The sequence below is a fragment of the Netta rufina genome (genome assembly GCF_964035555.1).
Source record: "Netta rufina genome assembly, chromosome: 5".
NCBI lineage: Eukaryota > Metazoa > Chordata > Aves > Anseriformes > Anatidae > Netta > Netta rufina.
In genome coordinates, this window is record NC_140128.1 from 46269617 (window position 1) to 46330508 (window position 60892).

Sequence of the window (60892 nt, forward strand, 5' to 3'; positions counted from 1 at the left end):
TTACACAGCCCTTCTGTAAGCGCTTTAATGAATCTGACTCTTCGGGTACCTGGGACAAGCAGGGATCACAGCCCGAGCCTTCCCCCCCAGGTCACCTTCCACCCCAGGTCACCTCCTTACTGGAGGCAGAATATAATCAATTTTCTTTAAAAAAAGGAAAAAAAAAAAAAAGGATTTTTTGTTTGTTTTTTGGTTTTAGTGCCAGAACTGTATTAAGGGCACGCAGGCAGCCCCAGCTGCAGTTATAACCACCCAGTGCGATGATCGCAAGGCAGAATTCTCCTTCAGGCTGCTGTTCTGCCTCCTGCCCCCTGCCCCCCCCCCCTCCGCGGCGCCATGTCGTGACTGTCGCGACACGGCCTGGGGCTAGGAGAGCCCTCCCTTCGCCAGGCCCCAACTCCCCGCGGCCTTAACAACGCCGGGAGGAGTAGGAAAGGCACCGGGCACTGCCCCCGTGTGGAAAGGGGCCGGGGGCCGGCCCCAAGCGGCGGAGGCCCCGCTCCGCTCACCTCGCCTGGCCGCCGCCATGTCGGCCGCCCGCCCCCGGCGGTCCTCCAGCGTCCCGGCAACCCCCGCGCCGCGCGGCCCCGCCCCGCCCCTCGCTCTTCGGCTGCGATCGGAGCGTTCGGCCCGGTTCGGTCGCTTTCGGGCGGCTTCGGGCAGTGCCCGTTCGGGCGCCGCCGTTCGGGCCGGCGAAGGCGTTCGGAGGAGCGTTCGGAAGAGCTCGGCTTTCCTCGCCACCGCCTCCAGCCGCCTTCGGGCGAGATCGGAAAAGACTCGAGCGGGTTCGGGATTCTTCGACCCCGCGGGCCGGACCGCTCGGGGACTCGGCCCTGTTCGGGCGCGCTCGGGCGGGGAGGCCCGAGCTGTCAGGTATCGCTTCGGGCCGCGGCCTCGGCCGCGTCCCGCGCTGGGATTGGCCAGCCGGCAGGCAGCGCGGGCCCCGCGCCTCGGCAGCCATCGGACGAGGCCCGGCAACGCTCGGCACGCTTCGGGCCCCCTCGGAAGCGCTCGGCCCTCCCGGGGAGGGGCGCGTTCGGCTCCGCTCGGCTTCTCTCGGCTCCGCTCGGCCGCCGAGCGCCCGAGCGGCCTCGGGGGGACCCCCCCACCGCCCCGGGGCCCCCTCGGCGGGGGTCGGGGCCGCTCGGGCGGGCTGGGTCCCGCTCCCCCCCCGTCCCCTAAACCCCTCCCGGGCCACCCCGCATGGAGGACGCCGACTCGGCGGCCAAGCAGCTGGGCTTAGCGGAGGCGGCGGCAGCGGCGGCCGCAGTGGCGGCGGCGGCTGGGGAAGGAGCCGAACAGCAACATCAACAACAACAACAACAGCGGGGGCCGCCACAGCAGCAGCAGCAGCCGCAGCCCGCGGCCTCGGAGGCGAAGGCGGAGCGGCGGCAGGAAGAGGCGGCGCGGGTGACGGCCGTGACGGTGATGGCGGCGGACGCCCAGCACCTCGAGATGGCGGCCGGGGCCCTGCCCAGCGCCGACGAGGCCGCCGCCTTCGCAGGTCAGGGCGGGCGGCAGCGCGCATGCGCAGCTCCCCTCACTCGCCCCCCTCCCACACGCACACCGCCGGCGGCGCCTCAGTGAGGGGCGGGCGGGCGGCTGAGGCGGTGGGGCGAGCTGCTGGCCCGTCCCGCTGTGGTGTCCGCAGTTGTGTTGCTGGGGAGAGTCGATTACATTTATTGCCCCCAGTAACACGGTGAACACGTCCCAGGTTCACGCTAAAGCTGTGCTGACTCCCAGACTTGTAGAAAGTAGCACCGACTTCACACTACATGCTGTTTTCATCCCACAAAGCGAAGGGAGCGGGAGCCTCCCGTTGGTGTCTAAAATTATTTTGGCCCTGTGTGCAAATCTCCCCCTAAAAAGTGTCCTGAAATATGCTCAATTTTGGAAGCATGCTCTGGTAATACAGGTAGTATCAGATCCCACAGTGCTGCATCGTTACCTTGTACATGTGAGCTTCAGCGTTGTTGGTTTTTCACTTTTACCCTGTGCAAGGTGTGGAAGAATCCCTGGTTTTAGCTAGGCAGTCAAATGTAGTATATATCGTATATATCATACCCAAGTTACAGCCTAACATTTAACTGTTTTTGACTGGATAAGGTATACAGGTAACAAGCAGAAGCCTAAAAATTAACATGTCAGAGGCACGGTCAGTTCTTATTTTGATGCTTGCCAGTCACCTCTTTTAATAAAAAAACATCACTTGTTTTTTAGTAAAGAGGGAATATTCTTTTTCAACTTAGTACATCACAAGCTGATGGTACTGTTATGTTCTCAAGGAGGTTAAAGCATGCCGGTGTTGTAGCAGTTGTCTGGAGGTGTTCAAGGCCAGGCTGGATGGGGCTGTGAGCAACCTGGTCTGGTGGGAGGTGTTGGAACCAGATGGTCCTTATGGTTCCCTTCCAACCCAAACCATTCTATGTTCAACCCGAAGCTTAATAAAAATCAGAGTGATTGGATTTATAATGACTTAAAGTTGTCATGAAAAATTAAACAGATGCTCAATATGAAAGAAGAAGGAAATGCAGTTATATCTTTTGATGTTTAACTGTTAATCGGGCTTCCGGGACACAGCAGAATTCATTTCTGATTTATGTTTCAGAAGTCACCACAGTAACAGTAGCCAACGTTGGTGCCTCCGCAGACAATGTTTTCACCACATCTGTGGCAAATGCAGCTTCAATTTCAGGACATGTGCTGGTGAGTCTGACCTTTCATTTGAGGGCCTTAGCAAAGTCCCACATGCTTTCTTAGTGTAAATGGAGAGCTCAGTTTGTGTACAAGATCAAAAATGTGTTTTCATTGCTGCATACAGACATTAAGGCTCAAAACCATCCACTTGTGCACATACAGGTTTTTCCTTATCACTTGGAGAATTTTTCTTTACCTTTCCACCCACGTATATTCATTCTGTAATAGAACAACCTGGAACATGTAAGCTTTGAATCTGCTTGGCCTAAAGCTCAAAAACTAACCTAGTTATTGCCATATTGTTAGTGTCTTAGGGTAACTTTGAGAAGATTTGTGGGAATACTAAAATACATTGGTATTTTAACTCTATGATTTAAAACTCTTTTATTTCCTCCATAGTCTGGGAGAACAGCCCTCCAAATTGGGGACAGCTTGAATACTGAAAAAGCCACTCTCATAGTCGTTCACACAGACGGCAGCATTGTGGAAACCACGGGGCTGAAGGGACCATCAGCACCTCTCACACCAGGTATAAGGCAATCTGTTTTTGAAGTGTCATTCTTCCAGAGGGGTTGCATTTTAATTGTGTTGCTGAAAAAAAAAAACAACCATCATGTGTATAATGAAGGGGACCATTGATCCTCTCTTAACATAACGTTTCTTGTGTTTCTTGGGAGTAGAAGAAGATTATTTACTCTTTGGTTTTGGTCTCATAAATGTATTTCATTTTCTTATACATTGCCCTAATGTTTGCAAGTAAGCTTCTGGAAAGAGCTCACCCTGCTGCTGGGTTATTGCATCCATCCCACCCCCAAATTCAGATCGATCATTCTGATATTGATAATAAAAATATGAATGTCCTAGTTCTGCACGTGGGTTCTTTTTAAAGGGTTCTTGCACATAGTTTTGTGTCCATTCAGGACTTTTGCTGATATTGAATTGTAATATAAATGGTGTCTTCATGGTTAAGGTTTTTGTTCACAGCTGCCTTGTCAGTTTCCTTTCTGCCCACAAGATGGCATGGCAAACCTTTGGCAGGCAGTCACATTTTGCAGTCTTGCCCTTTGGGAACTGTAAGATCCAGACAGCTGCAGGTTACGAGCCGAGCATTTAACACACCGTTAAGAGCTTGTTTCCTAACAAGCAGTTTGCTTTATTTTCTGCCATTTTCAGAATGTTACCTTCTGTGAGGAATTCTTGAGCTTGGCAGGGCAGACTCACTGCTCTAGCTTACATCGGGCATCTGTTCCAACCTGAATTTTTCGTTGTACACTGTGTAACTTGCAGTGGTTTGGAAAGGTGTCATCTGCTTGAACTGACCAAATGACACTGTTGGCCTCGCCAAATTCAGTGTGAAGGTATAGTCACTGTGCCTTTTGGTTGCTGTCACCTTTCTCTTCTTTTTTTCAAAGGACCGCAATCTCCTCCTACCCCTTTAACATCTGTCCAAGAGAAAACTGGAACCAAGTATAACTGGGACCCATCTGTGTATGACAACGAGCTCCCCGTGAGGTGCCGGAATATCAGTGGGATTCTGTATAAAAACAGACTTGGCTCAGGTAAAAATGACCTTCTTGTGTGACGAAGTATGTCACGATGGCTCCTTCTTCACTTCATGCACTTTTCTTTTAATCAGATTACCTTGAAGGACCAGTCATGAAGAAAATAAGGACATTTTCATAGCCAGCCTAGTCCCATGAGTATTCTCCCGTGTTTTGCCCTTTTGTTTCCTTGCTCTTTCTTCAGAGGCTTTTTAACTTTTTTCTTCAATCCATGAAGATACAGCCTGCTGTGCAGTGAGTCTTCCTGATAGTCGCCTGACTCTTCTAATGTTCTTTTTGAGGACCTCTCAGAAGTAAAACCGTGTCTCTACAAAGCTCTGCAGAATCCCTGCTGCATTGGAAAGCAGAGAGCTTGTCTCCTAATAAGACTCCTAAGTTGTCTTAGCCCCTTCTCTTTTCTTTTATCTCTGTGGGAAAGCTGAAGAAGCGATGGCAGAAATTGCCACAAGCCTGACTGCACTGCACAGCATTTGCTTCATGGAAAGACAGTTTTCATCATGACCAAAAGGATTACAAATTTAACTGAAAATTAAGGATGGGCTTATATTCATGGTAGTTATCCAAGAAGGACTTATCCTTCTTGTGGATGAGTAGGTTTTTTCTAGCCTGTTTCAATATTGGTGAAGCACAAAGTTGGAACTCACTGAACATGTGCGATCACTGTCACAGCCAGCATATTAAATGGGCACGGTTAACCTAGAGTGATGAGAAACAGCAGATGGGCATAGTTGGTAGTTACTGTAGATTAGCTGCTGTTTTGTCCAGCAATTTTGGTATTTGCTTCTTTAGGAAAAGAGCAGAGTAATCCTTGACCTTTACTAACAATTTTCTTCTAATTTAATTCAGGAGGCCGAGGCAGGTGCATTAAGCAAGGGGACAACTGGTACAGCCCCACCGAATTTGAAGCTATGGCAGGACGAGCCAGCAGCAAAGACTGGAAGAGGAGCATCCGCTATGCTGGGAGACCATTGCAGTGCCTTATTCACGTAAGGTTAAATTTCTTTCCTCCTTTCTGCTGGAAGGGGCAGGGAGATTCGGGACAGAGTCTGCCAGGCACCGCAGTCCAAGCTCTGCATGGTGCCTCTGCAGAGTTGTGTGCGATGGTGTTGTGGGGTGAGTCAGAAGCAACGTGTTGATTTGGTTGAGGGGAGACAGTTTTTTTTACTGTTTAGGGCACGTAGGGGGGAATGGTTACGTCTCTCTGGGAGCTGCCTGGCTCTTCAAGCAAAGTACAGTCATGCTCTCATTGGTTTTGGTGACTGATGCTGAATTTGTAATCTTCCAATTTCAGGATGGGATTTTAAATCCTCACGCTGCCTCTTGTACTTGTGCTGCCTGCTGTGATGACATGACTCTGGTGAGTTGTAGGTTTTATATCCATTAGTTTAAAACCAATTCATCAATCAAGCTGCCACAGCCATCTGTGAGCAGGTCGTGAGTGGCCTAGAAACATTCACAAGTGCTGTGGTTGCAGCAAGCTTTGTCCATGCTTCATACAGAAACAAGACAGGGAACTGCTTGTGCTGCTGCATTGCAGCTTCTGATGTTTATATCTGCCCCTCACTTTAACCGGGTGATAGTTGTTGCTGGTTTTCTCTCTTTTTTTCATTTTTGTTTCCTAAATAATATATTTATGTAAAATGCCTTTGGGGGGATGTCAATGCTATTAGTGTTTTCTGGCTTAAATTCCACAATTATTTGAGCTGGAAGAAATGTTTTTATGAGGAAGTAGTGTAAGATCCGTATTTTTATATATATCCGTATATTTTTATATATCCGTATATTTATATATATATTATATATATTTATATATATTATTTTACTCATATCTATTTTAATATATCAATTATTTATATTTTATTTATATATTTTATTTATTTTATTTATATATTTATATATTATTATTTATTATTTTATTTTATTTTAATTTTTTATCCATATCCTGTTAGATCCATATTTTCCTATTAAATTGCTTTCTTTTTTAAAAAAACATATGCTAAAGTCATGAAAGCAGAATCATTTAGCTTCACCTGAAGTACTGCTTTTTACTTTTCTGGTGTGAATTGAATCATATGCTCGTTATCTAGACCTGCTTCGTGTCTTCCCCTCACTCTTGTTCCCTTTCCTTCCACCACTGTGGATAGTTGTCAGTTGTTTGCCCAGTTTTGCTCCTTATGTAATGGTGGGAAGAGGCTGAATCTGTGCCTCTTCAGCTGCGTGGAGCTGAATGCAACTTTTTTATTCACAGAGTTTTTTGCTTTTTTTTTTTACTTTGGAGCTACTGCCATAGAAGTTTTTTGGTCATTTGTTGCAAACCACGTATCTTCTTCCATGGGAACATGTACTGCATGATCTTTGCTGCATTTGGAGAGATTGGAGTAAACCTGTAGTCCCCAAAGAGATGCCTTAGCTAATGTCTTTTCCTCTTTTTTTTTTTTTCTTTTTTTCTCCTAGAGTGGCCCTGTACGACTATTTGTACCATACAAACGGCGAAAAAAAGATAGTGAAATGTCTGCAAATACTGTGAAGAAGGAATCCTCCAAAAATATCACTCTGCTTCCTGCCACAGCTGCTACTACATGTAGGTTTTTTCTCGTGGTAAAAATTGCTTTCCTTCTTTGAAGAATTGACAGACTAGATATTTGATGTCTTATCAGTAGCCCCATGAAATTATCCAGCTGAGAAAAATCATCTTATTGGCATTACTTCCTTATCATTGGGTAGTTTTATTGGCTCTTTCTCTTTAGCCAGTATCCTTTCATATTTTCTAGAAATTAAAGCAGTGTCTGAGTTTTAAGCATGTTAATATCCTTTTCCAGTGAGCTGTAGGTTTCATATTTTGTTCTGAGAGAGGCCTGGATGATGTTTTCCCCCCTCTACCTGCTCTCGCCCTGGCAGTGCTGGGGTAGTTGTGGAGTCCTGGACTTGATCCACAGTGGGCTTTAGGTAGGCTTTTCACAAATGACATATGAGAAATTTCCTGATGTTGAGGTCAGGTTGAAGGGAAGGCTGCCTCTTTTCTGCTCTGCAAGAAATCCCCATTTTGTATCCTGAGCTTGGGTTTTGTCCTTTAGTAGCCGGTGAGGGCTATGTAATAAAATTTGTGCTACTTCTTGAAATGCAGAGAAAAGTAGGCTCTAAGCAACTGTAATGAAATCCACAGCCTGAAAGTCGCTAATGAAAGCGGCAGAAGGTGACACTTTCATCTGCAAATTCCTCTCAAACAATCAGGACACGCTTTGTTACTTAATGTTTTTGGTTGTCAAATCATCTGTATGAGAACAGAAATTAATTTGCAAGCTAGTCCAGCTCACACGTTCCCTGTCACATTCATGTGTCCTCCTGCTCTCATCACACTAGCATCATCTGGACGGTAACATTACAAAGTGAATTGAGGAGGAAGCTACAGAAATATTAAAAAGAACTGAGCGGGCCAAAAGCAAGATTAGATTACTGGCAACAGCAGGAAGAGAAATACATAAAGGTTCTGTAGAGCTTTTTTTTTTAATTCCCCAAAACAGCTTTAATCTATATTGGTTCATTAATGTCAGCTGCTGGGAGGTTGCATGTTTGCTCGTGCTAGTGCTGGGAGAGAGCAGGACGGCTTATTTTGGTAGCAGCCACATAGCCACATCTTTCACCAGGAATGAAACTGTAGCCTCAATGTCTTATAACTGAATTGTTTGTAAAAAGATCCTTCAGACTGAGCAGTGTTTCACAGAATCAGGCCATTACCAATTAGTGTTGCTGGATTAATCCTGTTTAAAAAGGGTTTTAAACATTTTAGAGCTGCACTGGTATGTTCGTCTGAATGTATTTTGTGACATGTTCCTTGCATTGGCCAAGCTCGTTGTATCACTCCATGCAGAAAGACAATTAAACTTGTTCAACAAACTGTCACAGAATTAGTTGTAATCCACAATTGCTGTTATAAAACTATTTTTAAGTAGTAAGAACCATGCTGGCTGAAGTTCTGTGATAAATTAGGACCAGCCAGAAACTAATGAGTTTTGTGGCACTACCGGATTTTTTAAGTAGTTGTCAAGTTATTATTCATGCAATAATTGTAAAGGTGATGATTTGGGAGGAATTACTTTGTAAGTGCACATTCTGCCCTCATACACCCAGAGAATAAGCAGAGGCTTGCAGGAGGCCAACAATACCTTCGCAAGTTGAGCAGGGCTTTTCTTCCCATTTCTAGTTTTAACGGTTATAGGTGTGATCCAAACTCAGCTATCACAGGCTGTTGACTGGTCTGTGAGTTCTGTGACTTTGGATGATTCAGAACAGGGATCTCAACAGCTAGACAACCAAGGCTTGAGCACTGATTGTTAATTATGAAAGTACTTCTACCATTTCCAGTCACCGTGACTCCTTCTGGACAGATCACTACCTCCGGTGCTCTGACCTTTGACCGCACATCAACAGTGGAAGCCACAGCAATTATCTCAGAAAGTCCATCCCAGGGTGATGTTTTCACAGGAGCCACTGGTAAGGGTTCAGGTGTATGTCTGCTTGCTATCCATAAGAAGCAGGAAAAAAGGGTTTGGACATCCCATTCCTATAGCAAGAAGCATTTTGTATGCTTCTTGCATACAAATGCATGAAGGATTTATTTTTTAAGAACATACACAGAGGCTATACATGGCCTTCTGTTCTTTCTTTGAAACGATTTTAACCGCTTGGAATCTTTGATCAGTTTCACAAAAGATATTTAAATGTTTTGTCCAGATGCTGCAGCTGCTAGTGTACACCTCTGCTGGTTTCTTTTGTTTAATGGACATCTCATTTTTTCCTGCTCCTTGTTCATCCTAAAATACTGCCAAAACTAGCCGAGCATTTAAACTAAGTGAAAAGTGCTGAATAAATGCTGAAAAATGCCAGAATAAAACCAAGAAAATATAAACGTGTAACATAAATTTCAGTTCTTTCAGTTTAATTCCTACATGGGGTTGTGAGAATTGCTGGTGCTGCCAAGGGAACTAACCTCCACTGAGAACAATAGTTTGGAGTCCTTTGGTCAATGCAAATATTGAGGTGTATGTGAAGGAAACTGGCAGTAATTTTTACAGAAGCCTTTAAAAGTGAGCACAGAGAGAGATGAAATCAGTACAAGGCTGCCCTGCGTGGTAGCTACGTAACATCGCTCTGTTGTTACTCGTTTGAAACCCTTACAATTATCATAGAGCAGAGGAATTTTTTTAAAAAAATAGAGGTAAAAGAGGCACAAGAAATGTGTGAAAGCTCTGTTATACAATGATTTATGATGATGTTGTTCTTCTGCAGTTCAAGATACCAATGTTCAACAGCCTTGCCGGGTCAATCACCCAGAACCTCACTATCCAAGTTACCAGGACAACTGTCAGATTTCACCTTTCCCTGAAGCTGCACTCCCAACATCTCATCCCAAAATTGGTATGTTTTACATCTGTAAGACACAGTTAACAGTGCTTGAATTTATGTTGTGATCTTCTTTCCCACCAGAGGTAAAGGTTGAAGCAGAAAAATAGTGCTTTTTTTTTTCTTTTTTTTTTTTCTTAGGATTTTTGCAGTTATTAAAGTTTGGATAAACAGATTTTTTTTCCATACTTCAGGAAAGTTTTTCACACTGGTATTGAGAACTTTGATTTGTTGGTTTTTAACGGAGTGGTTTCCTGTGATCTTGCTTCCAAAATCCTCTTTGCAGCCCCCTGCCTTTCATAAGGCTTTTGCTTCAAAGCTTTTGTCACCACTTGGGTGCTGTAGATAGATATTTATTTATTTAATCTTTGATGCAAGGAAACCATCTCTCCTTGCTGAGATTTAAAATTATATCGTAGAAGCTTTTCTAAAAATTGTGACACCTCTTTATGAATCCACAAATGCTTAGATGCAGTTTTGAGCAGGTTTGCTGTGCTGCTCTCACATCCCAGGTCAGTTTCTCCTTCTCTAATTTCTTTGGTTCTGTAAAGTTACTTTGCTACTTGCTCACTGATATCACTGATGTGAGGGAACTGCAAGTCAGGCAGGTTTGGATTCCCACTGAAGTTGTCAAGTAGCAAAAAGATGTCACATAAATGTAGCATTCATTTGTGCATTCAATTGTGAAGTCTTTCTCTTTTAAAGCACATGTTCTCCTTTCAAGTTGACCTTTTATTTACTTATTCAGAGCAGCACAGTGCATTCCTGCTCTGTCCAGAATGAAATATTGTTGGTTTTGAGTCTGAGTCAGATCTTGATGTAATTAATTAAACATTGATTTTCTTTGCACCAGTGAAGCAAAGATCATCACTATTTCTTGGCAGATAACTATTCTAAAATGAAGAATCGGAAGTAATTCCTGTTAGATAAGTTATCAAATGCCATGCTGTGATAAATATTGTTCTGCAAACAGTTGCTGATAAAAGACTGATTTATCTTTTACTCATACCCGAGTGCAAATAGTTCTATACCAGTCATGCGTGAATGGAGTAAAATTGCTATTTTAATTAAGGGCTGTTGCGTGTAAAACATCAGTTTATCTGTATGATAAACTTGCAATGATGTCCAAAAAGGTTGTACATCTAACACAGTGACTTGCAGTACGATGGTTTTGGAGACTTGTTCTCTCTCTCTCCATATCCATGCTGGATTCTTTCACCTTTTGCTGCTTGTGTGAAAAACTGCTAGGTATGACTTGAAAAGGATTAAAGTATTAGTATACTGAAATTAGTCGCTCTCCTGGAACATATTCCTTGTTCATTCAGCCTTGCAAGAAGTCTTGTGTGTCTGCTTACTAAGCAGAGGTTCACTGTGAGTGGAATTGCAGCCCGGTTGCCCCGTTGCTGTTCAGGACAATACTTACACTGATTTTTTTTCAGGACAGTATTCACATTTGAATTTTAAGTATTGTTTTAAGTGCAGTCACAAAAATTTTTTTCTTGAATGGGGGCTCTGTTGTTCTGAGGTTTTAAATTGGTTGTGCAGCCTGCTGTTCTGTGTCCCTATCCCTCAGCGAGAGAGGTTTGAGGCTTGTTTCTGCCTTTGTTTTTTGAGCTGCCTTAGACACACTGGCCTGACTGGAAAGCCATTTTTGTGACCATCTGTAATGACATCCAAAGTGGACTGTGATAATAGATTGATGATAAAGTAGATGAGAAAAAATTGCCTTTCAGTTGCTTCAGCCTCTACACTTGTTCAAGAGCTTCCTGCTTACTAAATTTCTCAAGTCTGGTTTCAAGGGAGAGAACCAGGCTCCAATAATTTTCCATTTTAATGCAACCAATTGTCAGCACCTATCAGTGGCAGCTCTCCTGCCTGCAGCTGTCTCCAGGGCACTGCTTAGCAGACGCTTACAGATACGGCACCAAGGACGCTGTCAGTGCATCCTTTATCTTTGGTAGCATCAGCAGTGCAGGAGCCTGGAGAGGGTCTGCCGGGCAGAGGCGCTAGAGGTGTAAGAGTAACGCTTCCGAAGGAAGGCAGACGCTTGAAGGATGTGAACGTGAAATGTTAAATACTCACTGCTTCTGGTATTACGTTCCCTGCTGTGTTCAACATTTCCCTGAGGGCTATGCCATCCATCGGCTGAACGGCCCAGCATTTATCACACGAATGTGTCACTCTTTATTTAAAAATCAAGGAAGCTAATTGACTTTTGGTGTCTGGAATACTAAAAGCTCTTCCCTTGCTAAAGCGGAACTATCCAGGAAGGTATGTGGTTTCTCAGACTTTCTACGTACTGGTTTTTGTGTGTGCTGGATCATTCTGCAGTTCCTACCTAAATGTATCAAGAAAATTCCTGAAATAGACAAGCAGTAGATTTGTGGTTAATAAGAATGACCAGCCCCAGTTAGCGGTGCCTCTCTTTTTTCTACTAAACCATTTAGTGAGGAATCTGCAGGCTGGCTGTTGGTAGATGTGAATGTCTTAGACTTAATTTTGTGGCAGATTTGTGAGTGTTTAGAGTTCAGTTTTGAAAAAGTAAGGCCAGTAAATCCAGATAACATTTTTTCCTGGAAAGCGAGCTTACGCTGTGTGTTGTTGGGTTCCTAGATCTAAATTTAATTTCCTCGCCCTGTGGCCTCCCAATGTATGTGCAAACATAGTGTGAAAAATAAATGTTTTTGGGTTGCAGTAACTGCAGATTTTTTTAAAAAACATTTGCAAACGTAAGGCAAAGGCAGATGTTGGTTTTCTAGGACTTTTAATTTTCTCACCTTTGGCATTTGGCAACAAGAGGTTTGGGAGCTGCAGTGAGCGTTGCTATTTGGAAGATAGGATATTTGAAGCCAATATAGGTGGCTGTGAATATCCTTTGTTAAAATTCTAGGTGTTTCAGTGTGATATGATTAATTTTAGGCCAATAGTTTGTTTCATGGGTAAGAGCCATGACGAAGGGGTCCAAAGACATTGAAATGGCTGAGGGTATTTTAAAGGGCTTCCTAAATGGTGGTTTTAGAAAGTGCATGTTTATGTCATACACATAATTTTGAAGTGATGGTAACTGTCTGGTAACCGTTTTTATTGCAGTCTTGAGACAGGTTTATGTTAAGATCTGAGTTCAGGAGGCGTTAGGGGACTGTGGTGTGGGTCGGTGCCTGGTTTTTGTCACTTTGCAACCTGAGGACTGACATCTGTACAGCGACATAAGAATATTTCAGAAAAGTCTTCTGGAGCCTTGTTGTTTTGGGTCACTTAACTATTAATTCTAACCTTATGTAGTGATGGTTAAGGGCAACATAGTGGAACATGGTGGTGATAGTGACAGAGGAGTCCCTGGGAACGCTGCTTTCACTGCTTAATTGGTCTTCTCTGCAGCAGTGCTAGAAGGTGTTAATTCATAGTCAGAGTACCTGCTCTTCTGTACTCTGGGTTTGATACTGCCCAAGGGCTAACTCTGCACAGCTCTGATTCTGTGCGGTTCGAGTCACAAAAGTTACCTGTAAGTCTGTTTAGCTGAAACTAAGTTGGATTGGAAATGTTGGTAGACCCTGTTAACAATTCAAAAAAAAAAAAAAAAGAAAACTTCATGGTAATGCAGTGCCCTAATTCTCTCAATTTTATTTTTCTTTCTTTATGTTCAGTGTTGACCCCAATCCCTGCTCTCTCGGTGCCCCCCTCAACCCCTACCAAAGCCATCTCGCCATCAGTGGTGAATGGGCTGGAAGTGACCGAGCAACGAAGCTGGCTGTACTTGGAGGAGATGGTCAACTCCCTGCTCAACACCGCCCAGCAGCTGAAGTCTCTCATCGAACAGGCCAAGCAGGCCAGCTCCTCCTTCCGCGAGGCTGCTGTCACGCAAGCGAAAATCCAAGCTGATGTGGAGAGGAAAGAGGTAATTATGCCAGGGGAGGTGAGATGACTCAGCCAAGGGCATCTTTTTGGCTGAGCGGTGAACAGAGCAGTACCCCGCTGTTGTCACTGGCTATAACTGTGGCAGCCCTTAGAAAATGTTTCTAAATGTCTTGAGAGCAGTAGATAAAACTAAGTTATTTATATGATGGAGAAAGGAATAGAGTGCTTTGGGATTCCAACAGCTCTGGGTAGCGGTAATATAAAGTGTTTTTTGTTACAAGTCCTGAGCTCTCCCATCAGGCTTCCATAAATTTACGAGGCACTGATACTGAATTACCATGAGACCTGATATCGGGAAGATCATGAGCGTTCAGCCGTGCGGTGACTGCTTTCCTTCTGTCAAGTGAGCGAGGTTATCAAAGGGGCTTTTGATGGCCTGAAGAGACAGAGAGATAATAAAAACAGCAAGCTGTGGAGTTTATGGGGAAGATAACCAGCAAAATTTAGAGGTGTCTTGCTGAGCACTGTTCAAGCAAAGCTGAACTCTGTTGTGTCCTGTGATAAGACCACAAGGCCAGCTGGCATTACAAGAGTATTGGCTTATACCCAGTGGTCCCTTTCTCCTCTGTAGGGGATTATCTACAAGGACTGCCCTGTTTTCCCTGCTTTTCTTCTCTTTAATTAATGCATGGTAGGGACCCTGGATTCTTCTGAATGCCAGCACATGCATGCACCCTGAATCCGGCTCCATGCGCTGCTGAATGCATTCCCCTTCTCCCACGGATCCACAGCTGCTGGCGTGGACTTGAGGGAGAGAGGTGGGGGGCAATGTACCGTGAAACTCGTGTCGTTGTCGGTGTCTGAACCGGTAGCACCACGCTGTTTGCTCTTGCTATCGGCGTTATTGCTAACGTCAGCTTTCCACTGAATTCATAGGCATGAGTGTGCAGCAAGAGGCCTTGAAGAAATGTGTGTGGGAAGATTTTGCTGAGAACCCCTATGACAGTCCTTGCAGCATCTTTGATGTTCTTTGCCACGTTGTCTCTGCTAAACTCCTCTGTACGCTGCATCCTTGATGTGCAGGTGTGTGATACGTTGAGAGTCTAATTCTCCCCTGCCTTCTGCCTTGGCAGAATGGGTATTCATGCTGCTGTCCAGTTTGGGGCTTTCTGCTGCTAAAAACTGTGTAGAGCATGGGATAGCAAAAAATTGGAAGCTTTGACAGTTTACAGATGAACATCTTACTTTGTTTAACTCCTCCCCTGCTCTTTTTCCAGTTTACATTCTGTCTTCCCTTCTGTTTATCCTTACAGTGGTTTCTGGAACCACTGTTTCAGAGTCCATTCCTCCCACCCACTGATCCAAATCCAGCTCACTTTAGTGTAGACCTAGTTTCTTCTTGCCCCAGGAATGGGAGTTAAATTCATTCCTGTCTATTGATCTCCAAGTGCTGACTTTACAAGGCAAGGATGATGATGTGTTTGTTTCCAGAGGAATTTCTTTTCCCCATAATTACTGAATCCCTCGTTATTCAATTTGTGAGTCTTTGAGTCTTTTCATTCTTGTTTTGTAAGGGGTTCCCCAAGAGTTTTGTATTTTGATAGAAACACTTGGTCATGGTGGTATGTTTTTAAATAGATAATAATTCTCAGGCTTGCTGCTGTGTTCCAGCACCTGGAACAATCTGGACAATATTCTGAGCTCCTTCTAGTGAATTCCACTTTTGGAAAAAATCTGATTCTGGGTACAGGGCTGGCATCAGAAGTAGTTACAGTAAATACTAAATAACAAGCTGTCTGCTTTTGTGTTGGTCAGAGGTGTTTCTCCAATTTCCTGAATATTTCCCTGATTGTAACACAAGTCTCTTTCCCTTTTTGTCTCTGGTCAGACTGTTTCTTTTGGCAGTTAAGATATACCAGAGGGGGAAAGAGGTGTCATCCTCCTTTGTGTGTTGCTGATTTTTTCTGGACCAAAAGAGAGAGGAACTCTATCAGTATTTTGTGCTCGTTATGCTGACATAACTTCCAAGGGCTAAGAGACAGGAAGCCTTCTTGCTACATCCTCCATTTGCATCAGCAGAGGCAGCGAATGCAGTGGTGTGGCTCGTTCCCTGCCGGAGTGTTGCCAGTGTGCAGAGTTTCTGTGTGGCAGTCTGTTCCTGCGTATTTAGAAATGAAAGACTCTGATTATATCAGACCTGCAGAGCAAAGGCAGTACAACAGATTAAATTATAATAAAGCTATAGACTTAGCTCTTCCTGGAAAAGTGACTGAATACGTAGCAGGATTAAAGAAATCTGTTAGCAGGAGCAGGCTCCTTCCCAGCTGGCTGCGCAAGCTTCAATGCCCTGCCTGTAAATAACAACATGTCTTGAGTTTTCACAGCAGAGCAGAGCCTTCAGCCTCCTGGCTCTTCCAAAAGTTGAGATCAAGCACTTTCAATCTTGTAGCTGTCCACACCCCTGACCGTATCCTCCTGTCATCCCTGCTAAAGAAGGAGATAGCCTCTGCCTTCTTGCAGAAGAGCAAGACAGGGAGCTTGGGACAGCACTGTCTTTACTGCCCTTCAGAGAAAGTCTGAAGCAGCCCGCTGTTTAAGCAGAGTAGAGAAGTAGTGAGGACAGCAAACATATCTGAAAGCTAGCTTGTGTGCCAGTTTCTCTCCCTAGAGAACAATAAGAAGCACTGAAAGTTTTAATCACTTATAATATACTTTGTTGTATATTGCATATCAGTTACTCAATTGTATTTACTTATTATGCTTACTATTTAATGGCCTTTGGAGTTCATTAAATACCAGAAACAAGCCAGTCTGCTCCTGTACAGCAGCAGTTTGGTTGACTTGGCTTTAAATATCAGAAGCTGTACTCTCTAATGACCAGTGCTCAGTGCTTGTGCAATTTGTACAGCTCTGACATGTGAAAGGTAGGCTTTTTCTGCAAGTTTTCGTGGAGCAGGGGAGACATTTGTGCTGCCTTTACACTTGCATTGTCATCTGTGAAGTCAAAGAGCAGACATCACTGTATCATTCTGGTTGCACTTGCTAACTGTATGATCCAGGGCTGCTCAGTGGAGTCTTAGGAACACATTATTCCCCTTGTCCATATCATTTTGAGGGTGGAAATGCTAACATCAGAGAGGAATTGTGGCAGGAAGCAGATTTGCTAAAAGTAGCAAATAAAAAGCATTAAAATGATAAGCGCGGCATAAATTAGAAGCATCTCCACTCACGTTTCTTTCTTAAGATGGCATGTCTAATCCGAATTTTGTGGAAGGACTGGATCCTTAATTGCATTTCCAAATGGTGATACCCATGTACAGAATCCTCAGAAGCAACAGGGGGGCTGGACTGGGAAGTGCTGAGTCAGGCTGTACAGCAGTAGAATAGAAATGTCTGTCTCTACATATGATTAGAAGTATTTAAAAAAAAAAAAAAAAAAAAAAAAAAAAAACAAGACTTGCCTTCCATTCTTCTCTTATATCTGACATGAGATTTTTCACTTTGGCTCTCTACTAGAACAATTTCACTTTTTATTTTTATTTATTTTTTTTTGTGTGCCAGGGTCTTGTGATGTCCTTAGCTGTTCTGAGGGAATTGTAGGTCACAAATCCCAAGTGCTGGAGCTAGAGGCTTCGCCAGCATAGTTTTGCTTGCACAAAATTTGGAACTTGGAAGTCCTCACATGCACTCTGTTGCTATCTTTGTCCTTTTTAGTTTCTGTACGTTTATTTAAGTCTTGTTTTGCTGCACAAATTACAAGACTGAAGATCGCTTCCAAATTTTGTTTCCAGATTTGCCACAAGTTATTTAGATGCTCTTGGGCAGGTCTTTGGGCTCTCTGGGCCTTAGAGCCTTCTCTTTTAAACAAGGATAACACTTGTTCTACAGAGGGCTTGCACACCAGTTTGCAAAGGCTCTCTGGATAAAAGGCCTTGTAAAAATGTGCCAACCATTCAAGTCCTTGAAATAACGAGAATTTGTAAGCCCAAAATCTACAGCTCCAGTGTTTGTGAGAATATTTCTTTTGCTATAATTACTTTTAAAACAGAATTGTTCCTGGAGTCTAAAGAATAGGCTGAAAACCTTTTGTCTTGTATATGCAGTCTGTGACTCTTGATGATGAGAACTCCTTAATTAATAAGCAGAGCCCTCACAGGGTTACTCCCAGACACAAAGCTGACTCTGTTTAAAAAATTTGGATGGCCATAAGCTTGTGCTTTCTATCTGTAAACAATATGTGCATATGCAGCTGGTGCTCAGCCTGTGTGTGGCCTTGTGTTGGCAGAGACACCAAATACAACTTGCATTTATGTTACCTAGGAGTCTTAGGGAATGGTGTTCTGAAAAGAAAGCAAGCCACAAACCATATTAACTTACAAAACGTGTCATGCTTATTACAAAAAAATGAGTATCCATATACTTGTAAGCTATTTTGAATTGCAACATTTTGCATGGGATTCATTAAATAAAACTGCTCTGTCAGAACTTCGCACAGCTGTTCAGAGACAATTCTCCACTATTGTAATTAAATAGCTTGTGGATAAATATATCAGATCTTTTAGTTTCTGTTGGAATTTTGGCTTTACTGCAACAAGGGCGCTGTATCTCTTGCAAAAGATATTTGACCACTTGCAGGATTGGCCCAAAAGGAATGGATTAAAGACTACTTTACACAAAGGTCTGTGTGCTTTGGAAATGTAATTTTTTTGAGTGTGCATTAAGCCATCATTTATATCAGATAAACATTAAAAGGGGGAGAATACGCCAAATTCTGTACCGTAAGACACGTTGGAAGGTAAAGATATTTAGGAAATGTGTTAAGCCGTTTTTCTGTAAAAAGTTGAAAAAATCAGTGCTGAAATCTGACAAGTGTTTTAATTGAAATAGGCCTTTTACTGCAACGCAGTGATGCTTGCAGAACCCTGTTCATTTGAAAACAAGGTGGAAGATTAAATCTGTTAACAGCTGGAGCATCTGAATTCATTTTTAGAAAGATTAAAACAATTCAGAGCTAGAGAGTATGAAATTAACCTAAAAAGGGTTGGGCATTTAAGAAAAGTAGTTCTAGTGAGCAAGTAATGGCTTATGTCCTCCAAAGCAGCAGTGGAAATGTTTGGGAGTTGGAGCTTATCAGTTTCCTGGAGACAATTTTGTGAGAGGTCCGGATGTGTCTGGCTTGATCTCTCTCTTACTGCACCTTTTCCTTCTCTGCAGCTTCTGAATGATGTGACTTCTTCATACCATAGCTGGGCAGAACCAGAGGGCTCGCTACGGGGTTAGATAAGAAGGAGGCAGAAGGGGGTTAAATGTGTGGTTTCCATCAGCAGGTTTTGGGGACTGAGAGCAGAGCTGAAGGAGCTACCATGGGTTTGATAAGGACAGCGGAGCACTGGACTTCCTCTTGATGTCTTTCTCCTTGGCAGTCTCACTGGAAAACAGAATTGGCCACATTTGTAGAGGATGTAGTGGACTCTGATAGCAGAAAGGGTTTTAAATCAACTCCAGAGCTGTGGCACATTCTCAGAACTGGAATTCAGCATCTTCAGCCCAAGCGCTGTCTCTGTGCAGGCTGTTGCAGAGGGAGCTGTAGTAACAGGGTTTATTTGTGCAGAGATTGTCAAGCTGCACTGAAATGCTACCTCACTGCATGCTTCGGCATCAGTATTTCCATTCTCCTCACTAAAAAGAAGTTTGAAAACATGGTGCAGTTTTCCTAGGCCAGTATGCTCAACGTGGGTCATTCGTCTTTCACTTCATAATAGAAAACACATTTTATCCTCTCCTGAAGAACCTGCAGTTTCCTGCCAGCCCAGTTCTCTGCCAGGTCTCTGTGTGCAGGGAACTGGGTGGCAGAGAGCAGAAGCTGCAGCACAAAGCATTCAGTCCCAACTTCTCCACAGCTGGTGCTCACTGACATTGATGATTCTCTCAAGAATTTATGTCATTTTCTTCCTGAGACATGCTAGGGTTGATTCTTACACCAGGAGCCACATCTCAAGCTTGCTGGGGTGTTTCCTGTCTTCAGGAGAATGTTTTTGACTTGGACACAATTTTGGTTTTCAAATAGTAGTGCCAAAATAGCAATTTTAAAATCTCCATACATGTGATATACATTTCATCCATGCAGTACATGAAGTTCTAGGGATGCTATGCACGTGTACTGTCTTGCTCATTACCTTAAGCTTGCCTGTTTGTCTCTCAACTGCAGAACGAAATCATACCTCCGCAGTAAACAGCAAGAGGTTTCCCTGCTTCCTCCATCTCCCTAAAGAGTTTTTTTAATTTGAACTTGTGTCATGCTAACACAAAGATTTGAAGGTTGTGATTTCACAGGAGAATAAATACTGAGATGTCAGGTCATAGAGACACTCTTAAATTAAGCCTTTAATCTCCTTACATGTTGGGTCATACTCAGTCCTGGATAAACCTGCTTTGCTGGGAGGTAGGGGCTTGGGTTTTTCTTTTTAACTGTACCCAATGAAGTTGAAATCAGGGTTAGCAGGTAATCAAATCAAAGCCAGTTTTGAATTCCTTTGTTTGAGTACTCTTGTCTCTGAGCAGCACTGGCTGTTGAGATGGCAAGACACTGTGGGGGGAGCAGGTGCTTGTTGGACTCTAACTGTTTTGATGTAAATCTGCAACACATCTGAAGTATGCTTTAAAATTCACCTTCAGAGGACCGCTTAATTGAAAAACTGTCTGAAAGCCCTTTTATCCTTTCATTAAAAGGAAAACAAATGGTTATGGCTGATGCTGTTTCTAATGTCTTGTGTGTATTAATTTCATCTGATTTTTTTTTCCTAATCCAATCCCATGTCTGTTGGGCTCTTCCATTTCTTAAGACTCTCCCTTGCCTGTTAGTGGATTAGGATCAATAGACTTGAAGCAAAATTTTGCCCAAGAAGATGGCACTTGGCCCTACTACCTTGGGATTTTCTTTTTCCTTTGCTAACTTCTCAGTGTCTTATGTAGGATGCAGTTCCTACTTGGACACAGTTAAGCCACATTTTTTAAGCACAAGCGCTTGACTGGATGGAATACAGTTTGAATAAATGCTGTGCTTCTCTGGGTTTGTCATCTGACTCCACATAATGGGATAGTGGCCCTCTCTTTTATGGTGGAGTGAGGTTCCCCTTGATCCTCATGGAACTGCAGTTTTGGGCTTGATGGAAACGAGCTCAGTGGCAGGATCCTCTATACAGCCCACCCATTTTGACCTTTCATATCATACTCTGGCTGTGAAATAACAAGCGTGATGTTTTTTTCCTTGCAGCAATATCAGAACCAGTTATTTCAGCAAACAGAAGATGTGGACGGGAAAACAGAAATCATCATCAAGGTAAGCTCTTCGTATTTTATGAAGAGTCCTTTGTTCTTTGTTGTGTTGCATGTAAAGATCCAGAGGTGTGTTGTGTTTGTTTTTTTTCTTACTGCTGTGGAAATCATGTATTCTGTGGCTGGCCTGGTCTTCTGGCAGAGATCTGAGCTTTCTCTAGTGGGACTGATGCTCTGTTCTAGTAAAGTGAAGCCTTTTGAAGCAAAGTGAACCATTTCCCAAGCCTTCCATGTTGTCACAATCCTTTCATGATCATCCGACTAACCTAGTCAATCTGAGTCACCTCTAAGTAATGACAGTGCAGCTCCAACTGATGGCTACCACACAGGTGTGATAGGAAACTTTTTTTTCCTTTTTGTCCTGGTTATTAAAGCTGCATGGTCCCCTCCGGCTGTTGGAATGGAAATCTGAGCCATGGTACTTCAGAACCCGTGATTTAAGGCCTCATAGCTTTGTGTGTCATTCTAGTCTTTTCTGAGATCTGCAGGTACAAGTACACGCTGCGTATTTTCAGCTTTTCCCAGTACTGCATGAGTTATGAGCAGCTTTGATCAAGTATCCCGTTGGGACGTATTTCACAAGCTGGAGCAGCAATAAGCCTCTTTTTGGTAGCCTGACTTTATGGCTGTATCTCAGGAATACAAATATAGTTCAGTCAAACCAACTACTAATTGTAGGTACCTTGATAAGGTGTGAGCCAGAGATGTGTTGAACTTGGTGTTAATCAGGGCGTTGATTGTTAGATTGCTTCTGCTCAAGAGAAAAAAGGAGTCGGTGGAACTAAATTCTGCCTGTGTTAAGCACCATGCTGATGATACTTTCACAGCCAAGAAATGCTTCCTCTCATGGCCTCGCACTGCCACTCTGATGTGTTAATGATTTGTCAGTAATTTAATGAGTTGGAAACTTGAATGCTCTGTGAAGTGCTTATTTTTGTTATAATTCAGTGATATTTCCACCTAAATATACAGGTTATGTTAATTGATGTCACTGATATAAGATTAAAGTGGTAGAAACAAAAAACAGCCTTTAAAAAAACAGGTGTGATTTTTCATCCATGTATCCTGCCTCATCTTCTGGGTTTAAGTCCCGTGCTCCTGTTACAGCCTTTTTAAGTTTACTCCTCTGTCTCCTATTTAGCTGTTAAGACACTACTCATGTAGCCATACTGCTGACTGACAAAGGAAGCAAGCTTCTCGGGCCCACAAAAGCAGATCCCTTTTCCCTTTCAAAAACAGGCACAGATGAAACGAAAGGGTCCCAACCTCATCCCTACTCTTGTTGTCCTTCCTCAGACCCTGTCCTCAGAAATACGTGGGGCTGTAAAGCTAACACCAGACAGGTCTGCCTTTAAAACTTCAAATCTGAGATAAACTTAGAGCTCAGGTATTGATGGCCTCTGTGAAGCCTGTACGCTGCTGTGTGGAGTACGCCTGCTGTTGGTGAGGCTGGCTGAAGCCTGTAGTGACTTGGCAGCGGCCAGTGGATAAACTGTCCCCGTGGAGGGAGGCACCCCCGTTTGTTGTGGGCAGATTTCCATAATGACTCAGTATCTCACCCAGGGTTTTGAAGGGCTTCTTACCCTCCAGAAAGGAAAACAAAAGGTACACGTCATAAAATGGCGAGGAGAGTGGGTCTCTGAAAGCGTGTCCAGAGGCCACCGTGCCTGTTTGTGTTTGCGTGTCGAGGATACATCGGCAGACAGGGGCTAAGGGGGCCGTAACGCCTGCCCCGTGTCTCCACACCAGTGCCAGGTACGTTCCCAGTTACACGCTGCAGGAGCACTGGGAGCAGCTCAACCCCTCGGTAGCGGTCCTGCATTATGTCGTGTTACAGCACCTGTATTTCACTTCAGTGACCTCCCTGTTGTTGTTCTCTCTGACGTGGTCACTTTGCTGTTCATTTTCACAGCAGTCCTGTGTCAACTGTGGTCGTGAGGCAATGAACGAGTGCACAGGATGCCATAAAGTCAACTACTGCTCCACTTTCTGTCAGCGGAAGGTATAAGATTGTTTGTGAGTTGCAGACTGAGTTGTGCAGAGGGGGCCATGGTGACCCTGGGGAAAGCCAGACTGAGCTGCCTGCTGGCACAGAAAGAGGAGCAGGCAGCAGAAGGGATCGTGTCGTGCCGGCAGCCAGCCCACAAGCCTTGCACAGGTCAGCAGCCTGGGTTTCACTCAGCAGCCCCAAACACACCGTGCCAGCTGGATCTCTGGCAGTACTGTAGCGCTGGGGCAGGTCTGCGGGTCATGGAGCAGACAGGTAGGGAATGGCCCCAAGATTTGCACACACCTTCCTAAAGGGGATCCAGAAATCTGTGTAAAACCAGAAGTGAGGGTGTGGACGCCTCCCTGTGTGAACTATGGGGGTGAGTTAGTTGGGAGCACCCGTACAGCCCTTCCCTGCTGCTTCCTGGCAAGCTGTGTTCTCAGTACCTACAGTCCTGCTGTGCCACTGGGGACAGTTCTTATTTTTTACATCGCTTGTGAAGCTACAAATGAAAAAAAAAATGAATTGAGCACACTGAGACAAACTGTAAGATTTTAACATGGAAGGTAGAAACAGATATGAAGTACAGTAGAGGAAGCTGCTGTGCTTTGTGTTTCCCATCAGTTTCTCACAAAGACCCCCGGCACTTCTTGCTTTAAAGGAAGGGATACTTTTAGTTCAGCCAAGGTTGTGGCTCTGAATTCTGTCCAAGTTCACTCTTCATCAACTGAATTGAGCAGATGAAGAATTTTGACTGTTTCCTTTGGCCTGTAACAAAGTATAATGATGGTCAAGTTCTCTGCCTGCATAGTGGAAAGGCTAAAATTTCCAAAGAATGAACAAATGCTTCTTACAGATAAATGACAAAGTCTGCCTGCTGTCTCCTCAGGTGTCTCAAGGACAGCAATTCCACCCTATGGTTCTGTCAGTACAAGATGTCCCTGGAAGTGTCACAGAGTAGTCATGTTTTGGTCCCCTTCTTAGGCAGCCTGTTGCTTCTGTGTGCCCATGCTGGTGGCCAGCGTTCTGCACTGGAATAGGGTGGGCTGGTTTGAGGCTTTTGTCAGTAACTGAATCCTTGAAATTCCCCCTGTACTTATGATCTATGATGTGCAGCCTCTGAGTGGAACAAGTTAAATGAGTATTTTGGTTATTTCAGACTACAGTTAAAGAAAGAAATATTGAGAGGTAGTAGGGGAGTTACCAGGAATTCTTTTCCTCTCTTACCTTTACTGAACCAAGACCCCTTGTGTGGTGCTGCCTTTCAGGAGGGCTATCTTGTATCGAGCCATCTTTCAGGAGAGTGTTTAAATCAGGGTTCTGACTCTGTTTAAGTAAAATTTCCACAACCTAAAGGACATTGATGTCCTGAGTTGGTCTTTGGATTGAGAAACCAGCATTCTGCTTAGTTTGTTTCCCCCTCCAGTTTTGACCCAGCATGTGGTTCCTTTCCTGCCTCTGGTTAGTCTTGTGTGGCTGAGCACTAGAGACCTGCTGCGTCCCATCTGCATGGGAGAAAGCGCCTCTCAAACAAATACAGCTTCTCTTGGGGTCCAGTGTGCTTTGGCAGGCTGCACGGTTTCCCTGGGCCATTTCTCTTCATGGCCTTTCCGTCTGCTCTTCCCTCGCAGGACTGGAAGGAGCACCAGCACATCTGCGGTGAGTCAACCACGGTGACGGTGCAAGCTGACGAGGTGCATGTCACAGACAACGTAATAGAGAAAGTCTCCGTCTGAACAAACCTACCTCATTAACCTTCCATGAATAATGTGGTGCAGCCGGCTGGATCGGCAACCTGATGTGAATTGTCTGGCCTTTACAAACAAACTCATTTTTGAAAGACTTTTTAATACTGTGATAGCATTTGCCGGCTCCCGATCCTATTCCAAAACTTTGAGTGATGCGGGAACTAAGAAAACCTGACCTGGAAAAAGCAAACTGCAGCCTGCCAGCTGGGAGCCACCTTCAGCTTGAGGAAGCTTTGACTTTGCCAGACTGAAACCTCCACTGTGTGGATTACAACAATCTCTTCATCTCTCTTGAGATGGATTTAAAACAATTGCTGCAATGAGATTTGCCAGTATTTTGTTTCCCCTGTGCCTCCCTACCTCTTGTTTGAAAAAAAAGGAATGATCCTTCATTTGGTTTATTTAATTGCCTTGAAAAAGTACAAACTCTTAATTTGCCTTTGGAAGGACATTTTTTTTTCCCCTGTGTTCCCTCTGTGCTGGGCAAATTTGGAACACATTGGAGCTTCTGCACTTGAATACGAGTGAAAAATAACATGTTGTTAAATAAAATGCAATGAAAGCATGAGTGTGCCCGGTGGTACTGTTTAATTCCCATGGCAGCACTTCAGTGTGCTAGTAAATGCAGTGTGAGCAGGTGTGGCTGTCAGGAGTCGGTGCAGTTACACACACACGTGTTCACTCTTTGTCTCTGCAGGATGATGGTGTGGAAGTGGTTTGGTCAGCAGGGGAAGAGCAGTTTCATCGTGTTGGCGTGCCTTGTCTGGAGCTTGCAGAGGCTGGCTGGCCAAAATCAGATCTGATCAGACCCAAAGTAAGAGTAGATAAAGAGAGAGAGCGCTGGCCTCTCATTGCTGTTTAGCAGCTTCTAATGAAAGAAGTGGCGAGCATTAAGAAATTAATGGCTTCAATCACTACAACAACATTCTTTAATCACTAACGTACTACTTTAATAATTTAGGCTAATAAGGCACCTTCATTCCTGATTGAAGATTAATGTACCAGACAGGAGGAAGCCCAGTAAACACACAAACGTCTACTTAGGTTCTTTTTTTTAGCCTCAGGCATGACAGCTGTGAGGGGCTACATGTCCCGTGTGGTTATTCACTGCAAATTAGTATTGTTGGGGAAGGAAGATTTATACTAAGAGGGGTTACCAAAGTAGTAATAGAGAAAAATGCAATAGAAAAATGTTTTATACTGGCGGTTTCTAACAAGTCCATTGCTTCCACAGTTAATCTTAAAGGTCTCGACACATTATACGCCATGTGTTACAAGGAGATGCAGTGGTGGATCAGCTCATACAGCAGTTTGCTGTGCTGTCAAGGCTTCTCTTTGGAAACACCTGTTGGCAGGGTTTTGCTTGCAGCACCAGCTGCTGAGAAGCAGCCGATGAGACCTGTCCGCAGAGGGAGGATGGCAGATCTCCAGCACAGGTTGGTGACACTCGATTAATGTTGCTTTCTGGCTGTATCCTGGCAAGGTTTTTCCTTGTAATGCAGAGCTTAATGGGCAAGGGAGGCAGTGAAAGCAGGGCCCACAACCCAGTGAGGGTAAGGAACTGGCATTAGCTGAAGGAAGTTAGCAGCATGCCTGCCTCCTCTGAAGGAAATCATTCTCTAGTGGAAAGCCATGCACAAACTGAAGCAGGCTGAGAACAGACATGTGAAACTCTAGGGAAGGAAAGAATAGGCAATTCTTCAGAATCCCATAGCAAGCAACATATTTCTGCTTCCCCAAAGTAATACTTCAGTATTTATAGTTTCTTCTCACAGTTACATGATGATTGCTTGTTTTCTAAATCTTGAAGAGATTTAGTTAATGGAAAAGAGAGTCTTAATTGAACCCACAGCAATACAACTAATTTACAGCGTTTCTTGCCTCTATCTATTGCCCATTAAGGTTCTGACTAAATCAAACCGTGCAGTATGTTGAACACCTCACGCTGCTGTGCGGATAAAGTGCCAGTTTGTTTTCAGCAACCTGCCTCAGCAGCATCTTTGGGTACATGCAAAGCTCTCAGCATAGAGGTGCGTCAGTGAGGGTCTGTGTGCTCACCCCATCCGTGAGCCAGTCGCTGAGCTGGCCAGCACCGAGAAGGGAGGATTGCCAGCAGTGGGCTCTTTCCTTCAGTCTGAACTCCCCTCCACACTGGCATCTTTGAGCAGAGGTGCTTTTCTCAGAGAAGGCTGCAAAGTTACAATCTAGTGAATCTGTGGATCAATTTACTCCCAAAATAAATTAGGGCGAGATGACAGCGTCTCTCATTAGAATGCAGTGGAGGCTGGCTCTAAAGTGGCAATTCTGGTGTGTTAAAGCTGTGCTTTTGAATGTCAAACTCACCTTTCAGTTAGGAAATGATTATTTTTGTTGCTTCACTCCTTTGGCTCACCTTGCATTCTCCACGGAGGAACATCCCTACAGAGTACTGCTGGTCTGAGAAGTAGAGCTCTGTGTTGCTTCAAGGACAATTACAGCAACTTAAAGAAGTGAGCACAGCTGTAACATATACATGCTTACCACGTCTCCTGTTTGTGTAGGTAACTGAGGAGCAATTTGTAGCAGCAACACACCTAAAGTCCTCCACTACCGTCATTAAATAGCTTATGGATGAGTATATCCGATCCTTTGGTTATTGTCTGAATTGTTCCTACTGCATCTTTTGATTAAGGAAAAAACAATTCTGAAGAGAGTGAGTGAGGTAACACTCCTAAGTCCTAAATGAAAAATTCGTAGGTATGACTCGTGTAATTAAAGCTCTTGGGGAGCTTCTCATCAGGGCCCTGGCATTTGGGGCAGCTGGCCCCAACATAGTGATGCAAACCACGGAACTTGAAAATTTACAGTATAATCATTGTGGGAATTTAATGTGTTTGTTTGTTGATGATAAATTCATTGAGCAATTTTTATCCTTACTCAAAGAAAATCTCAAGACCTCCCAGCAGTACTTTCTTCCTTTTATTTCTAAGCAAACAAATTACCCCTTAGAAAGCAAGAACCCTATACAAAAATCATTAGTCAGAAGATTGTTGTTTTGTGCGATAATCATTTTCTTCCTCCTGCGCCGCAGAGAGCAGCATTGTCTACTCCCTCTGGCTACCCTTGGTGTCACTGTGCTCAGGTTTACCAAAAGGGAGAAAAGATTTTTCAGCAGGCTGGAAATGGTTCCTGGCAGGTATTGTTCAGCTCAGTGAGAAATTCTGGATAATTCCTGGTGAGTAACAGCAATAGCATCATTGTGCCTTTGGATGTGTAAATCTAAAATTAATACCAGGCAGCCACATGCACTCTTCCAAGAAACTTAAGATTCTTCTCCCTGTTCAGACTTTTGCATGTTCTGCTCCAGCAGCCTGAGTGCAAAGTCACCATGTCCAAGTGGGGAAAATAGGATGACGAGCAAGGCAAGAACATTGTTTTGTGAGCTGGCAGCTGGGAGCTGGCAGTCGTGGTCAGGACTCAGCAGCCCAGTGCTGCTGCCTGCAGGGAGGGATGAGCAATGCGATGCTCCTCTTCCTCATATGGTAGGAAAGGCCACTGGAGATGGGAGCTGTCTGCATGACTCCCTGCAGCACTTTGAGCTGTGGGATCACAAAGAAGTGCTACCTCACGGCGTTTACCTAGGTGATACATTGACCAGTTGATTTCTCCAGGTCCTAATCAAATTTTGGCATTTCTTAGCCAGGGCCAGCCTTTCTGCCCTGTGGGTGTTAGCACTATTGGGCAGAGGCCGGTTTTTGTAGGACCTTAATCTCCTCTTGTCCAACATGAGTCAAAACAGTCTTTGTATTTAAAATTATTAGGGGTAGGGGGAAAGGAAGTTACACAGGTATATACACCCTCATCTGGCAGGTGACCATCTAGGAAAACAGCTTAACTTTGTTTTTCCTCCCCACAGGCTCCTGCCGATGTTACCTCACAGCCCAGTTCAGCCGTGCCGCAGCAGTCGTGTCTGCAGACATGAGCCTGGCTTATCCTCACAGTTTACATCACACAGCCTCTGTGGAGACAGGCTGCAGTAAGGGCGGGCTGGTGCCCTCACTGGAACCCCTTGGATGGCAGCTGGTGGGACGTCCCCCATGCAGGGGTGAGGTAGTGAATGTCTTCGAGTCTTGAGGCCAGAGCAGCTGCAAGCTTCAAAGTTCTCCTCTGTGCCTGGAGCATGTCTGGGGGTGGTGGGTGGTGTGATTTTTTTTAGTGACAGCTAAGAGGAGCTCAGGCAGATAAATCCAAACCAAGAAGTTTTCTGAGAACCAGCCGTGCTGTCTTGTGGTGTCTCTTGCTGCTTATGTCAAACACCAAGTGTTAAAAATATGGCTCCACCTGCAGTTGCCAGTGGAGAGAGTATCCCAGCTGTATCCACTGGTACTTACCTGTAACTCCTTGTAGGGGACACAGAGGGCTGGGAACCACCATCCCATAGCTGCCATCTCTCCTCCTTCCCTCCTCCCCAACAAAGACAGCAAACCTTAGGCAGAAATAGATCTTTAATGAACTATACAAAAAGTCCTGGTCGCTCCTTCTCCCAGCTCCAGCGGGCTCAGCAGAATAGGTGCAAGACTTTGCGGAAGAAGTTCCTGAACTCGGCGTTGAAAACAGTGTAAATGATGGGGTTGACGGCACTGTTGACGTAACCCAGCCAAGTGACAGTGCTGGTGACTTGCGTGGGAATGGTGCAGGACTTGCAGAGAGCCCTTGTAATGTGGACCACAAAAAAAGGCGTCCAGCAGAAGAGGAAAGCACCTGCCAGGAGGACATTAAAGAGAGAAAGTGGCGTGTTAAAAAGGGTTTAAGTTAACAAGTGCAGCCTGAGCCTAATAATGGTGACAGTTCAGAGTGCTTTGAGGGGGGGGGGGGGAAACAAGAAGAGCAGCAGATGTGCAGAGCTGGGCTTCCTCCAAGACAAAAACTTTTGGACATCCTTCTCACTGTAAATGTTGGTGAAGCAAAGCGTAAGCTATGTATCGTTTTGAATTAGCATTTAAGACATCAGGATTCGCGCTTACATTGAAGAAAAGGTTGAGTTATAAACAGTGTGCATATGTTCTTTCCCAAGGGTGATGTTTGTTGACGCTACCCTGGATCAAAGGGAGATGGAGCTGTTCTCTGAGTACTTGTTACCTCTAACGACCTCAGGTGGGTTTGGCAGGTCTGCAGCTGCAGCCGGGCTGTTCCACAGCAGCAAGGGGAGGGTGAGTGCGAACACAAGAGTCCACATGCATGGAGAGTGAAGGCATTGCATTGGGAAAGTGGAAGAGGGAGGAGGTTTTTACCCCACCCTCACCTACTGCAGGAATGAAAAAAGCACAGGCCAGAGTGCCAGCTCCTGTCCCTGCATGAACAACTGTGCTCAGGCTGTGCAGCTCCTGCTTGGGAGTACACAAAAGGACTGTTTGGCTCGCCAGGCTCAGGTAAGCCCTGCCAGACTGAACCTTGCTGTGGGACGAGGCAGCACGTCTCCCACCCACCCCGTTCCCAGCCATCGCCGACTGTAACTCACCGACGACGACAGGCAGCACCCGCATGGCCTTCCGCTCCCGACCATTGATCTTGGCCCGCTTCCGACTGTGTTCTGGGGGTGGGTACTTGAGGTGCGGGTAGGAGACAGTCTGCACCCCGTTGTTCATCACATAGTCCCCAGGCAGGGGGTGCTCAGAGTGAGAGTAAGGGTTGCACTCGTCTGGCTCCAGTCCAGCCTGCTCCCTCTCGATAAAGGGCGAGGGGTGATAGAGCTTTCTGTTGCCCCCGTAGATGCCGCCCCGTAGCTTGGCCTTCCTGGCTTCTTCCCAGCGCTTGAGTCCCTGGAACATGGCGCAGTAGAGCACCAGCATGACAGGGCAAGGGATGAAGAAGGAGCAGATGGAGGAGTACACGATGTAGTTGTCATCCTCCAGCTGGCACAAGCTGGGGTCCCGGTTTGGAACATTGTTGAGGCCAAATATGACTGGGGATGCCACAGCAAAGGCGAATATCCAGGTGGTGGAGATGAGGATCAACTGCCGCAAGTCGATTTGTCGCCGGTTGTAGTTCAGCGGGACTGAAACAGCAATAAACCTGCCAACAGAAGGCCCCGGGTGAGTCAGTAGTAACAGAAGTGAGTGGTTCCCAAGCTGCTTGCTGCTGTTCAGTGAGCTCCTTCCCCCAAGATTTGCTTGCATAGCCAAGGCCTGGGCTACAACCAGTCTCCCCCCTCAGAATAGCACCCAACGGGACAGCTCTGTCCTAGTCACACCACTGTGCTTTTAGCTTGGCCACAAGGGTACAGGTGGGACACAAAGCTGACAACGAGGCAGGGTGGTAGCACAAAACATCCTCCTTTGGGGGAAACAAAATGCAGCTTCCCTGCATGGGATCCTTACGAGGGTGTGTGTGGAAGCAGTTTGGAGCCAGGACACAGCTCTCTGGCCAGGCCCGCTCCCTCTCTGCTGGCATGAGGAGGAGGAGGAAGGCACTTACCGATCCACGCTGATAGCACAGAGGTTGAAGATGGAGGCCGTGCACAGCATCACGTCCATGGTCATCAGGGCATCGCACAGCACAGTGCTGAGGGACCACACGCCTCCCTGGAACTGAAGGACAAGATCCCTGGGGTCAGCAGGTGCCATATCCCACTGCCTTTAAAGCACAGGGAGACAACTTTGGGTCTGGGAGCCTCTTGCCTTCCTCCACTCGAGTACAGGGCCTGAAGTCAAGCAGCCCACCCCTCTCAGCATGGTACTCCCCCTTCCAGCTAAACAGAGGTGCAAGAGAACTACCCCCACGTGAGGCTCACAGCTTCCTTAGGGCTTTGCAGTTCTGCCTGGCTGGAGAATTGAGCTCACAGACAATCAGCATTGCCAAATAAATCACTCTGGGCAGAATAACAGATGTGGTGACAGCCCTCAGACTCAAAACCCCCAGACTCATCAAATGTGCCACCCCAAATACCTCCCCAGCCATGCAGGACTATCACTAGCTGACAGACACAGAGGAAGCAGGGAGAGGCTCCCCAGCAGTTCACATAGCCTGAAGCTCCTCTTCCTTTTTTCATTTCCAAACTGCTCCAATGCCCAGTTTGCAAACAACATGAGCAGTTTTTGTGTTACACAACTGTTGTATCCTATCATGCTAAGCACAAAGTCAACCTCCCAAGACCACCAGCTTGTAGACCAGGACCATTTCCTCAGCAGTGTGTTGTGAACCTGTCTCTTGGAAAATGGGAATGAAATGAAAATGGGAATGGAAGGAAAAGCTCAAGGAGAACAGAAGTGCATCAGGATTCATTAAACCCTTCCTCAGCACATGACACCAAATACTTGCCAGACTGTCTTGCACCCAAAGCTGAGAAACTGAATGTCAGATTCCTTTGCTTGCACCAGGACACCTGCCTTTAGGACAAGACCATGAACAGAATTTTTATAAAAAATATAATTTTAGTAAAACTAGAGAGGGTGGGTACCTTTTTGTCTTTCCCTGTCAGTAAAAGAGAGGCTCAAATAATTTAATTCTCAGCTCAGTCTAAGCCTCTCCACCCTAATTTAGCAGTTTAGAAGAACAGCTCCCTCATTCGCCCAAATTAAACTCATATAATCAGGACTCACATATATATATATATATATATATGTGGATAATAATGCTCTGTCAACCCACGCTGCCAGAAGACCAGACGGCTGTAATTGGTCTGCAAGCACTGAGTCCAAACTAAATCATGTTGAAAAAAAAGAATCAGGTACAACCAACTGAGCCTCTTGTATCTGGCATAATGATACCTTAAGCCTGGATGTTATTTCTGCAAGGAGCTGGGCACGAAGCAGTAGTGCTGGCAGAGAACAGGCAGTGGTGTGGGCCAGATAGCCTCAGCAAGAAACACACAGGCTCCTGAAGGACTGGTCTGAGCTGTCAGACTTTAAGAAGAAAGCATGTATTTAATTCGCCAGGCAAAAAATCCTTCTCCCCGGGGGTTCAGAGAAATCATATTATGAGATGATGCTTTCACCTTTGCTGAAGGCACGGTGAGGCTCTCTATTTTTCAGAGTTGTTTCTCAGCCAGTGGCACAGACTGCACAGCATGAGACCAAGGACAGAAGGAAGGACAGCAACACCTTCAACTAGCACGGCCACCAAAAACTGCTTGCACAAATCTGTTTGAGCCACACTCCAGTCTTGTCCGGATGTAAAACCAGCCAATTATTTCAGCATTAGAGCACTTCTAAGTGTAATACACAGAAAGAGTCAGCTCAAACCTTCTCTGTTCCATGCCAGCATGTCATTATTCCCTTGAGTTTGGTCAGCACAGACAGGGAACTGACAGATTTGCTTGCAAATCAGAAAGTCTCACTGAGTTCTTCCTACTACAGCAGCAGGGAATGTTTCCTACATTTGTGATCGCCAGGCAAACTCTGCAATCCTCCAGGTGCCTCTGCAGAGAGAGGCTGGGGTAAGAACCCCCACTCTCTACTCAACATGATGTACAAATAGGTGTGATTTTAGCTTGAAAACAAAAAGTTTGGTAGCACTGGCCGCTTGTCATCCTGGATCCAAACAGGTCTTTTAAAGGCAGCTTGCATATCTTGCAGATATTATATACAGTGTCAGAGCACAGCCTGACACTTCCCCCATTTGCAAAGTCCCAAGGACATTTTTATATCTGTATATACGTGTATGTGTACATAAAAACATTTCTCATATATACAGAATGCATACATTCTTTACATACTTTCTACATATTAAACAGAATATATAAAGATAAAATTATATATAGCATATGTATATTATATTGATATATAAACTATATATTATATATATATTGCTATAATATAGGTAATATATATGATATATTCAATATATATTATATAAATATATTTTTTTTAATGTTTTACATATATTAATGCAATGTATAACTTGTATTTATACATTACATATTTCATACATGTCTCTAGATGTTATCTGTGTAATATTTGCAATACTCGCATATATAAATTAGATTATGAAAATTATTAGATTATTACAAATAGGTTGTAAATTAATATGTATATAAAATGCCCCTGAGTTTAGAAAATATTATACAATATTTTGTACATATTTTCTACAGTGTAAACTTTATATACACTATATAATCTTATGATATATAAATAATAAGTATTACTATTGTTATATATTACTACTTGTAATATTTACTGTATATTTTTATCTCTTCATACAATGTATTACATATATCTTTTTCTATATGTGTGTGTATATATCAGCCCCCTTGTGTGTATTTTATCTATGTATAAAATGTATATTTATTCACATAATTTATCAATTAATTAATATGCATTGTGTAGTGTATTATATGTACATGTATGTAGTGTATCATAATATCATACAATCACAGAACAAGTATAAATATAGAATGTCTGTATGATAGAATACATATAGTAACAATAGGTGATATGCTACATAAAATATATACATATGATAAGCACTACCTGTGCTTATGAAATACACAGGATACATGTATATATGTCACAGCACACAGGCAGAGAGGGATGCGGATGAGCGGCTTTGTGCACGTGGAAGGACCTCAGCTTGCTGGGGGTGACCTGCAGAGCACCGCCCAGGCAGTCAGCGAGCTGAGGAACACGGCTCCTGCTCCCGTGTTCCTGGATTAGCTCCAAAATCAGCACTTTGGTACCAGAAAACTATCAACTGACTTGGGAAGGCAGCAGTTAAAAACTGTCGGGGAGCTGAAGCAAGCGATTTGGCGTTTTGGGAGGAAGAAGAGCAGAACGCCTGCAATGGGGCCAGCAGGGAGGTACCAGGGACTGGGAGAGGAGTCCGACTGAGGTGTAAATGCAACCTGAGGGGTATCATCATGAGGCCAAGAACAGAAATAACTCAACTGTATCTCATTCTAAACCAGAAGTAGAGAGAAGGACTTTTGTTTAGTCTAAGTAACCCAAAAGAAAGCCACCCAGGGGAACAGCTATCACGTCCCAGTCACAATTGGCAATTATTAGGCACATCTCAGTGGGCACCTGAGATGGAACCGACACTGTCAGTCCTTTTCATAAAATTTTAACGACAGCTGGAAAACAGTGGCTTGCTCTTTCTCAAGTTCTGCAAAGTCAAAGTGTCAGCATCCTGCAGAACCAGGACAGAAAACCTCAACCCTACAATGCAACAAGTTCTCCTGCACTTGAGGACTTTGGCTTCATGGCACTTGTTGCTGAACTGTTTTTTGAGACATTTCTACCTGGTGCTCTGCTAGGAAGAGATTAGGGCTGCAGTTTCCTCAGAGGTCTTCTAGAAGCACAGTCTTTCTAAATCTAGTCCAACCAGCACTTTTCTTTCCCTCTTGTTTTTTGACCATCCGCAGTAACCTGAGCAAAGCTGATCTTTCTCTACATTCACAGTTCTCCCTGTTCACATTTACAGGAGCAGGCAGCTCTGTGAGGATTAATATCAGGCAGTAGTGATGTCACGCACGGGATTATGATTAGTGGAGCTGTAAAGCCGAAGTAGACTCTGAAGAAACTGTTTAGCTATTTTTATATACCCATCTCCTTGAGAGGCAGCCTGGACTTCCAGATGAGGTCTGGATTCAGACCTGCATGTTTCATTCAGGCTTCTCTCTAGTGCAGATCAGCCACTCCAAACAGAATTTGGGAGCTGAATCAAGAAACACAACCCTCAAATCTTTGCCCAGAGTTCACCAGGATCCTCACCAGTACAGATTATGAGGGAGAAAATTTGACTCAGAGCCACAGTGGTCAAAACTCATTTGTGATTTTGGAGAATGAATGTATATTGAAAAGGACAAGATCCGTCAGGCTGCAGCACCTTCCAAGGACACAGTCTTTGCCATGAGACTCATGCTGGGCACTCAGAAAGTTGGGAACCAATAGCAAAATGTGCCAAGAACCTCCCTGATGGGTGAGTGACTTTGGATTAGAGGCATAGCAGGCTTTGCTGGGTCATGTGGCTAAGTGGTACCTAATTACAGCAGGTTGCAGAAGATTAGCCCACCAAGGTACACAGTGTAAGGCTTTAGGGATCATAAACAGCTCAAGCCGCCTTTATGTGCTCCAGAGCAACTCTCCTTTTTTTTTTTTTCTTTCTTTCTTTTTTCCATTCTCTGCTCCTCATTTTCTTTTCCAGAAACACACACATGATCAGTAGGGCTGGTGCTGAGGAGACACAGCCAGCCAGCTGCAGAGCAAAACATGCTCTACAGCCAAGTCGTCATCTCCTTTAACAAAACAAAAGCTGCAAATATAACCCCACAAGGCAGCCTACCTGCTACATCTTTTATAAGCCATCCTCTGCACACCCAAACAGGTGAGGAAAGGCACATTAATGACCACACTCAAAATCTCCAGACATCGCTTGTTGGAGAAGGTGGAAAACTGTACGTGTGTGGCATGCTTTGCCCTTAGCTCAGCGCTTTGTGGAAGACAAGGAGGGTTTATAGGATGGTGATAATCACCTTCTCTCTGGACACCAGCTGAAGCCCTTTCAGAGTAGTATTCCAGGCACAGACTGCATGCTTGTTTAGCACCAGGAAATTCACATGCAGCCACTGTGTTCGCTTCCAAGGTCCCGGTATCTCACTACAAATGGCACTTAAGTTCTGGATCAACCACCTTGCAGAGAGGAGGAAAAACTCCAATTTCTTCTCATAAAGAATAAAAAGTTATGGAAAAGATTTTATAGGATGGCAGAAGGTGGACTAAAATGCCCTTGCAGGCTGCCTTCCTCACTGAGGTCATGCCGATGTTCCTGTTCCTAAGTACAGCCAATTTGTACAAGGCTTTCCTTTTTCCAAAGGGAAAATCTGCCTTCTTGCACACAACCTAATGCCAGATAAGTTCTTACACCACCAGTGCTCCATGAGCCAGGGCAGGGCCAAAAGTTTTGCTCTTTTTTTCCTACAGTGAAAGCACTTGTCTGAGTCTTGCCACATACTTTTCCATGGTACAACACAGAAGCTTCATACTTGTCTCCTGCCAGCCCAGCAGACAGGCTCCATAAGAAGCAGGGCACACAAAGCAATCTTTCAGCCTCTGGTGGTGATGGCACACAAAATAAGAGACCCAGAAAATAGCAGCCCTCAAGAATTAGGACATGTCTGGCTGGATTTTCAAACAAGTACCTGCCTCTGCTCAGCAAGGCCATGGTTCGAGTGTGCAACATGGAGAGACTGAAAGTGCTAATCCTAAGAGCCCAGGCCTGCTGAGAAAGATATGGCACCGATGAGAAGAGCAGTAATCCCTGCATGTGGGCAAATCCAGGATCTGATTCAAAAAAAAAATAAAATCTGAATGCCCACCAGAAGCTGACTCTGGGCTTTTTTATGTGCCAGGTTGGCTGCTGCATCCTCCAGGAGACAAAATGTGGCCTGCAAAGGGAGAGTAAGGAGAGGAGAGAGACACAAGACAAAAGTGGCCTCACACCTGCTGTAATATCCTTTAAAAACGAGGTGGAAATCTGGTTCACCTGAACCGTTATGAAGGCCCTGAAAATAAAATCCTTAGCACTGGTTCATAATTGCTGGCATATATCATATCATCTCCCCGCTATTTCATCCAGGGACTGTATGGCTCAGGTATCACTCAGCCTAGAATAACATCTATTTCCACAGAAGCTGTAAGATTCCAGACTTTAATCTCAGGTGCTATTGCAGACAGGATGACATGCATTTACAGAGAGCCACAGAAAATTTGGAGAACGGCAGAGGTCTGTTCTCATCAGAAGCACTGCCTCACAGGTGATACCAAGTCAGAAGGACATTAGGTTTTCTCCCTGATAGAATAATAGAATCAAATTTGAAATATTTTACTATGTTTAGTTAGCTGGAAGGACGACTGGAAACTTTGTATGCCTAATGTTACCTTACTCGCTAAAGAATCAGCCTTATCTGTAAGACCTAAGACCATACAGAATTATAACACAGGACTGGGGAAGGAGGGCAAGATAACCTAGGCCTGGAGGATGTGCCTCCAAAGAATAGGTGAGGAACTCATGGCACGCACATTGTTGGATGTGTAAATGACTTAGTTTAGTATGCCCTGGCTAAGCTGGAACAATAAGATAAGAAAGGAGATGGCCTGAGCATGCACAAGGACTGGGTTCAAGCAGGAACACAGTGAGGAAGACTACAGACAACCACCAGAGACCCCTGAACGACCACCAGTGGAAACAAATGCTCACGCATCAGGACCATTTACATATTATAACGAATTATGAAAAGAAGTAATTACTTCTTGGAAATACTTATGTTTTAATTGTATGTAACCCCTGTAGCCTGGACAATTTGGCACACACACTAGGTGGTACGATCCCCTGTGCATCCGTCCAGTGCTGCAATTAAAGAATGTCTGACTTCTGAAACCCCAAATCAGATCTTAAAGAGCTTCTTTGACCGACTCCTACAGTATCACAGGCACACATATAATACAATTTGCTGCAGAAGAGCTCTTCCGACTCCAGTGGTACACTGACACCCTGAAAAGTTTTATGCAGAACAGCATCATCCTCAGCAGGAAAACAGTTGGTGTAATTAGCACTGGTTGCTCAGTTGCTCTGAGGATCTGCAAGGCCGAGTGCCTGCTTGGGACAGCCGTCTTCCCTGACCTGTAGAGGAGCAGGGTAAACATGCAGATCTGCTAAAACCATTTCCTCTTTTTCGTAATCAGTTAATGGATCTTACGGGCAAAGATGTTTACGTAACCATGCCTTACACGGCTCCTGCCAGCAGCTTCCTGGATCAGACCTGTTTCACAGCTCAGGCCCTCGGCATGGATTAAGGAAAGCGTTGATCAGAGGAATGCTCGCGGTGAAGCAGGTAGGAGGTAGGCTCTGCAGCTGGCTACAGGAGTGGAAGTCACTCAGCCTGGTGCCTGCCCTAATTGCTGGGAATGTCCCCGAAACTGAAAGGCTGCTGAGGTTCCTGTCATCCTCACAGAGCCTTTGGGGCAGACAAAGCAGCTAGCACAAAGGCGAGTCTTTGTAGCCACACAGCCACAAACAGCAGATCTCTGGTAGGCAAAGCCCCTTAGAGCTTAACAATATTCTGCAGTACCTCCACAGCACCGCACAGCTCTACTTTCTCATGTGTTCTCACTGCCACAGGGGAGCAATAACCCCCATTCTCAGTGCTGTCGCTGCTCCAGGCAGATTCTTGCGTCTTTTCCTGGCCTCCCTTCACACAGAAGCAGGGCTTTGCTCCTGGGGAATCATCACAGACCCCTGGGAGTGCCCCAGGCCACCTCCTTCCCCTTTGCTTCCCATCATCTTTGCTACTTTGCCAGCAGATGGCTAGGAGAGCACGACTTCACACTCCCATCAGAAAGACAAGGACGCTGTAGAAGAGCAGTCTGCCTTTCCCATGGCTTTTTACTTTGCCCCATCATACTGCTCACTGAGGCAGAACTCCTGCTGAAGTCAGTATGATTACAAGCCCAAAAGCTGTGTTTCCCAAGCAAGCTGGAATTACAAACACCTTCTGCACATCTGGGCAGCCCTCTGTGTGGTAATTAACACCTGGCAAACGCTAGAACATCTCTTTGGTCTGTGTTTGAACAAGTTCAGTGGAAAGTGCTGGACACGTCTGCATCCCCGTGCTATGATCTGGCACACGACTGCACCGATACCTGCACGGTGGCTCTGTCACCACTGCATAGTAGATAGAGAGGCAGATGGCAAACGGCACTAATCCACCTCTGCTGCCCTTGGCTTGTCAATCCACCTCCATCCAAAGCAGCACTCCAAAGAGAACGAAGAACGATCAGGGTTCAGAAGTGCTTTTGGTTTTCTCTAAAGATGGTGCATTTCTGCAAGACAGAAACTGGCAGTAACCACTGCCTCGGCAGGAATTCACTTCACATCCACAGTCTCAGGAGCTGCTCAGTTTGGAAATGGATGCTTTAAGCCAGCGGGAAGCTGATGTTTCCTTCTTTCCCTATCCATAGTGTATTTCTTGGTCACATCAGGTTGTGGAAGATCAAAACTGACAAATGACAGCAGCGATTGAATTTAGGGAAGACAAGCTTCATCACATAAGTTTTAACACTCTTGCTCATTAAGGCCCCCAGCGTTAACTCGAGCTGTTAAGGTAGGTAAATTTCACAGGTCAAATTAGCGAGGAAAGAAACACATTCTGAAAAACTCCCAACAACACAGTTAATACTAGGATGGGGCAGGACTCAGGGGCAAATGTTCATCTCAGGCAGTGAAGGCTGGTCTGTGGGGAGATGGGGCCTACATCACTCAAGGCTTCCCTGCACACCTGAAGAGAGCCCCACGGCCCCAGTTCAGGGGGATATGCTGAATTCCTGCACCACCAGCCTGTCTCCAAAGGCTGTCTGTTAATTCTTCATGGTATATATGGTGTATATTCACATACCAGTATGGCTGAGGGAGCCTAGTGAAGCAGGGCAATTGGCCAGGAGTGACAGACACATCTCCTGCTCACCATGATGACGCTTTGGTGCTTCTCTCATAAACTGCCCAGGAGAGGACAGGACTGGAGGACGTTTGCAGCAGGTGGCCCCATTTCCCTGCCCTTCTGCTCAGCTCTGGTTCCAGTCAGGACTGCAGTGTGGTTGTGAAACAGTACAGAAAAGAAAAGGTTGTGACCACACACACCAGGTTCTGCCTTACCCAGCACCTGCCTTCAGCAGGCCTCCAACTCTGCAGGGACAAACAAGAGATGCCCACAGGGAGCAGACACAACTGGGCTCCATACAGTCAAGACCAGGGTGGACTAGGAGTTCAGCTCTGACATTATGCTGGCTCTTTCAGAGGTACAAAAGGGGTGCATGTGTGAACAAACGCTGCTAATGGGCTGAAAGAAACTTTTTAACAGCTAGTAACAGCATCCAGGACTTCTCCCATTCTGCTCAGGCTTCTATGAACACCAGCAAGATACCCTACATCTCACAGGAAGGAATCCCATCCCGCTGAAGCCTATGAGAGATCTGTTGTTTTGAGGAGATGTCAGATGTCACCTCGAAAGTTTTTAAAGAGTTCTTTAAAACTTCCACCTGTCTTCTAAAGCCTAGACTCAGAGGGATGCTTCCAAAAGCCTGACATCTCAGAAGAAAAAGGCACAGGACAGCCAAGCTTCTCCTGCTGAATGAAGTAAGCAGTTCGGCTTTATTGGTCTGTTTCTGCTAAGCAAGGAGCAAAAAATCCTCTCATCAGGTTCTCAAGTTTTCCAATACACCCTCAAAGTCCACCTTTGCTCTGTGAGAAGCTGCAGGGAAGTTTAAAAAAATAAACACAAAAACCACAAGAAGGAATAGAAGCTGTACTGAACCTTCAGGACTGTTCAGGCAATATTTGCAGTGGCTAAACACAGTAGTACAAAGTGCAAGTTGAAATCAATCTACTTTTAAGCAGCAGCGATCACTACACCTTGTGTCCCTTGTGCTGCCTGCCCAGGTCACTTTTCCTTTCCTCATTAACAAACAGATGTTCCCCCTTTGTGTCACCCTTCATGATAAGTGACACATCTGCATTTACACACTCAGATTGAGCAGCTGATTCTGATCTACAGTTTTCACACTGGCCTCTGAGAAAAACGAAAACTTGTCCCCCAGCATTGACGCAATGGCTTTTCCTTACCATATTTCACAACAAAATGATCTGCAAATCCCCACACACAGGAAATGCCCCATTGCCTGCTCCAGCAGGCTGTAGCTGCTGCACATCCATGCTCGTTCAGCACCTTCTGCAGCCACTCTGTGTGAGATTGCTGTTTGGCAGCGGCTGCTACAGGAGCACAGACCCTGCTGTGTGCTCCGTGTTCTGCCTGAGCACCCAGAAATCGCCTGTGGTACCCAAGGAAGTTCCCACAAGGCTTGTGCCCAGCAGGAAGCATTTTTAGCAGTACGCCAGGATATGTCAACCAGCATTTTATGTATGCCAGCAAAGCCCAAGCCTGCAGGCTAAAGGAAACCACACTGGTGTTTGTCTGCCCACAGATTCAAGAACAGGAGGCACGGTGAGACAACGGGAAGAGCAAGGGGCGGGGGGGGGGCGAAGGAAAAAAATCCGATTAGCAAGAAGTAGCTGAGAAGGATGATAGAGACAGAGGCTTTTTAACCACCAAAACTGAGACAACAAGGGAGAAGGAAACGACCAAAACCAAGCTCCTCTGAGTGCAGGGGAAAGAGAGAGGGGAATCTATTGCTCCTGTCCAATGCTGGTTCTTCCTAGGGTTCCCCAGCTGAACCCATCCCTCTAGAAGACGTCTGTCTCCAGAGAGGTCACAACGTCCTGCCAAATCCTAGGACCAGGTAGAGGCTAAAAGCATCCTAAGCTCTAATCCGCCGCCTTCCTTGCTTAAGAAAATACAGACCCAACCCGGTCAGGCACTGCACAGCAGCCCTGGCGTGGGAGAGGAGAGGAGACACTAAGGCTTGAATTCTGCTGGTATGATCCTGTGTTAACCTTCACAGATGGAGCCCCATGCTGCCTCGCTCCTGGGGACTCCTGAGTGACACTTAAGCCACCACCTTACAAACCACGTGTGAAACCAAAACCCAACCATGTGTCAAACCCAAAAATGTGAGGTCAGGTCTGACTGACCCACTCTCAGGCTCACTGAGGCTGCCCACCTTCGTCTCATCTTGGCTCTCCCCACATCGGGAAAGGACTCCTCTATCCTCCACACCACCGGCCACCACAAGGCCAGGGGCACAACACCCACTACTTTGGCCTGTGGGTGCTGTCCCCCGTTCACCTCTGGGTGCTGCAGGGACGGAGCTACAGGCTGTGGCCAGCCTGGTCCAATAGATCCGCCTCACCCTGGTCTGACAGATCCCCCCATCTCAGAGCATCGATCCTCAGGCAGCACAAAGTTATCTCCCTTCTACAGAGAAAGATGCAAAACCACCCTGCCTCAGGAGCATGTGAATTGCACATCCCTGCCCATCGATGGCTCCCACTTTTCTTGCCCTCAGCTGCTGCAGTTTCAGAAGCGGACAGGTTTTGGGGGTGGCTGGAGGCCCGACTCAACACCTCCCACCAAAGCCACTTCGGTGGGGCGATCCCATCCCTAAAAATGTCCCTAAAAAGTCAGTTTCCCCTACTCAACCTGTCTCAGCAGCCTCCTTCCTCTCCCTTCTCACCCAGCCCTGCTCACCTCACACCAGGCAGAGCACAGCAGAGGAGCTGAGCTCTCTGTCCCTTCCCAAACACCTGCTGATGGCAAAACAGGACGTGCACAGTGTGACGGCTCCCCGGAGCTGCCGACCAACCCGGGACACTGGGGTTTTCCAGCCCGGCAGGACGAGGGGAGCCACCAAGTTGTGCTGAGCGGCGATGCCACTGGGGCGAGAAGCCGCCGTGGTTTATGCATCTCTTTTTGGAAAAGGGAGATCAATTTGGGCTGCTGGGGATCGATGCCCTGAGATGGGGGGGATCAAAAGCGACACACGCAGTCCGGCGGGGACCAGGCAGGGTGCCAGAGGGGATGCCGTGGTCATCCCAAAGCAGAAGGAGCCGGGGGGCACAAATCCCACAGCGGAGTGAGCTGGGGGGCACAAATCCCAAACCGGGAGGCACAAACCCACCGAGGGGCTCCAGCCTCGGACCCCCGCTCTCTCGCCACCACCCAGGACCTCCGCTCAGCCCGCAGCCCTCCCAGGCAGCCTCACCTCGGAGTACACGAAGAGGGGCAGGACGAGGATGGCCAGCAGCAGGTCGGCGACGGCGAGGCTGACGATGAAGTAGTTGGTGGTGGTCTTGAGCGCCCGCTCGGTGCAGACGCTGAGGCACACCAGCCCGTTGCCTCCGACGATGAGGAGGATGAGGACGATGCCCAGCACCAGGGCGGCGACGTTGTGGCCTCCCGGAGGGGGCGGCGGGGGCTCGCTGCCGTTCCCCGGGGCGCTGCCGTTCCCCATGGCGCCGCGGCGCTGCCCCGGCAGCCGGGCTCATGGAGCCGCCGGCTTCACCGAGCTGCCCGGCCCCGGGGCGATGCCGGGGGAGGCCGGGGGAAGCCGGCAGAGCCGGCCCCAAACTTTGCGAGGAGCGGGGAGGAGCCTCCCGGAGGCAGCCCCGGCACCAAGCGGGTCACCGGGCGGCTTAGCGGCAGGGGGCGGGCTGCCCGTGTCCCCCCCTTCTGCCCGTGTCCCCTCCCTGTGCCCGTGTCCCCCTCCCTCTGCCCGTGTCCCCTCCCCGCAGGGCACCCGCAGCCCCTGGGGAGGCTGGAGGGAGTCTGGGGTCGGGGGGAGGCCCCCCCAGCTCTTGCCGTGGTTGGGGTGCCTGGCCGGAGGTCCGCTGGCGGAGGCTCCTTCTCCCCCTGGGTTTTTGAGCTGGAGGAAAAGGACAAGTCTTCGGTGACACCGCTGAGATTTCGTCTTCGATCAGCCGCCCCCCTGCCGGCACAGCGTCGCTTGGTCGGTGCGAGTTCCCCCGGGCTTCCCACCACAAAGCTCCGGGAGCGATGCTGGAGCAAGGCAACGCGCCCTTCAGAGCGAAAAACGGCAAGAAAACGGATTTAAAAGACTTTGCAGCGGCACGTTATGGGAGGCAGAGTAGGAAAAAAAAAATAAAAAACAAGGTCCGTATGTTGAGCATAATGTCTTTCTCGGAATGAGGCTGACCACTTTTATACGTCTCCGAAACAGCGGAGGCAGTGGCCCCACAAGCACTGCACTGCAAATGTGGCAGATCAAAGCACCCTCGGATCGGTCAGACCTTGATGAAGCTACACCGTAGGGAAAGAAAAAGAAAAAGAAAAAGAAAAAAGAAAAAAACAGCAAGTTTCAGAGTAGGAGGTTGTTTCAAGTCAGCCTGACCTGAAGTTATTTTCCCCAGGAGATTCAAAGCAATAGTATGAACGGTAATTAGAGAAATCAATGCTGTTAGCTTGGATCCCCGAGAGCATTTGAAGGACTGTGGAGACTATAACCATCCAGAAAATGGCAAACTGCCTCTTTTTAAATGGAGAGGGATAAGAAACCAGGGACTAAAGAGTAATCTGTGGTGCTTCAAGTAAAAGAGCATGTTCCTCACTAGAGCTAGGAGGGAAATAATTAGATACCATGTATCTCAGCTTTAGCGCTGCTGCAATCTCACATAGCCTTGTCTTAAGCAATGAAAGGGAGAAGAGTAGCTGAAATTATTATGGATTGGGTGAATAACAGATTGGAAAACTGTACTCCAAGGTCTGTGCAGAATTTGGTAATGTTTAGAATTTGCATAATTGACCTGAGTGAGTGTCCAGAGAGCTCACTAATTAAATTTGAAGATACTGCCAAGACAGGTGAGGCTGCGAATATCTTGGAGCACAGGATGAGAATTCAAAATGTTATGCTGCAAAAAACATCTGGTAAATGCAGGATGCAATTCAAATGGAATTTTGCACCTGTCCTGTGCTTGGGCAGGAATAATCAGCTGCAGAAATGCAGGGCTGAGGCAACAACCAGATGGAGAGTAGGTGTAGGAGCAAAGGTGCTGTAGCAGGCTGTAAACTGCACATGGGGACTAGGATGTCTTATTGTTGTAAATGACAGAAAAAGAAGCCAAAGCTCTCCTGGAATAATTCTGTTTGAGAAGTACCTGCACACCTGCAGACTCAGGCAGCCTTCATTCTGCCAGCCACAGTCAGCGTCACCTTTCACAACACTTGTCATAATTATGCCAGCTAAAATAACAGACGGAGATTATGATTCCTAGAGGTAGGGGTTAAGGTGACGTTTCTCACTCCCTAGGATGAACACCTCTAGACTGCAATGCTGCAAGCAGCAAGGCAGACACCACATGTATTCATCTCAGATACCAACAATTGTGCTTTTTTTACTGCTTAATGCATCACTGCATTCACCCCTGCGCTGACAGAGATGAGCTCAGTGAAGTCCCACAGAGCTGGTGCTGGAGGCTGGGGAAGGACAGGGGAGCTGTCACCCCCAGTTCTAGCCCAGATGGTTTGGGAGATGTGGGACCTGATCCAGACTCAGTGGGCACCTTTCCAGCCATGCCACCAAACCTCAGATCAGATGTTTGGGGTGAGCTAACTAGTCAGTTCCGCTTGGTGTTTATGGAAGGCAGTAGGAAGAGAAGGCATAGCAGGAAAGTATAATTTACACCATGTGGAGAGTGGGAACTGCATTACTGCTGGCTTTTTATAAGGCAAGAAGATTTTTAGAGCTGCTTACAGATATCAGTATGTTACCTGTTCCAGATATAGGTTTCATCTGATCTATTAAGAGGCTGGCAGAAGAAATCCTCTCTCCAGTGTCTGCCCACACCAATTTCCTTTACTCTTATTTGGAGAAGGCCGCAATTAATCCTCAGCATGTGAAGCATAGAAAAGCCAGAGCCCTATTACCATGAACGGGGACGTGGACCTCGGTACCATCCTTTCCCTGTGTTTATCAGCAGTTAATCCCGCAGTCTGTTTTACCCAGCTGCCTTGGGTTTCACAATTTCATACATGGGTAGGAGAAAATTACTTTGGTTTAAGCACTTAGCTGGCAATCTGTCTTGCCATATTGTCTCCAGAGGTGTGACTTCCAAGTTCTTTCTGAAGTTCACAAGAATGCTATCGGCTTCGTAGCTGCTGAGCTGTACTGACTGTTTCCTGTCCCCATAGCATGTGTGCCATCCTCACAATGATCCCAACACCTGTGAGTATGTCTACTCCCCTCCTTCTGCCAGCTGACCCAGCTGTGATGTGGACTTAAATCAGTGAGCAAAGCTCTGTCCTGCAAAGACAAAACAAAGCTCCAGCAGCGGTGGGTACTCACACGCCATCCCGTCTGCCCGTGGTTCCCCATTCCTTTGGGAACAGTTCGGGGCTCAGGTGGGCACAAGCAGGGCTGTGAATCTGTCAGGTTAAGAAGATATACATCATCCAGTGCAGTGAACTGGGACAAAACTGCCCCATCGGTACTTCTTAAACCCACATGTCCTGGCAGAGGGAGTTTGCATCAGCTCAGTGGTTTGTATCTGCTGCTCACAGCTTTTCTGCTCTGCTGGTCGGATCCTAAGACCCGAGTGCTGGCACAAGTGCTGCTGTCATAGCCTTCACTCAGTGAGGAGCGGGTACTGTGGGACCATTTTTACTAGAGCCCTTTTGCTCAAAAAAAATCCACGCAAACTAGCCAAAGGAGGCTTTGAAGTGCATTAATGAAACTGCACTGAACTCCTGTGTGGAGAAAATGCCCTTAATTTATTTGTGTTTAAACCAGCTGAGCAACAAAGGGATCGGGATTGAGTTGTGACTGCAGGCCTTCTGCCTTCCCACAGGGATTAATACCATTTCTCTAATCTCCTTTAACAGTCAATTTAGATTAATTATCTTGATTTTCCCTGTGGGTTAGCACAGACTGCCTCTTAACTCTCAGCGTGGAAGCCCTTATTCCAGACTAGCAGTACTTTAATCCCAGACCACTTTAATCCTGGAGTGGATTAAACTAATGTGAAACAAGGCTTTTCACTTCCAAAAAAGAGCAGCCTTGCAAAGCACTAATTAGGACGGCTCTCCCATTGCAAACTCCCAGGCTGCAGTGAGCCTTGCTCACTGCCACTAAGTCCTGTGGTTCCCCTGTGTCTGCTGCTCTTGCTCAGTCCTCGGTGCAGCCTTGTAGAGAACAGATTCCAGGGTCTTTGATGTGTGACAGTGTCCCCTTGGGAGTAATCCCAGAGAGTGAGGGCCGGCAGGAAAGCTTCCTCTCTTCTGTTAGTGAATTAGAGCTGTGGCCCCTTCCTGGGACGAGAGGAACTGTCCTCCTCACAGAAGAGGAGGAAGGGCTGTAATGCATCAGCATACCCAAGGAAGTCACGTTATGCCACTGCAAAATAAAAAAGATGACAAGCAATAGAGCCATTTGTCACCCTTATGAAAAGCAGGAAGCATTATGTGCCAGGGCTGGGATGTTTGAGCAATGGACAGTGAGTGTTTAAGAGCACCTTTGAAGAGTTTCTGGTGCAATCAGTGGTTTTGAACAATCCTTTCTTGCTTGGATGTGCAGCTTGCAGAGCATCCTGGTTCATCAGTTGCTCTGTGACATCCTGCTGGCTCAGGGCAGGGACTGGGGAGGTTGTGAAAGTCACCCACAGCCGCTTCTCATGACATCAAAAATATTTTATTTTGTCCTAAGCAGGTGCTGTGAAGGACACGAGGGGTGAACAGCAGCACTTTCTGCCAGCAGGGCATCTCAGCCTCAAATAAGTCTGGTGCCCAAGCCAAGCCATCAAAGAAACATCTGCCTATGTGGGCTCCTTCCCCTGTGCCAGGAATAGATTATCTGTATAAATTCATTTCAAATATGGGATGAGGCTCTTGTACTCAGCATTTCGCAAGACCTTCAGTGCCATGCATCTGCAACCACAGGATGTGGCATGCAAAGACTTTGCTCAACTCACCACCCACAAGCCACCCACTTCTGCCTGGGATCAGCAGCACCAGGAAAGCACCCCTTTCTTGCACAGAATGACAAAATAGTGGAAGATCTGCCTTTTTGATATGTTTTGAGGCATGTTTTAAAAAGAGTCTTGGAATGAGCAGTGCGGTCAGCTTTCAGGAAGGGGGCTGCGGTGGAGCTGGTGCCTGACAGCTAGCCAAGGAGGCAGAAAGAGTCCTCCAGAGACTTCCCAGGATGAGTTGATAGAGGATTTGGTTTTTAGCCAATTCAGAGGACCAGAAAGGTTGCAAAGTGAGACATCTGTCAGAGTCTCCCAAAAGACACAGAACTTTTATCACCGTAGTTTTTCACACTCAAGGCACTGAATTTTTAAATAGAAAAGGAGAACAAAATTACCTGCCAACATTTCAGAACAGATGTGCCTAAACTCAGGTATTGAATAGTACCCTGATAGCCCAGCAACAGATCACTGGGGCTATCAGCAGGATCAGAACAAAGGGAGGAAAATAAAGGGCTTTTATGGCCAGTCCTGTTCCTTTTACTTGACATATTTAGCTGAGCAATTCTCTATGAAAGTATCATCCACAGCAAAGCCATCCTGCTTTACAATTCGTCTGTAATGCATTTCCAAGAAAAGACACAGCGGCAGCATCCTGCCTTTCGGGTTAACCTTTGCAGGAAAGGGAAAAGGATGGCAGGGCTCTCCTGGTTCCCAGGCTCACTGAGTCCCCCTTCAAGAAGCTGCAGGGATTTACTTACACACTGAATAGATCTTTTGACATTCACCGTTCTGGCAAGTTATGATAAATCCATGTAAGAGGTAAAATCTCATGCATTTTTAATGGTGATTAGCTTTGGGAATGGAACTACAGAGAAAACGGCTGGATTTGCTGTCTCTTTTAGCTTGTAATCACACCAAGACGTTTTTTTGGATGCCTGGTTTCAGACTAAGCCATATAATTGATCTCATGTGGGGGTAGCGCGGTGAAATACAAGGGCTTGTGTCACAGGACAGATCAAATGAATATACTTCAAGAGTCTCTCCTGCTTTTAAAACATCAATGAGCTTATTGGAGCCAATCATTACGAAAAACCTCCTGGGGAGGCTGCAAGGTAAGAGGCCTGGAAAGACATGCCTGTGAGCACCAAGAACCTCTAAGTGCTCCTCCTTCCCCCTTATCTCACACCGCCTGTTCCCTTGCACCTGGACAGGACAGCCTTCCAGGTCCCTGACACAGGCCGTAGAGGGACACAGCCAAAATGTTGTCCACGTGGCTGTGCGACTGCCAGGATCCGCCCTGCTCATTGCTGGCACCACATACCTGGAACAGCTGGGCCAGACCTGCCAGCCAGGACGCAGAGCATGTCATCCTTATAATTAAAATTAATTCCCTAGAGTGCTTTCTCCTCTTCCCCAGACACAGCAAACAGCTGGAGGCTGAGATTACGGATGCTTATGCCAATTAGAGCTGTGATAAGGCCAGACGCATGGGGAGCATTAGTGTGCAGCTCTGCAGTGGAGAGACAGTCCTTGGATCTCCTCCGTGTCAAGGTACGAGGGAGCTTCCAGCTGAGCAGAGCGATGCCAGGCTGAATGCCAGGACAGGCAGAGCAGCCCTGGGGAAGAAGCCACCCAGCCGTGTCCCTGCAGTGGTGTGTGCTGTCCCATCCACGCATCCCATGCCATGGAAACAACCTGGGGACAGGCAGAGTGCCCTCACTTCATCAGGCCTTGAATGAGGTTTGAAAGAAGGGTCAAAGGATGTAAAAAAAGGTAGCAAGTGATTGTCAGGGGAGAAGCTTGCCTTTACAGGTCTTTAGAAAGTTATTTGTGCTTCCTTGGTGACAGCCACAATGTGCACATAGGAAAGCAGTTTCCCTCTTCCTCTCAAAACGGCACCAACCCCTGAACCTGGCTTTGCTTTTCTGGGTCACAGTGCCAGCCACAGTAAAACCAGCCTTTGTTTCCCTCTATTTTGTCCAGCTTCAAGCAGGAGGAAAGATTTACTTGCAGGAGGGAAGTGCTTCAATGCAGCCCTTCCAAATTCAAGGCTGTCTCCTGCTTGCTGCGGGTACACCTGCAGAGAGGAGCAGCTCCTGCAGGATGAGCCAGGCTCAGCCCCTGCGTCCCAGGGCAGAGCATCTCTAGGGAGGCAGACTCACACCCCCAGGGGACTCTTTGGGTTAGTACTCAGCCCTGCTCTGGAGCAGGTGGATAAAAGATGTTCTGGCTTGGTCCCAAAGCACCAAAGAACCTCTATCATCCCATCCCATGGAGAGCCAAGGCACTGACCAGCACCCAAGGTGGGTACTCACCTGCCAGTTGGTTATTTTTCTCCTCTATCCTCTCATTTCTTAGCAAAATGTTTTAAAAGTTTGGGATTTTTCCAATGTGAGCAGAATGCCTCATGTTTTCTTTAAAGAGCCAGGTTTTGCTGCAGATTTCACCCAAGGGTTTGGCTCGAGGCAGACACAACCTTAGTACAAATGGCTGAGGTCTGCTGTAGCAGAGCCCAGAGCTCCCAACACAAAGGTTTTGCTCTCCTTGCCCGTGGGTAGCGCTGCCAATGGTGGAGATAACTAGCATGTCCAGCACCTTCCAGACTTCAGAACAAATGGGCACACTTTCAGGAATGTGATATTTTTTATGAGTGATTACCTCTTGCCCCCCACATTTTAACTTTGTTTTTAGTCGGGTGCAAATCCAGAAGGGCACCATATGTTACAGCAAAGCACAAGGCATCTCTGACCTCTGCTGCCCCGCTGAACAAAATGGAGGAGAGAAATAAGCAATATAAGGGGACCCAAGAGCAGCTCAGGAGGTGAGCACTATATAAGCAAATAGACAGAGAGGAGCACACATCCCTCACCTCCCCAGAGGTACAGCAGCGAGAGATGCCTTTCTGCTGGTGACTCCTGGATCCAGGCAGGCACCTTCTTGGCTTAGAGCAATTTGTCCCTTGCTCAATCACATGCTGCTGTGGAGGATCTGTAGCCACAAGGAAGGGGTTCTCCCCTTCAGGGCTGGGACTTGAACGGATCCCAGATATTTTGTTGCACTGGGCATAGGGAGGTGCATGCTTCCTGCTCAAAGAGGGAGCCCTTTAGGGATTGCTGTGGACCATTTACACACAGAGGCACTGGTAAGCCAGCAGCCCAGAAAGGAAACATGGTTTTCCCCTCTGTTTCATGCACTAGCTGCCAAAAGGGACCATGAGGGTCTGTTTCTGTGACGTGGATTTATTCCAAGACAGGGAACGATCCCTGCTCTGTTCAGGATCTTCACAGAATCACAGAATCACAGAATTTCTAGGTTGGAAGAGACCTCAAGATCATCGAGTCCAACCTCTGACCTAACGCTAGCAGTCCCCACTAAACCATATCTCTAAGCTCTACATCTAAACGTCTTTTGAAGACTTCCAGGGATGGTGACTCCACCACTTCCCTGGGCAGCCTGTTCCAATGCCTCGCAACCCTTTCAGTGAAGAAGTTCTTCCTAACGTCTAACCTAAAACTCCCCTGGCTCAACTTAAGCCCATTCCCCCTCGTCCTGTCACCAGGCACGTGGGAGAACAGACCAACCCCCACCTCGCTACAGCCTCCCTTGAGGTACCTAAAAAGAGCGATAAGGTCACCCCTGAGCCTCCTCTTCTCCAGGCTGAACAAGCCCAGCTCCCTGAGCCGCTCCTCGTAGGACTTGTTCTCCAGGCCCCTCACCAGCTTCGTCGCCCTTCTCTGCACCCGCTCAAGCACCTCCATGTCCTTCTTGTAGCGAGGGGCCCAAAACTGAACACAGTACTCGAGGTGCGGCCTCACCAGAACTGAGTACAGGGGGACGATCTTGGAATAACTGAGTCCACCTTGGGGTTTGGGAGTAGGGAGGGTGTTTTTCTGAGGTCTCACTTAGCTGTATGAGACTGTAACTTTCCTTCTCCCTCCATTTTTCAATCCCACCTACATCTTCCCCTGCCCCTGCTCCCACCCCATCCCATTCCTCCTTTTTTTGCAGCCAAAATTACAGATCAGGTGGTAAAGATTAAAACTACTCCTGAAACCATCCTGTACAAGAAAGGAGCATTTGGAAAGCTAAATCCCCCAATCCCCTTATTCCAATTAGTGTCCTTTCTCTAACAGATTTGGAGGTGGTTCAAGAAAATGACTCCAATCTGCTCTCAGTAGATAGCAGCATCGTGGTCAGCTCCTTGGCATGGGAGTAGGCTCACCTGAAAACATTAAAGAGAAAATTCTCACTACACACACGGGCTCACACATACGCATACTAAGAAAAAACAGAATGGGGGAGGTAGAAGTTCCTGAACACCCTTTAAGCTGATTAAAGGGTATTTTACTTTTACGTAGGAAGGATTTAGCCATGCAGTTCCTAGTACCATCTGACCTCAATAAACTCCCATGCCATCAGCAGATGCCACCATTGGATGGTGTCACAGACTGTGCCAGGGCTCCTTGAAGGATGGCTGCACCTAGACACCCTCAGGACTTGTGATGCCATTGCTGGACATGTGTGGTGGGTGAGATGGTCTTTGGCAACCTTTTCAATCTGTTTTGACCCCAGGGCACTCAGCCATCTCAAGGCCATAGATCTCAGAGCAGTGCAGAGGCTGCAGGAGCATTTGGGAATGCACATTTTGGCCAAGCAAGGTGTATCCATGAAGAAAAGCAGCCCCAGCAGATCCTGAGTTGCTGCAGTAATACATCTGGGGTCTGGACGGCGGACAAGCTGGCATGAATGCGACCTTGTAAGGGCTGTCCTGGATAAACAGCAACCCCAAAGGCTGGATAGGCTTTCCCCATCCAAGGCACGGGCTACAACATCCACACGACAATAACAGCATTTATCCAGCCTATTCTTAATGCTCACCGGAGATGTACCCACATTGATTCTCCAGCTAGAAAGTATTTCCTGATCTCCTGTATCAATTTCCTTGAAGCATGAAGGGGAATTTCTCTCCCTTTATGTCTCAGAACAACCCTCTGGAGCTGCGTGTGGTAATTTTTGAGTCTTTCTTGCAGTATTGGATCAGAACACTTGCCTTTATGATGAAATCCTGTCTTTTACAAAGTGCTGTTTCTTTTGTCTTCTCCTACAGCACAGCCAAAGGACAGGCTCGTGGTTTCTTTAAATATTGCCAAATTTATGGCAGTGTAGTTCTAAGGTGATGCATGTCATGTGGCAGGTTTGGTCACCCCTCCTTCCTACTGTAAGGAGGAGAAAAAAGACCTTCCTCTCTACCACCCAGCCTTGGTGTCCCTGAGATGTGCCAGGGTGTGCACCAGCCATGAGGTATCCTTTCGGATAAATGAGGTATCCTCGGTGTCGAGGTGAGGATGGTCAGTGCCTTTGCTTGCTGCCTCACATGAGGGTGTCCCCAGCTGACAGTGTGGCTGCCAAGAATAGCCCTGCACCCGTGGCAAGTGGATTTAATTAATACTGCTCACCACAGGTCTCTCCATGCTGCGCATGTCAGCCGGCGTCAAGGCTAAGCACAGGAGACTGCACAAAGATCCCGGCAGCTTTACACCTGGGAACACGCTCAGGGAAGCTCACCTCCTGCTCAGGGATGGCCCCAAGGCTCAGAGACCCCATCTCCCTCCTGCCCTAGGGCATCTCTCCCTGCCTTCTTTATGGGGTGCTGATGTACAGCCTCGGAGCTCCTTAGTTTTCCTGTTTGCAGACTTTACTATACATCCTGTCAATACTGTGTTGTGTCCCATAAATGTGGCTGCCTTCTTCTGGTCCATAGGAAGAGGACCACAACCCACACATTCAGGTGCTGGTTGCCTCCTGACAGTCATGGGCTCTGTGAGGATTTCAGTGTGACAGGGCGAGTAAGGAGCACTCAGGCTTAGGGCGCATCTGAGAGAGGCCCAGACTGAAGGCACCCAAGCCCAGCCTGTCCTGCTCCTATCTCAGGCACAAAACTTGTCTCTGCTCCCAAACTCGGGCTGTTTCTTGAACCATCTTCACCAACATTTAGCTTGTGGACAGCTACATAAGATCACTGAGGCCATTTCTTTCGATTTTGGCCAAGGAGCTTCTCCCTGAGCACATAAACAGCTGTGGGCACTGTTCTGTGGTTGGTCCTGTGATGCTGTGGATGGCCCCATCCTATTTAAAAGCAGAGCATCCATAAATTCCCACATGGAGCCTGCTGGAAGGTGATCCCCAACCTTTCCTCCAGCCAGGGACAACATGAAGTTGGTGCAGCCTGTGTCTAGATAAGTCACTGGCATCAGGCGGCAAGGATCATTTCAGCTCTGACTTCTTGCAGCCTTGGGTGTGACATCTGTGTGAGTTGGGGATCACATGAGGGCAACAATTTCCTTCTCTTTTGTCATTCTTCCAGTCAATGGTGGAGAGCTTTCCCTGTAATGCTGTTGCAAAGAGACAATGGGGCAGATTACAGTGATCAATGGGTGATTTAATCACACTTTGTGCCTGCTGCCTGCAGGTAAGGGGAATCTTCACTCCCACTTTGAGTGCTCACACGTGAAAAATGGGAAAAGCAAGGTGAAAATTCTCAAAAACCCGGACAGCTGATATTTTTTAGCAGTATTGCTGTTTATCCCTTCTATCTCAATGTCTCCTGATGAGAGTTTAGTGTTAATTATAGTTAGGAGGATCATATGCTCTTTCAGAACTCAGGACTTGTTTTGGGCTTTATTCAGACATAAATTAGAGCTTGCAAAATTTTTTGAGTTTCATTGTATGCTCCTAAATTTCCTCACCAGGGGCCTCAGAAGCTGTGTGTAAACTCAAGCCCACAGTTGTCACCTGCGTTATGTTGCAGCATTGCTGGACCTGGACACACACCTTCCCACCCCGTCACCTTTTCACTCTCTGCAACTGCTGCAGCAAGGCTAAAATCACTTTTTGTTGCCGAGTAGACAAATCAGGTTACTTCAATTCTTGTTTCTTCCAGTCTCGAAAAGCTTGTTCTCTCCTGTTATTCACCCTCTGCTGCCATCCTGGGGCCACTTCATCAGGCATCCGTGCAGCCTCTCCAGCGTGCCCCTTCTCTAGACCCATTTAGGTGCTCAGGCACACTGATTTTCCTCTATAGTGGGGGCATTTCAGACCCGTTGACGTTATTTGCAAATGAAAGGAAATAAGATTAGTCATTTTTAGCTCCCTATATGTTGTTTGTGCTTTTTTAATGAACTTTTCCCCACTCTTTGTTCTGTTCCTACATTGCCATTCTCAGCTGAAGATGTTTGCAGTGGAGCAACACCAGCAGTCCCAGCTGATCCTTTCACCAGTGATACTGTCGTAAAATACGAGTACAGAAAATATAAAGATTTAAACACAATTCCAGAGAATTGCAGGCATCGCTAGCATCACTGAGGGTTCCCAAAGCTGGGCTGGGTGCTCAGAAGAGCTTTCAGATGCCATGAGAGAAGGATGTGACTCAGTGGATCTGCACCTGGTTGTACAGAAAGGAAATGCGTTGACTGAGCCTGTAACACTACAGAAAGGGGCATCAGGGAGATAGTGGAAGGGTTGCAGAGGAATGACAACTCTAACAGTGCTGAAGAAAGCAGCTGTAAGGTCTATGTGTTGCAGAAAGGACAGAAAACTGGTTGGGAAATGCTTGAATGTGTGTAGGACTGACCTGGACTGTCTCAAGGGAGAAAATGGATTTCTCTATCCAAATGGTGGCCATGGCACCTCCCTGTCCTCATGTCCTGGAAAGGGGCAGCTTTTCTCTGCTGTTGAGTCCCCTGTCTTGTGTAGGGGTATGGCTGCAGCCTGCAGTCATACACAGTAGTGCTGAAGCTTGCTGCTCATCAGTGCATGGGTTATTCTTCCAAGGGAAAGATGGTGTGGAGAATTAGGTTCCTCCCAGCCTTCTAGCATGGGGATGCCATCTGCTTCCCCCCCAAAAAAAAGGTCAAGTAGATGAGAAAAAGTGTAATATAATTGCTATTTTTCCAGTAGAAAGATAAGAAGATTTATTTATAACAATGAATCCTCCCAAGCTACTCTATACAACATAAAAAGGAGAGAAAGAGCATAATCCTATTTTCTCCCTCCATTTACCACGTCACCTGTAGTAGCAAAGTTTGAGAGCAACCAGCTCCAAAACCCAGCAAAGGCAGGGGATATATCCAGCATGTTTTTGTGCATGTGTCAGTATGCTTCTTTCTTTGAAGTTGTGATACAATCTGTTCTCACCAGACCTTTCCCAGAAGTGGCTGTGAAACCATCGCTTGAAAAATATTGTCCTTTCCTGCAAACCCAGACCAGTCCTACTGATCAGACAGTGTTTGCCCTAAGAAAAGTGACAGATTGTTTAGCCAAATCACACTCATCTAATCATCCTGGTGATTGCAAACAAAAGCTGAGCCAGAATTTAAAAAAAAAAAAAAAAGAAAAAAAAGAAAAAAAAAAGAAAAAAAAAAAAAAAGAAGAAGAGCAGAAGATTAAGCTCATATCAAGAGGTAATTAAAGCCAGGAGGAGAGATAATGATGACAATCATGGTGAATCAATTGGTACAGGGATGTTTGCCCTACAAATTACTCTCATTAAACACACAAACAGGAATTATTACACATCAGCAGAAATATGGTCTATTGAACTGTTGTGAATGACCCGATTGGGTTTAGAAAGTAATTAAAAGGATGTTTCAGTCCGGATGTGTTATTTGCTGTTAACCATGATTACTCATATTGATATCTTTACTCAAATAATTGCTTTTGATAAGGGCTTCAGATTTATAGGGGGCTGCAGAGAGAAGTGGGCCAGTGGTGCATTGTCAGCTGTGGGACAGCTGGGAGCCTGCAGTGACCACGGCGTGGTGAGTATGGCTGTGCTGACGCTGTCAGGCTGGATGGGCTGCCTCTTCCCCGCTTGCAAGGCTTGGGTGGTGTATTTTGGGCCTCTGTGATGCTTCGCTGAGCTATTGCCATTGTTCATCCCTCTCCTGAGCAGCAGTGATGATGATGGATGGGGTTTTCCTCCTCTGGAATAGCCAGTGGGAAGAAAAGAGCCAAACAGCAGCTGAAGCTGATGTGTTTCCAGAGATTCATGGTCCTTAGTTTTGGGAAGGGATAGGCAAGAGCAAGAAGGTGCACCAACTGGCTGTGTAGTGCTTGCAATGTTCCTTTTGGGAAGTTCTCCTGGCAGTAGTGCTCCTGCAAGGTGATGGCAGCTTTGGTTCAGCAAAGCCTGTGGGTGCGATGTGACATTTCAGCAGCAGGATTTGTCTGCTGCAAGGGGCTGAGCTGTTCCCAGGTCCTGCGCTGAGTCGGTGTGCTCTTCTTTCAGCTAAAAGCACTAGCAATCTAAGGAGTTTGCATTTACTGAGAGCCAGCAGCACTGGGGAGGGCAATAAAGGATTGGAAAGTCAAGGAGGTTAAACAGTGTTACAGTGATGAAACTCAAAATCTACCTTCTGACATCGTCTCATTGATTAAAAATAAAATAAAACAACTATGCAATACGAAGTAATCATCAATCATTACCGACACAGAAAGGAAGCTCCTCAACCACCATCACTGTTCCAAGAGACTTCAACAAGCAATCTGCATGCAGAAGAGAAGATCATGTCCAGAAAGGGAAAAGACGAGTTGATCTCCCTGGCTAGCAGCCAGAAAGATCATGAAGAGAGGGGAGACTCTGGAGCTAGGGCTGATGCTTAAAATGGGCTGTTAAATGTGGTGCTCCAAGACAAGAACCTGCACAGGGATGGCACAAGAAAGGCCAAAATGCTGCGGTGAGATGTTGGCCAGGGGGGCAAGGCACTGTATGGCAGGTCTTATACTGACTGAGGACAGGCTCAGGGTCCAGGTTACCCTTCCCTGAGGGGTGGCACAGCCTATTCTTGATGTCTGTTTTCAGCTCTTTCACATTCCTCGAGCAGGAAGCAATAATGTGGAGTCTGTACTGTATGGACTCCCATAAGAAACTGATCTTTGAAATGTTCTTCTTTTCTGTTCCACCCCCCTCACAACCAAACCAGGCAGGAAACCAACGTAAAAGCATCAAAAGTGTGTGTGAGGTGAAGCTTACAGATTCTTAATCACGAACTTCTTTGCCAAACCTCTTTTCTCTGCTCTGCAGCCCCCATTTGTGCCGTGGCTTACTGCAAATACATTTCTGCATAAATCCCCCACTCTTCTCTTTCCCCATCTTGTCTCATCTTATCTTGTGGTATCTAGATTAGAAAACAGTCCCAGGAGGGTGGCGAGAAAGTGTTGAGGAAACTGTCAGTCCTTTAATGCTCTTTGTTCTGTTTAGTTTCAGACTAGGATAAAACCAAAGCAAGAGGACTTTGATTTGGGGTTAGCAAGTACAGTCTGAGAGTTTCCAGGACAGAGACTAAAAAGCAAGATTTGCTTCTTTGCAGGAGGAAGACAGGAATATTAAAAATTACAGGCATGTTTTCTGTGTATTCCTTAGGAAAATGTGAGCACCCTCTTATAAAGGCACACACGCATCTCTGCAGGCATAGAGCTGTGAAATGAGGTTGGAAATAAAAAGAAAGAACATGCAATGGCTTGTGATAAGCAAAATGCAATTTTCTTTTTATTTCAGTTAGAAAACAAAATACAAGGTTTTGCTGTTACTGAAAATGTGCTATTTCTTTTTTCCCTCTTGAAAGATTAGAGGATAGGCAGATATCAGCACACACAAGAGTCCTTCCCTTCCCCTGTGAGTGGATGAATTCTTCTTTGCTACATGCCAATCTTTTTGCCTGATAATTTAGGGGAAAACAAAACAAAAATAGACAAACAATGACAACAGAAAAAAAAAAAAAAAAAAAAGATTTATCCTGGACACCCTCTAGGTATATTAATAACTGTCTGTGCGGGGTGTTTTAATGGGCATTTTAAATCCTCTCCCTGAAGACTCATCTCTCAGACACTCATAGTGGAGTGGACGTTATTCCACAGAGTTGTGCCACCCATGGATTAACTCAACATGACACCTCCCTGCTTATTCAAGGTATATTATACTGACTCACAGCAATACTCCAGCACGAACATCATCTCAAACAGGCCCCTCAGACCCACGCGCTGGGACTATATGGTGGTAGTGGGATAACAGCTACAAACATTTTACAAATGACTGGCAACATGAATGATTTGAATTGTTCATCTTCTGTATTTTAAAGAAAAACTATATTTGCTGCAAGAATTTCTGCTAATTTAGTTACAGTAAAGTTATTTATAAAGCCTTGTCTTCTGTGTGGCACGCAAACTGTACCAAAGATCAAGGTTGTTGGTTCTGCTGGTCATAAAACCTTGTGCTTTAGTTTAGGAGCCAACATGTTTTCCCTGATGACTGGTCTGTGGCAGTTAATTATTCCCATGATTGTCCTGTCTCACTTCTCAGCATCTCTTCCATCCCTGGAGAGGTAAGCATTTCTTGTGCCTCTGCTTCCTTTTTCTCCATGGCTTTTTGTTCAAAGAGCCTGCTAACTATAAAGCCAGCCTTTTATCTTCCTTCCAGAAGTTGCAGCTGCTTGGCTGATATTTTTTTTTTCCCTAAATTGATTTAGTTAAAGGAATACAAATGTTGAAAATGTTTTTTTTTTCTTGCTTAAGAAGAAAAATCAGAAACCTAAACAGACCAAACTACACACACACACACACACACAAAATCACTCTTGGGCCTGTTTCCCTACTAGATACTTATACAGGTTGGTAAAGGTGGAAGGTTCTGTTTTAAACAGCTTAGTGTCACAAAAACGTAACCAAGAATAGGCAGTCCTGGCAGTTCACCAGTTCCTAATGTTATCTGTAAGACTGAGGCAGAGTTGTCTCTGCTCCTGCTTGTGCAGGGGCATTTCAAGCCCAAAGAGACCAAAAGACTCAGGCTGGAGGAGGACACAGCTGAGACTTTTGAGCACTTTTTCAATGTCTTGTCAATCAGCCAGGTGTGAGTCTTTGGCACTGCTACCATTACCTAGCAGGTCCTTCAATTTCTTGAGGTGAGGACATTAGAGCAAGGGCAGGTGTTTTTGCTGTGTGAAGGTTAACACAGGTGTTTCTTTTAAACTTTTAGAAAATATTCTTTTTTAAACTTTTGCCAAATTAGCACAAATTCTTGTCTATCTTTCCTTCAGGTAGCAGTTTTAAATGACCATTTTCCTCCAGTCTTATAAACCATGTTTTTTCATCCATTTTTTTCTTTTCTGACCACCTAGGACTGAGAGGCATGCGGATGGGCTCTTCCACAGTGAGCTCAGCAAGATGAAGGATAATGCTTATGTGCAGCAGCTAGTGAAACACCTGGTGGGCCTCAAGGAGAGGTAGGGAGGAGCTGAAACCAGGCTCCTGGGGCAGGGAAGTCTCTAGTGGGAGGTGGGAAAAGAAGCCCATGGGGCTGAACTGCCTCTGGTTCCAGAGCTAAACTCAGTGCTGGCCTCATTCAGAGGCTGCTGCTGATGAGAGGAGACAGAAGGGCAGGGATATGAGGCTCCTGGATACTGGGGCAAGAGAGATTTCAGAGCCTTGGGATAAGTCTTGTGGTTGGGAGGAGAAGCTGTTGTATTTTGTCTGATGCAGGTCCCAGAGGCACTCAGATGGACTATTTACCAGCGAATACAGCAAGATGAGAGGAAATGCCCAGGTTCAGAAATTCATCCAAAATCTCATGGGCCACAAGCGCAGGTAAGAGCTCAACTTTCTTCAGGAAGAGGAAGGCAGCGTGGGCAGTGCAGGCTGCAGGGAGCAGGCCCTAGCTCCAAGGAAAGGGGGATGGCATGGACAGTGGTTGGGAAAACTCAAGACAAGAGCAAGCTGTCTGGGGCTTGGTCTCCTCCTGTGAGACCCCTGTGGAGCTGCTGTGCAATAGTGGACCAGCACAAACCTTCTGAGTGTGGCAATTTCTAAGCATAAGACAACATTATCTGTGGCATATGCCAGTATCAAGCTTAATCCATAGGACAGGAAACTTGACACCATATCACAGGCTGAGATATTTTTGTTTGTGCTTGGTT

General features: G+C 46.1%; 3 protein-coding genes across 5 annotated transcripts in view; 2 read left to right on the forward strand and 1 right to left on the reverse strand.

The window, feature by feature from the left end:
• Nucleotides 1-635: 635 nt before the first annotated feature.
• On the forward strand, nucleotides 636-25060 carry DEAF1 (DEAF1 transcription factor). 3 transcript variants are annotated; one of them, XM_084288364.1, is made up of 13 exons: nucleotides 636-1504; nucleotides 2609-2706; nucleotides 3097-3226; nucleotides 4110-4256; nucleotides 5106-5245; nucleotides 5551-5616; nucleotides 6714-6840; nucleotides 8622-8750; nucleotides 9546-9674; nucleotides 13304-13554; nucleotides 20788-20853; nucleotides 22762-22851; nucleotides 24471-25060. In XM_084288364.1, the coding sequence occupies exons 1-13, from the start codon at nucleotides 1204-1206 to the stop codon at nucleotides 24573-24575; spliced, it is 1779 nt and encodes a 592-aa protein (XP_084144490.1). In that variant the 5' UTR covers nucleotides 636-1203; the 3' UTR covers nucleotides 24576-25060. The 3 variants fall into 3 exon arrangements, with proteins under 3 accessions (XP_084144490.1, XP_084144491.1, XP_084144492.1); XM_084288365.1 differs by lacking the exon at nucleotides 22762-22851; XM_084288366.1 differs by lacking the exons at nucleotides 20788-20853; nucleotides 22762-22851; nucleotides 24471-25060 and adding an exon at nucleotides 14451-14539.
• A 4045-nt stretch (nucleotides 25061-29105) lies between these two features.
• On the reverse strand, nucleotides 29106-43459 carry DRD4 (dopamine receptor D4; the record flags this gene model as incomplete). Its single annotated transcript, XM_084287019.1, has 4 exons — nucleotides 29106-29327; nucleotides 30085-30638; nucleotides 31041-31153; nucleotides 43211-43459. The coding sequence occupies 4 exons, from the start codon at nucleotides 43457-43459 to the stop codon at nucleotides 29125-29127; spliced, it is 1119 nt and encodes a 372-aa protein (XP_084143145.1). The 3' UTR covers nucleotides 29106-29124.
• Nucleotides 43460-59216: 15757 nt separating this feature from the next.
• The window catches only part of SCT (secretin), a gene marked incomplete at both ends in the record, with an annotated part of 4216 nt that continues 2540 nt past the window's right edge, over nucleotides 59217-60892 (forward strand). The window contains 3 exons of the mRNA XM_084287981.1: nucleotides 59217-59305; nucleotides 60098-60202; nucleotides 60459-60563. Of these exons, the coding sequence (XP_084144107.1) occupies nucleotides 59217-59305; nucleotides 60098-60202; nucleotides 60459-60563 (299 nt within the window). The remainder of the gene's footprint in view (nucleotides 59306-60097; nucleotides 60203-60458; nucleotides 60564-60892) is intronic.

Bases quoted from the DNA above. Each gene is read 5' to 3' on its own strand.
- DEAF1 (XM_084288364.1), top strand. From the start codon at position 1,204: ATGGAGGACGCCGACTCGGCGGCCAAGCAGCTGGGCTTAGCGGAGGCG. The intron at 5,617-6,713 runs GTGAGTTGTAGG...TTTTTCTCCTAG, and splicing joins GCTGTGATGACATGACTCTG to AGTGGCCCTGTACGACTATT. The intron at 8,751-9,545 runs GTAAGGGTTCAG...GTTCTTCTGCAG, and splicing joins TGTTTTCACAGGAGCCACTG to TTCAAGATACCAATGTTCAA.